At 45.0% G+C, this 71,464-nt stretch overlaps 1 protein-coding gene across 5 annotated transcripts; it reads right to left on the reverse strand.

The window, feature by feature from the left end:
- Window positions 1–10,018: 10,018 nt before the first annotated feature.
- INF2 (inverted formin 2) lies at window positions 10,019–51,212 on the reverse strand. 5 transcript variants are annotated; one of them, XM_033062100.2, is made up of 23 exons: window positions 51,107–51,212; window positions 31,877–32,285; window positions 30,564–30,679; window positions 29,859–30,018; window positions 29,074–29,107; window positions 27,889–28,030; window positions 27,645–27,786; window positions 26,233–27,150; window positions 24,927–25,072; window positions 24,779–24,840; window positions 24,056–24,158; window positions 23,887–23,972; window positions 23,271–23,371; window positions 21,894–21,964; window positions 21,670–21,777; window positions 20,732–20,802; window positions 19,988–20,108; window positions 19,287–19,451; window positions 18,534–18,636; window positions 17,572–17,730; window positions 15,871–16,575; window positions 14,320–14,376; window positions 10,019–11,262 (listed from the first exon to the last, which is right to left on the reverse strand). In XM_033062100.2, exons 2-22 carry the CDS (start codon window positions 32,271–32,273, stop codon window positions 14,321–14,323), a joined length of 3,966 nt encoding a protein of 1,321 aa, XP_032917991.1. In that variant the 5' UTR covers window positions 32,274–32,285; window positions 51,107–51,212; the 3' UTR covers window positions 10,019–11,262; window position 14,320. The 5 variants fall into 5 exon arrangements, with proteins under 5 accessions (XP_032917991.1, XP_032917989.1, XP_032917990.1 ...); XM_033062098.2 differs by having other exon boundaries at window positions 14,320–14,379; XM_033062099.2 differs by having other exon boundaries at window positions 14,320–14,379; window positions 51,120–51,203.
- Window positions 51,213–71,464: the final 20,252 nt, after the last annotated feature.

The raw sequence follows: 71,464 nt of genomic DNA on the forward strand, positions 1-71,464 counted from the left end.
ACTTAATGGGCTCCTCCAAATTGTTTTTGCTATTGCTGACCAAAGCTACACTTTGGAGGATTGTGGTACCAAAATAGAGGATGCTGCATCCAATTAGGTTAACATTTCTTTTTGTAAGAGATAAAGATTCCCAAGCCCAACACTATTGTTAGAATCATCCAAATAACAACAGAACTTCAAAACATGAACTTGAACAGCACGGGAACCTGTAAGACAGGATCTCACCTCCTTTTGCTTTGGCAGAGATTGCAATAGTGACACTGAATGCATTGGGGATGAATCTCAGTTTGTGTCTCTGGCAGTCTGTGGCTCAGTTTTTTTAAAAGTTTATATATTTTATCATAGCAACTAGTTCTTGCCCCTGATGTACCCTTGTCTTGGAGATAGGAAAGAAAGAGCAACTGAGATCTGTGTTATGTGAACTGAATATTAAAACATGCAGCAAAACTGGAGATGTGTTTCCAGCCTCTTTGCTGAAAGTTGAAGAAGGCTTTCAAGCTCCTTTAGTACATGATAACCACAGACTCTTAGGGTTATTCTGTGTGTGTGTGTGTGTGAAACACCACACAAATCACATGCCTGCAGTCAGTGTGAAGTGAAGCTGGGGGCTATCGTGAGAGTATACATCCCCCATACTGACAAGAGTGTTCAGCCTCAGATCTTGGCTGATGCATCTTCTGGCCATGCAAGAACATAAAAAACAAAGCAAAAGCTTCAGCTGAGACTTCACTCACTGGTGATGTGCCAGCAGTTCATTAAGACTCACTGCACATGACCATTCAAAGGATCTTTCCACTCTACACACTCAGAGCATTTTGCAAACCTTGGTAAGTGCAGACTCACAACACCCTTTAACAAGCAACAAATAGAGATTGAGAAGTTAAGAGAAGGTAACTTCAGCAGCCACAGAGCTTCAGCTCAGAGCTACTGTTTCCTCCAGTAATTGGCAGGAGACTGCCTTTCCATATTTATTTGTGATTATGATTGAGAGCAAGCAGTGGGACCACAAGTATGAGCTGACTTATGAGTGAAGGTTTAGTCCCCCAACATCAGTGCTCTCCTTTGGCTGCAAAGTGCACAAACCCATCAACCCAGTGTTACAAACAAGCACGTACGTCTCACCACGTCAGAGGGGAGCTTCTGCCAGTGGAGCACCTTCATCCTCAGCACCGGGGCCTTCTTGGTGTGAGGCTGCTGCCCACAGCCACAGGCAGGATGGCTGCACCCAGGATTGCTGCATGGCTGAGGAGATGGGAGCAATGGGGCATTTATGCCAGGCATGGACACAGAGGGCAGAGGCACCTTGCACCCAGGAGGCAAGGGTGGAGGTGCAGGCAGCTGTGGTAGCAGAGCTGGCATGGCAGGCTGTTCTTGGGAGGAAGAGAAAACATCTCTCTGGGAAGGTGATGTGTTCCCTGGACAATGCTCTGGCTTTTCTGAAAGGCTACTTGTTGGAGAAATGCTCAGGTTTGCACTAGGGTTCTCCTCTTCCAGGTCCATATTAACTTGAATGCATTTGTTCAGCTTTGGAACAGATCTTCTAGACGCTGTTTTGTGGTGATTTGAGCAGTGCATGCTTGATAGCAGACTCTCCATGGCTTGTCCTGGTCCCATTTTCCTGCTCCCCAAGACAACAAGGGGGTGCACAGATTAGCAAAGTTCCTCACAACAGCTCTCTACTCATAATTCCTGCAGAGACACAGAAATAACAGCGACCTTCACATTAAGGTGAGCAACAGGAACATTTCTAACTGCTTTACAAATGACAGCTCATAGCAGTTCCACTCTGGTAAGTCAGGAGCAAGGCAGTCCTGGCCATAAAGGCTCATTTTGACTTCTCTTGAGTTTTCAACATTCTTGTTACAGTACATTAAAAAAAAAAAGACAAGACAAACATTATCAGCATAGTAAATCCCTACCTGGTTGTCTTTTACCCCGTGCTGATCAACCATTCAGTGGGATGAATGAAGGGGTAAAGAGATGTGTGCTACAGAACTTACACAGTTGCTCTAAAGAGGAGACATCTCAAACAGCAAGGACACAGCCACTTAACCCTGAAAAAACACGTTCCCACAATTTACCTTGAGAGCAGAAGAGGGCAGGGGATTTAAAGAGAAACTCTCAAAATAGCCTAATAAAGTAAACCAGCTACAGCTGAGGAGGAGGATTCAGGGTGAGTTGTTTAGGTATTTGTGACTACACATGGAAATGACTGGTAAGCATTTAAATTAATAAGATTATCTTTCCTGTTTTGCCCTGAAACCAAATTTTAATCTAGGGAAAATCTTTATATTTGTCTTGAAACTATACAGTTTCTTTCAGAGCTTCTTGCAAAAGACTGCAGAAATCTCTGTCTTGTATGTATGCCCAGTTTTAAACATGGAGACAGTCCTACCAAAGTTAGTAGAGCATTTGATGGCTCAAGACTTGGCTTTGTCTGCTTGACTGAGCAAACCTTTCTTTTGCAAACAATTGCATTTCTTGTGGATGAGCAGTGTCCTGGGACACTTAATCTCAGCAGCTGGAACTGCTTTATCTCTGCAGCAATGACCATCAAAAATGACAGAAGCAATGTGCTAAAAGGAGCAGTGAGCAAACTATTAATGCTCCAGAAATTACATGGTAGGTGCAGCATTTTTAGGGACTATATGTAGGCAGAAACAAAGCCCCCTGTCATCCCATGCTTGAACAAAACACACATTAATAGCATCAGCAGTTTTAACTAGGTGGGGACTTTCATTTCCAGCGCAATATGAGAGATTTTTTTGGTACATACACCACATTTATGTTCTCATAGACCTAGGTTAATACTTATGAATGACCATTTTCTTCCTGACACAGCAATTTTGGGCAGTTACTAGCACAGAAAAAAACTCATTAAGGGAGCTGCATTAAAACCTGCCATTGAGGCATCTCTAGTCCACAATATACATGTAAATCATCTCTTATAATTTGGAACAGTTTTTCTTTGAAACCTAGAAGTTCATAGTGATGATAGTCTCCAGCTCTTACAGCCTCATTAAAATGGTGAACTAATGCATCTAAGGCGAAAGAAAGCAAAAAAAAAATTTTTTTTTTACTTTAATTTAGTAAGAATGGCTTACATTAAAAACATTAACTGTTAAATCAGCCACTAAATAACATTTGATTTACATACTAAGTAGTACCAGTTAAAATAACTAAGTCAAAGCCTATAGTAGAAAATTAATATTAACCACATTTGCAGTTTACTTGAATTAATTTGTTGGTTTCCTTTTTTATTTTATTTTTTTTTGCACAAATAAGCAGTTTCCCCGAAGGTAAAGCAGGCTTGCATTTAATTTAAGTAAACAACTTAATATATCCCCTTTAGGACTTCACAACCTTTGTGGTAAACTTGTACATATGTCTGTAATTGCCCTAACAGGACAAGTGAAGGATTGAGCCCTATGAAAAAGCCTAATGAGAAATGAGAAAGCCTAATGAGAAATAAGCCACTTTCTGCTAGAAGTATTAGGAGTAAAATGAGCTGATTAAAAAAAAATCTTATTAGAAATGCTGATGTTAAAATTCTGCTGCTTGTTTATTTTAATTAAGCTATAGGGAGAATCAGTAAGACTATTAATTAGGAAGCTCTTTTTCTTTTAATCAGAGTACTCATCTAAATTGCTACAGGGTTTGTGTAAAGAAAACTCTTATTTTTAAAAATCCTACTAACAAGTAGCTCTGTACAAGAAACAGCTAATATGCTTTGAATGATAAATAGGCTTATAATAATGTATCTCCAAAGATTATACTTTAGAGGCTATGTAGAGAAATCCATGCTTTTAAAAAGATTAAAGCTTTGCTATAACTTCAAGGCAGCTGTAACTTACATTGCTGATAATGTTTGAATGAGCTTATGTGTATATTTAAAAAAGAAATCTCTGTGTGAAATTTCTGCTTAGAAAGTGCAGCCTCCTGTCCCTGGTGGATACATGCATAAATATACAAACATCTCAATGCAGCCCGACAAGCACTTGTACTGGCACCACTTAGGCAGGGCAGGGAACAGAGATTGACTCAATATATCAGCCCAATTCTGATAATCTTGTTGAATCAGTTAACTTGCAATTAACTGTGAAGCTGTTCTCAGTGCTCTACTGCTCCAGCTTTTGTTTTATGGGGAAAGCTGATGATGCTTGAGGACCACCACAATGCAGGCTTTCATTTCTACTTTTTTATCTGACTACTGACATGCTGCAAATAGACACACTTCTCATTAGCCTTGAAAGAGAAGGTGCATTTTGATGGCATGGAGTTTAGAGTTTTCAGTCAGATTAAAAAAATTCTTACCTCTGTGATTTGGATCACGTAAACACTCCCAATTTTTCACAGTTTGTGTTGCTAATGGACTGATATGGGGTTATCTTATTTTATAAAACTTGATTTTCTTTGTAATGCGAATTTCATTTATTGGTCACTATTATACTATAAACAGGGATTTCAATGAATGTTTCAGAAGACCTGATATTTCCCCTTGTGGGCTATAAATACCTAAAAGGTTTCTCTTAAGGAGGAAGCTGTTTAAAATCTGTGCCCCACAAACATTCAAGGTAAGCTCCAAAAGTGTAAGCACAGTCAATATCTGCAGTGTAGGATAATTTTGAGGCTATGAAGATGTACTTCTTACCAAATGGCTGGAGTTGAGCAGCAGAATGTATAACCCAACTGGGGAGAGGGTTAGTCACTTGTTTATGCAGACAGCTGCTCCCTAACTAGAACAAAGCTGTTGTTCATTAGCTCCCAATGGGCTCCTCTTGCTTTGCTTCAGATTCAGGCACTGACTAGCATTAAAATGCTCATGGTGTAATACTCCTCACTGTTGACCTTACAACTCATGGAATTTATTCTTGATGATTATGATTCTTACAGGGATAAAAATAAGAAGTAGGGGAAAATAGAAAACTTAATCCTTTCTTCCACAAGCAATCTTCTCACTATAAGATTTACTCTTTTCCTTTCAGATGCATTCCTGAGAGTTTTCAAGGTTGTTCTGCAACCTGGGGTAAGACAAGCCTTTGGGGAAATAGTAATTCATTGCAAGTTCCCCTCTTCCTTTTGTTTTGGTTCTAGTAAAGCTGCAAACAGTAAAGAGAAAAAGAGAAGTTTTTTTTCTTATTGGCAACAATATTTCTGTTGTATTTTTCATCAGTGTTGGTCAAAGTGTTTCAAAGGAAGCCATTACCCCCATTTTAGAGATGGGGAAACTGAGGCATAGGCTCTGTGCTTGCCCACAGCCTCTTAGGAAGCCAGTGGCAGAAAATGAGTAATCTCAGTGGCCCAAGTTGCTGGCATTTCATTTCAGGGCTCTGTCTGTGAAAACCCTCTTTAGTCTCTGCAGTTCCACCTCTCATTAAGATCCAGCTACTGCTGTGCCTCAATTTCCTTGTATCAAAAAGCTGGAAGCTGCTGGAAATCGGAAGCAGCTGGAAAAAGTTGACAACAAAGTGAAAGCACTCACTTTTCACTCTGTGACTGCCCCTGCTGCTGGCAGGAATGTGGCTGTGAAGTGTGTGCTTAATGCCTGTGGACTCTGTCCTAGGGATGGAATTAATGAAAAAGTCCTCCAAGGGAAACTGGCTCCACTTTTTGGCAGCCGGTGGTAAGGCAGGAACCTTGGGATCTGCTGCAGAAGGAGCCTGAGCCAGCAGCAGCAGCTGTTGGTGGCAGATGTTAGGAGGCACTGCTGCTAAGATCACTTTGCTGCTCTCTGTGCCCTCAGCAGAGTGATGAGGCACTTCAAGGAACCATGGAAATATCAATGTAGAGTAATGGGGATGGAATGTGAAAAGCAGGAGGCTGGAAGAAGATGTGTTGTAGGACCAGCAGAGGAATTTGTAGAGAATAGGGATGAACTCTTCAAAATGGAAATAAATGTCAGCAGATGCTTCAATTGGGCCTTGTATAGCTGAAGGGATTAAAGACAGGAGATTAATAGCTTTAATATTTGATATTTGCTAGGTTTGAGATAGGTCATGGTTTAGAGATTGCTGTGCTGGCTCTCATTTGATCTACACACCATTGTGCTGTGTGTCACAGAACATGCCCTGTGGAGATCAGGGTCTCTTCTCTGTCCTCTAGACCTCTAGCAAGGTAGAGCAGTTGAAAATACTCAGAGGAAGAAAACCTCCTTCTTGTGCTGTTCTCCCTGGGATCTCTCCAATTAAGGAGGTATTTTAGAAAAACAAATCATTTGTGAGAGATTCAGGATGGTTTTATAGACTGCTGGTATAGTGAATGCAGTCACTATCCCTAGGGCATACTCTTCTGTGTGTAACACTGGCTCACCAAAGAAGATTAACACACACACACAGCTGAAAGGGTTTCACTCTTATTACTCCTATGTTTTCTACTTCTCTTGTATCTGCTTCTTGCTGAACAGAGAATCATAAAAACATTGGTTGGAAAGGACCCTGGAAATGGTTTTGTCCAAGCTCCCTTTCAGAGAATCACCATCATTACTCTGGTTTTGTCTAATTAAGCTGTGAAAATCAGAACAAATGGAGGTATAAAACATGGCAAAGTGTATAGAAAAACCTGTTGGTCTCAAAGGATGTCCTGAAAACTGTGTGCTACTGAGGGTTTAATTTTGATTACAAATTCAAGTTGTGGGTTTCAGTGGTTTACAGGACCAGATTTCATAGACCTGTTACCCTTTTTGCATGTGCTGCCTCTGCTTCTCCTCTTTCTTCATCTATTCTGATTGATGGATTTGGTGATTAATTGTCACTGATTCATGACTAAACTTATAGCAGATTATGCTGTATGAAGCCATGTAAGTACCAGACAAACACATCAGGTTCTGCATGCCCTGAGCAGGGCAAACCAACCATAACTGTAATAATGTAGGTGTCATCAGCAAAGACTGCTGATCTTAGAAAACTTACTCTGACAGGCTGGGAGTGTATCTAAACTGACTTGATAGGAGCTGACTGCCACGGAGTGATTCTTGTCTTCTGACTTTGAGTAATGCAAACTGAGCCTGCTCAAAATCTCCATTAGGGAAGCACAGGGCTCCTGCTAATTCCTACCGACACCTGGCTCTGTGTGAATTGTCACACACAGCTCTTGCAGGAGTTGTTTATGCTGCAGCAAAGAGAGCATTAGAGAGTTCCTAATGTGAATTAAGTGCTAGCACAGCACGGATGAAGGGGTGAGTTACTTACAGAGATGACTGAATATGCTGATTAACTTGCAGTGATCAAATTCTCCCCTCATATTTAAGGTCTGGTACCTGCTCTGAACTAAGAAATTTGAAACATTTTTCTTTACTGTGGATCTCATTTCCATTGCAAATCCTGCAAATCATGTGGTTATTTTGCAAGATTGATACCATGCAGTAACTACAAACACCTAGAGAGGTGCTGTCACTATCACTGCCCCATTTTTAACTCTCTGTAGTCACACTTCTAGTCATAGGAAAGCTGTTTATCATATCCTGCCCAGTTTTGATTGTGAGGTGACCAAACAAAATGTGGTTTCTGGTAGAGTTGGTTCATTACTCTATTTGCTTTCAGACACCTTATGGGGACATAACCTCATGACTATTATGTTCACCTGTATTTCATGGCCATGACTATTACCAGGCAGACAAAATGAGCCAGGGTTCCTGCAGTGCTGGCGTTTAGCATTGGTAAGTTTGCATGTTGTACTTGGTTGATCACTGTGTACCAGAAATATGAAGCTGTAGACCCAGGCTTTAGGTTTAAACAAATGGAAACTGGTTAATTTTGCTGAAACAGGCTTATGCATTTTTCTTTTATTTAAATTTATCCTGCCTCTTTCTAACTGGAACAGAAGATATTTCTTAGCTCCCTTGGCTTTATGGAATGAGGACCAAATGGCATACTCAGCCCAAAAGATACTGGCATAGCTTTGAGATTTCAGCCGTGCTGTAAGTACAGTGCAAAGCTGTGGTGGTGCTCATGAACTAGATATAGCTCCATTTATAGCTCCCTTTCTTCTCATAGAATCGTTAAAGTTGAAGAAGGACCTCTGAGATCATCAGGTCCAACCTTTGACCAAACACTGCTGTGCCAACTCCACCACAGCACTAAGTGTCACATCAAGTTGTTTCTTGAACATTTATAGGGATGGTGATATGTCACGTAGAGAGAAAATTAGGAAGGCAAAAGTTCAGCTAGAACTCAATCCTGGCCACTGCTGTGAAAGATGATAAAAAGTGTTTTTATAAATACACCACCAACCAAAGAGGGACAAGGAAAATCTCCATACTTTATGGGATTTGAAGGGGAACATTATCACCACAGATGAGGAGAAGGCTGCCTTCTTTGCCTCAGACTTTAACAGTAACACTGGTTATCCTCAGGGCAACCAGCTCCCTGAGCTGGCAGACAGGGACAGAGCAGAACAGGTCCCCCACAATCCAGGAGGAAATGGTCACTGACCTGTGCCCCTTAGGCACTCACAAATCCATGGAGCTGGATGGGATCCACCCCAGAGCACTGAGGGAGCTGGCAGAAGAGCAAAACAATTGGTCATTATTACTAAGCATATATGACAATTACATGCTTAGGTTTTCTATTTCCTATGTGGAAAATACAGGACTTTGATGGACGAATTCTCGTGAATCATAGGTCTTCCCTATCCCCACCAGAGAAAGGAAACTCACCAAGTGTTGATTTTATTCTGAACGTGGAAATATTTTCAGTATTGAAATAAAAAAATCCCAACCAAAACTCTCCAAAAACTAACCCTGAAAATCCATCTCACTAATCATAGCTGATTTTCAATGGGAAATATTTGGAAAAGGCTTCTGCTGATTTCTCCCGTATTTCCATTTTATCATATAGCCAATACTTACAGAATATGCATTTATTTGGCAACAAGAAGCTTGTGGTGGTCCCAGCCTGGTTTACATACCAGACTCCATGTGCAGTTACTGTCACACCACAAGAATTCTATTTTGAGGTCTGTGCTCATGGTTGACTTAAATGCCCACAGCTCTGTTGAATTGGCCATTATATCCTTTTTACCAACAATTAATTTAGTCTTTCAACCACCGAAAAATCCTCAGGATCATGAGCTTTATTTCAAGCTCATAAATGGAACAAAACTGCACATCCCAGTTGAATATCAGTCTTTGACCTGCTCTTACTCTTTTCTTCTGCTCTTCTTAAGTAATCACTGTAATGGAAGCAAAGCTGCTCTGCAGCAATAAATTATAAATGTTGTGCTCGAGTCTGCTGATTGGGATGTGATTGAATAGATAATTTACAGATGACTACTGAACAAAGAGCCTCTGGTGGCTGAAAATAACCCATTTCTTAGTAAACTCTTGAAAGCAGGGGAAAAATAATGCAAAAAAACCTTCTCTTTAAAGGCCAAGGTAAGCACACAGAGTAATAAAAACTCTGGCTGTGGAAATGAGCTGCTCTCTGGGTGGAAATGAGGGAAGCTGAAAGACCCAGATGGAGAAGTGGACACATGCTGTAGCATCTGAAATGAGCAGACAGGGGCATCAGCAGGAAAGGTTCCCTGGGTAACACCCAGAAAACTTGTTTGTTCCCCAGTCCTGCATCTCCAAATGATGTTGTTGCTATTGATCAAACAGTGTGGTGGTGAGGAGGAGGCTGGCTGTGCCCTGCTAGCCTGGGCTGCAGGCTCTTCTGGAAACATGGAGCAGGGAGAATATGTTTTATACTCAAGTTTTTGCGGATTGGAGTCTAATCTGAGAGCAGCAGATGGAAGAGCAAAAGGATGGTGCTTGGTGATGAGCTCTGAGACTGGAAAAGAGGGGAAAAAAGGGGAAATCTGTAGATGTGATAGAGACAGTCCTGCAAATCAAATCCAGGTGACATGGTTCTACAGGGAATGCTGAGGGTCTCCCTGCTTCTGCCAGCAACGATGAGTTTTCTGTTGCAACAGGGCTGTGCTACTTTGCAGCGTCTCCTGCATTGAACCTTTCCCCCATCTGCTCTCAACTCATCTCTGCTTCTGCTGACCAGTTCTCAATATGCTCATAGTGATGCCTTGGTTAAAACAAACCAGTGATTTAATTCTTGGTTTCACTTCTAAGTTTTCAGTCTTACAAGGACATTACAAGTCCTATTAAGCAAAGCAAAATAAGCTTTAGCCTGCACATTAGTTTAGCCACAGTGAGTCACCATATAAATGAACAGTTCTGAAATGTACCCAGCTCTTCCACTGGATTTATGTTTCAGCACATATCATACCACAGAGTCAACAAACACAGATCATTTTAAATGGACAGCTATGTACAAAATTATTATACAGTGTTATTACAAAACTTGAGAAATAAAGCTCTGAATTTTGAAAACACAGTACTGCACAGTCCCAGTTTTAAAGCCAAAGTAACATGATTCCACACGTTCTGCAGCTTGGACATAGACTCTTGAGTACAAGCAGCTGACAATGGAAGTCAAGCCCAGAGATTTACTACAGGATAAGCTGAAAATGTGTCCAATTGAGCACTCTGGAAAACCTCTTCCTTTTGCTTTAGTAAGAGAAACCAGGGCCCTGGTTCTCCAGAAGCTGATGGATGCATCAGTGTCTGTGACAAGACTACTTAAGATTACTGATGCTCTTCAACTTAATTGCACATAAGCATCATGTAGGAACCAGACACTGTTTATAGGCCATATGCTTACTAAAATGTATACTTTTACTTTTTTCCCCCCATGTAACCAGTTTCCCTTGCTTTAAGTGATTGAGTGTAAAAATACATTTGTCTAATCTGGGTCTTGGACCTGGTCCAATAGAAGCTGTCAGTGGGCAATGAGAAGAGGAACTTAACACACCTCCACCCATGATGGTACAGCCACTGCTTAATTTACACCCTTAATTTAGTTGAGGCACTGCTGTTTTTAACACTTTTTTGAGGGCTGAACACTGCAGTCTGTTCTTGGGCCACACTCAGCTGTCATTTCAAGAGGAGTTTGGCCTAAGAGCAGGTTGAAAGAATTGGCTTCCAGACGGTGGATGACAGGTCTGACCCTTTCACTGCCACTATGCACAGAACTGTCCCCTGCCCTCACAGGTGCCCAGTGCAAGGCACAGGCTGAGGGGTCCAGAGTCTCTGGGGAGGCTCTTTAGGTCCTGGGGAGGGGAGTGAAAGGCTGCATGAGGAGAGGCTGAGAGTCTTCATGGGGCAGAAGTTGTCCATGTGGCATTTCATTGATGCAGATGGAGTTTCAGAAGCTGGCAGCACTCAAGGGACACGTGAGAGGTTCTCTCATACCTTCTGCCTTGCTGTGACACCTGCAGGAAGCGCGAGAAATGCAAATTATTTGCAACTATGAACACAAGTGGTGTGTTTTTGCATGCATGTGTATCTAATGGTTGAGGTGTTACTGAGGAAATCAGTTTAATCTGTTCCTCAGATAACCTAAAAAGAGGTAGTTTGATGTACTTAATAAAACCCTCATGTTTCCAGAACCAATCCTGATGTTCCAGAGTTTGGGCAGCTTTGCTTTGAAGTTTAGTCCAATAACATATATCCTTCTAGGTATTAAACTGCTGAACTAACTAAATCTAGGGGATTTAGCAGGACTGTCAGAAGGATGGGGCAGCACACTGTAGCCTGTCTCACTCCATAACTGAATTAAATTCCTTTTCTAAAGGCAGACATGAAGACAAAGACCTAGCAGGAGGATGAGCATTAGATTGATGATATTCTCACAGTCCATTTAAAAACTGCCCACAGACAATACTGAGTCTGCAGAAGGGGAGGTGAAGCATCTGTCCTTCAAGAACTAAAGGAAAACCTGGGCTCTCAATCCCTTCTGTGTCTTTGCAGGGGAAGGTTGATGTGCCACTGTGCCATGTGCATGTCATAGCTGCCCTTCTGCCCCTTCCCTCCCTCCACACCAGGCTGGTCTGTATTCCCATTTTGGTTTTTCTTTTATTTACTAAGGAATATATCAATTAGATTTGTGAGCAGGGAAATTGCTAAAGCCTAATTATTTATGGACTTATGGAGGAAAAGAGGAGCTTTCAGACATGAACAAACAGACATGAACATTTGTCTGTAGGAATTCTCTAGGGTCTAAGGCAAACTCAAAGAGCAGCTCTCTTGAGTTCAGGTGCTTGTACAGTAGTCTATCTTTTACTGTCACCTTTATAAAATGATCCTTCATGCTCTTTCTGGACTTGGTTGGAATTGAGTTGTTATCAGAGTGCACACAGTGTGACCACCAGCGCCTTGATTCCAGAGGAAAAACAGCAAAACCATTTCTTTCAGGAACATAAAGACAATGTGGGACACCACTCTTTAGGAGTAAAAGCTGACATTTAAAGACATTATTATAGAAAATGCTGCATGACAAGATGTGGTCAAGGTGAGGCAAAAACTCAGTAGCTGATTACAGTCTTTTACTGCTCTGAAATGTTATCACAGAGTCACAGGCTGTTCCTGCCCTCTGCTGCTGTTAGGGAAGCTCTAAAAACTTGTAAGGGGTTTGAGTCTTGATCCCTGCAGCTTGTTCTGCACAAAAAGGAAGAAGATTCCTGTGGCTTCACTTAGATGCATTAACTTCCACATCAGGAAACCCACCAGAGAAAGAAATATCCTGTGCCAAAAGAGAACTAGCAGGGACCTGAACAGACCATGTATGCTTGGGACAAAACATAAAATTAAAAAAAAAAAATCAGGTGCAAGATGCTAGGAAAAAATATTGATTGGTAACGCTTTAGGACACTCTAGGCTTGCTGAATCTGTCCTGTCAAGAAGTTCTGTCTTATCTGTCTCACCAAGAGCTGCATTTGGGAGAGGAAGCTCTCTGGCAGGACACTAAGACAAGCAAATGAGTTTTTGCTTCTGCTGCCCTTGCTGTGTGACATATGGAAGAAAAGGAAAAAGAGAAGTGCAGGTTTCAAGGTGCAGCTCATCTCTGCCCCCCTGGCATCAAAGCCCAGGTAGGCTCTGCTGGTGCAACACCAGGCACTGCAAGCCAAGGATGCAGTGAAACTCCTGCCTGACTTGGTCATGTCACAAAGGTACTGTATGCCTGTACATTCCTCTTTGTTGCATTTCTGTGTCTTCTTTGGACAAAGTGAAACTGTGTTTTGTATATTTTTTTCCAAATATGACTTCTTTCAGACCTGTATGCTTAAAAAAAAAAAAAAGTTTGAGTTAAGTTTAACTCATGGTTCCAGCTGCCCTTCAAATGCAGCGTGTCCACTGGTCCTGGCATACTTCTCACCTATGCTTCATTGCCTCTATTTTCTGTTCCTGCAGGAAGTCTTCCTTAGGATTCTTAAACCAACAGAGCTACTGTCACTTCATGTAATCCTATGGTATTGCAAGAAAAGGGCCAAAAGGAGGGCAGTAGTCAGGACTGTAACTACCCAACGTATATCCCATTTTCTCTGGCTAGCAGTCATGCTCCAGGTGCAGGAACAAAAGCAGTCCTGAGGGGAAATCCTACACAGATTCCTCCTGTCTGTGCAGGAGCAGGGCTCCCAGCAGGCCTCCCAGCCCCAGGGAACTGGGGATGCTGGAGAATAAATACATTCCTTTCAGGAAACAAGACAAAGAATGATTTGATAATATTGATTTAGTTCATAAGAGATGCTCATCAGCATGGAAAGGACAATGCGTAACTATGCAATTTCAGTACAGTGGGTGTTTCAGTTGTTGATTTTTCTTGCATTTCTTTCCACTTGCTGTAAAAACAGAGGAAGTTTTGCAAATGAAAGTCTCATCCTGGAACTCTTTTTGAGGACAACCACATGTTGCCAGTACCAGTGAAGGATGCAGGGAACTTGTGTGCAGCTCTGAAGCTGAATTTAGCTTTGAGTGAGAGCTGATATCTCATCCTAAATAGTATTTGTCCCTGGGTCCAGTGTTTTATTCACTTTTCCAGATACCCATATTTAAACAGTGCTATAGAAAGTGGTTACCCACAAACAAACCAAATGTTCTTTGCTGGAGGTAGGTACTGAAATTGCATTTTTACACATTTTGAGAAAATAATGTGATCAAAGCAAGGACTTTGTTCATCACATGGAGTTTGATTGTTTGGTTAGAATAATGGCTCTTAATTATCTGCAGGGAGAAGCAGTTTGGCTGCTGCTGACACAGAGGACAACATGTGGGCTGTGACCCTGTGTCGAATAGAGCTCAGCACTGACTCCACTCAACGCAAGATCAACACCCTGGAGAGTGAAAAATCAGAGTAACAAATTTATTTCACATGTGTTTGTGATTAGGCACAAAGACAAAAAGCTTAGGTGATATGTTGAATACTGATTAGGTCTGTGAAGTCCCAGTGCTGTGGTTAGTTCACAAAACAACACTTTTGTGAGTTTACATACCTCATTGTGCCACACAATCTTTTTTTGCTTTATTATCTCCAGTATCAGTCTCAACCTCTGCTTTTGAACAAAAGAGAGACACTAAATATATCTGATCATGGCAAGGCCAAGGTAACAAAAGGGAACTTTTAAAGAAGAAAATAACTGTCTACTAGCAGAGAGGTTCCTAAGAACACAGGAAGGGTTGGGAGGGACCTTAAAGTCCATCATCCACTTCCAACCCCCTGGATGCCATCCCTGGATGCACAGGGAACCCTGTGGCTTTTGCAGGCTGGGGTCAGTTCTTAAGCAAGAAGCCCTAATTTCAAGTGTCAGGAAAGCATTGCCAGGGCTGGGAGCATGGGATGCTCCCGTTGCTGCAGCTTCTGCTCCTCCAAAGAATCAAGTTTGGGAGCCACTGTTCCAGGAAATCACTTTTGTTTTGTGGCTTGTTTTTAACTAGAGGATAGTGCCATGTTTAGAAATGTAAATAACTACAACCCTGGGGCATGCTGCATTAAAAGGGTACCTCTCTCTGTGGCAGCTGCTCAACCTACATTGTTTTTCTCAGCAATGGGTATTCAAACCCTCCTTTTCTTTCTCCTCCACCCTCCTTGACAGGAAAAACATAAAGCATTGGTAAAAAGAGATTTTCCCATTTGCCTGCCCATTTGACCTGAGGATCTTGAAAGGAAACAGGCTTTGGAAAGTGTATTTTAAGTTCTAAAGGCTGGCAGACCCATCTGTCTTCCCCATGAGGCATCTCCAGTTTGGGATTAAGGGACCCAGCCAAGGGTGGTAGGATGTAAAGGACCTGGACAGTCTTCCCAGGTTTGGGACTGGCTGAGCACTTTTGGTATGAAGAGGGGGCCTGTGTGGCTCCAGCAGCTGAGCTCCCTCCCAGCCCCAGCAGGGCAGCCCAGCTGCAGGATTGATCCTTGGTGGAAGCATCAGCAAGATGTTCTTTTTCAGGGACTGACCTTTCCCCCTCCCTCTGCAGGGATGGTTTGAGGGGCCTAATGTTTAGAAGCCACCTAAAATACCCCTGGGGCAGGTTGTCAGCAAAGTGCTGTTGCAATGAGGGGAAAAGCCAAAAAACCCCAAGGCAGCATTGATGTTGCTGCTTTTATGTGTTTATAAGTAGTTCAGAGGGGGTGATTGCTGATTAAGTACCCAGTATTAAATGCTCTTAATCACTGCTCTGGAGCCTAATGGAGCTCTTGTTTGCACAAAACTGTGCCTTGTAGCTGTCTTTAGCACACTTGACAGATGTGCTTATTGCCATCTTCACTGAGTGTGTGTAATGGGCTTTTTAATTATTGATTCATCATTACTTCTTCATAAACTACTTATACATGGCACCAGAATGAACTATGCTTGTGTTTTTCTTTTTAAAGCTCTTTCAGGTTAAAAAAATGTAATAGCTGCATGACACAGTGTGACTCTAGGGGCAGGGGGCATCAGGCCTTGAATTGGAAAGAAACAGGCGTAAACAAATGTATCAGGAAGGTTTCCACGTTTAAGTCACCCCCTGAGGGCTATTTATAAAAAGCTATTTATAAAATAGGCTACCTGAGTAGCTTTTGCTGTGCCTCTTCTTCTTCTTCCGTTTCCCTGACGGCCTCTGCTTTTCCCTGTCAGAGTGAGTTTGCTCTGGGGGAAGTGTTGCTGAGCAAGAGGAGTCGGTGGCTGGCTCCTCTGAGAAGGACTTGTCTTGAGAGGTGTCCAACAGTGAGTCTGTACCAGGGTCTTCATTCTCCTTCGTCATTTCTTTTGTGTCTGCCTGCTGAGCCTCACTGCAGGGAGCAGGCTGAGCACCCTCTGAGCCCTCAGCTGGGCATTCCTTGTCCTGGCCTCCCGACATGGACCCGTTAGTCCAGCTCAGTTGGTCTCCAAGAGCAGAGGCTGGACTGCTGCTCACAAAGCTTATCCTTGTGCTTATGTCAGCCACAGAGAAGGCAAGGGAGCCGCTCTTGGTGCTGGGCTGGAGGCTCTCCACGTTGTTTGCCTGCTCAATCCCGGGGCCCAGCATGGTCTGACTGGCTCCTTCATCTTCCACCATGCTCACTGAGGGGCTTTTGGTCTGGGACTCCAGTGGCAAACTTCCTCCAGCACCGTTTTTAGGTAATACCTGGTCTGAAGCTGAACCATTTGTAACACCTCCACCTGTCTCCATGGGGGCAGTGCTTGAAGGAGGAGTGCTTTCTGAGGGATGATCATCCTTGTTTTGCTTGGTCTTGTCATCAATCTGCTTCCCTGCTGCTTGTGGATCCTTTCCTTTAAACAGAAAACACACAATCAGCCACTGCTGTAGTTTCACCAGGAATCAGGCAGGATGTACCTACCCAGCAGAGGTTACAGGTTAGCACTACCTGTGGAGGGAGCACTGACCCTAAAGCAGCTGTGAAGAGGCAGCACCAGTTTATCCTCCCTGTACCTCCCCTCTTTATACCCATGTGGTCACCTCAGCTGGACTCCCAGGCTCCAGCTCAACCAAGCCTCTGATTTGTTTTCAGCAGGTGTTAATGTGTCTTTGCTGAAGAATGGCTGATTTCCATGGAAGCTCTGGGACCTGTAAGGAAGCCTGAAAGTCTATGAAGACAGAAGAACCTGCCTGTGAGGTCCTGGACCAGGCTGGACTGCTGGCTTGGCTGTGTGAGGACTTCAAGGCTGCCCATTAGACTCAACCTGCCCTCACAGAGCAGGCCTAGAAGAGCCATGGTTAGACCAATGTCCTTGGACTTACCTAACTGCACTGACACTGAGGTCAAGCGACCAAAAAAAAGCTAAACCCATGGGTTGTCTCCTCACAAGCACCTAAAGCACTTAGGTACTTCTGCAAATAGGGTTTATCTTTGTTTAAAGGGCTTCTTCAGTCTCCCAAGTGTAGACTAAGGTGGGATACAGCAGTCTCCAAGGCAGGAATACACTGTGCCACTGAGACTTGAGAGTGTGGAGGGGACTTGTGTGGAGATGGCAGCAGTGCTCCATCAGCACGGTACCGTGGCTGACACATGGGTCAAGCATCTCAGAGGGTTTATCAACACACATGCAGGGCCATGCTGCTCCAAATTCCTGCTAATTTTGTGACAGGCTTGGCTAGCAACAGCTCAAGTGTCTCTGCTGCTCTGCTCCTTGGCACTGGTTGCAAAGTCTTCTTAAATTAAATGCCCCAAATGCATACACAAAGGCTTCTTGCTGGTGCATGCTTGGCTCAGGCTCAGAGGCAGATGGGAATGAACAGCTCAGGTACAGTCAGGTCCGTGTCCTTACCACACTGGCTTTCCTCTGGGCTCTCTGCAGACAAGGGTTTAGGAACTGCATCTGACTCGTGTCTGTTCTTTGTCTTTCTCAGCGTGAACCCTTTCCTTATGTCGGCGAGCAGGGCGTCGATGACACACACCTCCTCCTGCTTCATCAGCCCCTTCTTGACTGGGGGGAGAGAGACACGGCTGTTAAACCTGCCCAGGAGACAGGGCAGGAGAAGACTGCACTGATGCCACTGCTGAGGTGGCTACTGCTGTCCCAGCACAAGCAACCACTGGGCAGGAGCAAGGCACCTACACCAGACCTGGGATCAGCCTGTGCTCTGTGATCCCACAGCAGCTCATCCTGGCTAGAGACAAAGGATTTGCTCCCAAGTCTTGGTGCTACAGCCTGGCACCAGTGGCACCAGTTCTGCTTGGACATGTCCCTGGTATTATGACCTTGAAATATTCCCTGTTTGTTATCGACGTTGGTGGGAACCCTTTTTTGGAGGAAAAATAATTTTAATTTTTCTTTCCTCTCAGCTTCTTCCAATTACATTTTCCAGTCTTCCATTTTTATCCAGAAGAAGGCATATTTAGGTAACATGAGAGATTTTTGGGACAACTGTGGTAAGGACAGACTATTCAAGTGTATACAGGGACCTCAGATGGCGGATAAGTCAAATGTTTCTTTTTAGATCTGAGATTCAAAAGTTATGTTTAGAAACTGAAAAAGTTAACTGAAATATTTAATTTGTGGTGGTTTTCTTTATTCTTTGCTGTTCAGTCAGCAAACCTAAAATTAACTTCTCTGCCCAGCTGCAACTGTGGAAAGTCAATTCTTAGCTATGTCTGTAAGACTACTAAAAGCCTTTAGTCACCTGGAAACCTACAAAATAAATCACCACTACTGGTCCATTAAGGCAAGACCAGCAAAGAGCTCCTATGGCTCCATCTCTATTTTTTGAAGCCATTTCAGATACTCACTGACTTTTCCATTTTCCCCCTTCTGTCTCTTCCCCTCTTCCTCTTCTAGCTGTTTTTTCCTCTTCTCTGCTTTGGCAGCTTGCTCCTTTCTGTCCTTGTTTTCCTGCAGTGAGGTAAAAGGGGTATGAGAAGGTTGGGTAAATGTCTGATAGACAAGCTGATGAAGAGAAAGATCTATAGAGGAAGGAAGATTAATTTTGGCCTCATGTTGTGTAATAAATGAAATGGGCATTGGGAATAAGAGCTGTCTGACCAAAATGGTGAGAGGGGACTGCTGACTTGGCCAGGACTCTGCCATGTCCCAGTCAGAGGTGGCAGAGGTGATATGCTTCACTCAGCTGTCTTGCCTGACCTCTAGCTGAGGTGAAAGTGGGAGACACTGAAGCCACAGTTTTTTCCAAAAAGGTGGCTTTTTTACTACATATCCCCCTTCTGAGCCTGTTTGCTCAGGTTGAAGTAAAGGGTTAAGTTTTGTAAGCCCTTTCTCTAAAACTTGCACACTTGGGCCCAACAGCATCTTTGTGACTCTGCAGCTAAAGTTGCACCAAAATCACAAATTCCTGGTGTTTGGGCCAGGCCCAGCAGCACCACAACTGCACGAGGATGCAGAGAAGGAGGGATCAGACACCACTTCACTCGGGGACCTCATGCCAAGTGCCAAAAGCAGGAGGCTGTAACCAGGCTCCCCCCCAGATTTGGGTGGAGGCAGCCACCAGCACTAGGGATGCTCAGCATCCTGTGTGCAGATCCAACCTTCAGGGCTCGGATGAAGAGATCTCTGAAGGTCTTCATGATGCTAAATATGTCCTCTAAGGACAATTTGCTTGGGTCTTCACAGAGATAATTGGCAAGTTCTTCTCTCTTCTTTTCAATGGTTTCAAATTCTTCTTCCAGCTTTCTGGAGGCATCAATGCTGTCCTGAAACACATTAAATGCACACAGTGAAACACCATCCAGAGGACAACGAGTGAAGTGCACTCACAGAGAAAGGATTAGAGCTTAGAGCAGGACTCTGAGTCCTGGCTTTTAACTGCAGCAGAGCTTTTGGGAAGCAGGTGGGAAGAAATTAAGATTTGCAGATGACCTTTACTCTTGGCAACTGTCCTGTGCCAGTTTACAAGGCAGGACATGGAAAGCTCCAGGCAAAGCTTAATCCCAAGCAAAGGGCTTCACTCTGCTGATCCACACAGAAGGTGACCATCTTCTCTTAAAGTGAGGAGTCACACAAAAGCATGGACAGAGTAGTTGGAGCACACATCCTAAGAAATGGCCTCACCAAAGGTATCCAGGTTTGGGGTGCAGCTGGCAAATAAACATTTGGCTTGTGTGGCATTGCAGCCTATTTCCAAATCTGAGAGCGTGTCTGTGGCAATATTTTCTCCTCAGCTGCAGAGGTACCACACACCATTTCTCTGTTTGTAATGGGGGAGATCTAAGACAGCTCCATTACTGACCTGGATGGGTTTCTCATACTGCTGTTTCACATCCTCATTTGATGATAGGACTTTACGCTGAAGCTCCAGCAACTTCTTCAAATTGGTACCAGACTCCGTGCGTATAATATCAATATTAATTCTGAAATCACACAGAACCCTGCCATTAGTTGGCACTCCAGCATCTTGAGCTGACCAAGGGGTGGACAAGTCTGAACTGGTGGTTTGGTCACCCCTCTGCTTCCTAACACTTCACTGAACTGAACCCTGTCCTCTGAATTCTCTATAGAGTCCAAGCTCATGGAAAACAGCTTCCCTCCACAGTACTTATGGAAAGGCTGCCAGCCTGCCTACAATTTTGTGTATTGGGTAGGTGAATGCCAAAAAAAGTCCACCCATTCAAAAGCTGTTCTCCACCTGCCATGCTCAGCATTAGCTCACTTTCCCTGCCTGGAGGTACTTCAGAAATGGGTAGCTGGTCTTTACCAGCTCCTGCCACCACAAGGGCAGTACACGTTTCAGAAGGGTCTGGGAGGCATTTTTAACTGACTGCTCTGCAAATTTCAGTCCTAAGTGTTGCCAGCTGTAGTAGAATTATTATATATTAAAGGGCTTTCAACATTCATCAACCAAATCTTTCAAGATGCAAGATGCCATCTTGTTAATCTCTATACCAGCTGTGTGTGTCCTAATTTCTGGTACATTGTTGATGTGCATGGGATTTATTTTTGTTTTTAATTCAAAGGAAGTGACACACAATTTTACCCTGCTGCTTTTGAAACATATTCAAGATCCTTTGGCAGCTCCAGTAGGTCCTTGTGGCTGTTTTCTACTTCCTGAAGAGGAAGAGAGAAAGAAGTGTTATTTGGTGTGTGGCAGGAGCTGAGAGGAAGCTGGACAGAAGTGCTCAGGAAGGGTGACTGTTCTGTGTTCTGCCCCCCTGTCTGTAGTTTGCACATTCAGAGAGGAAAGGCATTTCCCCTGGCTATAAAAACACAGAAGAGTGCTGAACCCTGAGAAATACTCATAGTTCAAAGCAAAGCAGAGCTCTTCTTGAGCATGGAGGGAGGCAGGACTGTGGTTTGATGCAATCTGACACTTCCTACATTCCCAGAAGGCTATTAAAAAGCCTTGAATATTGCATTCTTTACTTTCACAGCTGTCCTTGCTGCAGCTATTGCCAGCTAAAGCACAGCTTGAACATGAGTAACTGAAACCGAGGGACATTGATGAATGAAGGTGGCAGAGAGAGCAAGGAGAAAAAAAGAAAAAAAACAGCATTGCAGGGAAGAGGAAAGCCATGGGGGCTTGGAGACAAGCATGAAAAGCCTGAGCACAGTTTGAAGGAAAAGGGAAAGTCCATTGGAAACGCAGAAAGGCTGAATGGGTACAGATGAGCCAGGACAGCTTTGTGCTCTGTGGTTTGCAGCTGCTGATGTGCAGATTGCACAAATATGAAAGGAAGTTGCAGACACTGTAGGAAAAGATGTTGAAGGGAAGCAGAGAGAGTCTTAAAATAAGGAGTAGTGACCACAAGCAGCCTCCACCAGAGTCATCAGTGATTCAAATGCTCCTGACTTGTGACACTCTGGGGCTTGCCAGGGAGGATATGACTATGAGCATGTGGCATTAGTTAACAGTAGAGTAGGAAAAATGTTTCATCTGTGGTAAAACCCTCCCTCTTCCCTACTGTGCAGTGGTACCTCTAGAATGTGGTGGAGCAGTGTAATGCGGGTTTGGTTTGCTTTGGTTTCTGTTAGTTTCAGTAAAGTGCTGATTTTAAACCCATCGGCATCGCCTGTGTGACTTCCCTACAAAAGAGAAAAAAAGCAAATGTAACTCCTGTATCCATCACCATCCAAATTACAACCCTAAAGGAGATCATTCACATGTAATGAGGGGAGGAGAAGACAAAAACAATCCTTACATAGTTCAGGAAGTTTCCAACTTTGAGAATCAGTTGACAAAAGACTGGCAGGCGATGACTGGTCAAAAGATCTGAAAAACAAAAGGGACTTTTAAGCAAAAGCCTTTGTTTCATCAGAACATTTCCTAAACTGCATTGAAATTGGAATTCTGAATTCCACTAAATCAAATTTGGTTTTTTGGCTTTGCAGCCCAATGCCCAACTGGCAGAGAAACTGATTCTAAATAGATTCAGTTCCATGGGTAGTAAAAGTCTTTGTTGACTTATGTTTCTTATTTACATCTGGTGTCTCATTTCCTAATGGCAATGACCTGGAGCTGGACCCTCCTCACTTACAGCAATCAAGGTCTTACATTCTTTTCAAGTTTCCCAGTGTGGGCAAGGGTAACTGGGCTGCAAATGTAATCTTGCCACCTTCCTATAGCTGTGCTGTGAAGCCAGTTCTGACTGCCCTAGGATCACCTGCCAGCTGCTAAAACCAGACACACTCACCCTGTTCCAGGTCTCTCATGGTAGAGGTGATTATCCACCAGGCATGAAGAGGACAGTCCCTGTCCTTGCTCTTACAACAGGGTGCTGCAGTGCTGTGCTTTTGAAGCACTCAGCTTTGTTACAGGAACAGCTCCAAAAGAACAATGGGGCTGCTGGGAAGTCACTCTGGGGGAAATATCAATTTATCCAGCAGACAGCTGTAATGCCAGCTGGAGAAACCCCCAGCAGGAGTTGGGGGAGCTGGCTCTGTAGGGCAGGTGACACTTGGCAGTGCCAAGAAGAGCATACTGCTCTCAGGGGAGTGGCACCAAAGGTTTCTGCCACAGGAAGCCAAAATTTATTCCATAAACTTTCTGTGTATTCACCATGGTGGAGGATCAGCAATTTATAACCCAAAATAACAACCTTTTTATTCTGGTTCCATTTCTAGGCAGAGAAATACTAAAGCATCACTACTTTTGGGGGAAGTTTGGGGTAGGTTTTTCTGGCAGCAGAGAAAATTGCTGTATGAAGCTCTTAATTTGGGAAATAATGCTGGATGGATGAATTAGCTGCACTGGGGCCAGCTCTGCTGTCTAAATTCAGCTCTTTGAAAGGGCTGATGGTCTGCCAGCACTTCACCATTCAAAGTGTTTCAGAGGAACACATCTGCTGCAGAAAAAAAGGGATGAGGGTGAGAGAAAATGATCTTTGGTCCTGTTAAGGGGTTTGGCCAACAGTGGAGATATCTAAAGTTGCATCCCATTTGCAGCAAACCAGTGAATGGACCACACAGGAATTCTTTGGGGTTTGGGTAGTAACATTGCAGAGCTCCAGGGGAGTTTTGGGGGGGTTAAAATTTCCTGTCTTATATCAGATCCAGAAATAAGCTCAGGTCATCTCTACCTTCACAGGCTCTCCGGATGGCCTCAGCTTTGGGCTGAATCATGTCGAGCACGACGGTGGTCTCCTCACAGATCAGCATGCACTCGATGCGCAGCTGGTAGCTAAGGGGGGAGAGGGATTCACAGCATAAAGGATCTCACTGGGATCTCAGCCAGCACAGCTGCCCCCTTCCCACATCACCAGCAAGCCCATGCCACCCCACAACACTGCTGTCCACCATATCCACACCAAACCACAGATGTGGAGGGAGGCGAGGGGCTGCTGCTTGCCCTGAGGGCCAGCAGGGATGTAGGTTCTGCTGATGCATTGTGATCAGCAAAGAGAAGGTTTTCCCCTTCTTGGCACTGCATTTGGCACTGCCTTTCACTGAGTTATGGAGCCTCCTTGGGCAGAGCTGACCCTGAGCCTGGGCCAGCTTCTCCTGCATCAGAGGGAGAGGAGGTGCTGGATCTGGAAGGGACTTTCTAAGGGTAACAGGGAAAGGGATGGCTCCAAGGTGGAAAGGGGACTCCACCAGTTACATCCATCAGTGTTGGTCTGTAAGGTTCCTATAAAGAAACTTAAACTTCCCAGAGGTAAATAAAGAAACAGATTGGGCCATGACCAACAACCTTACCTGGGAATCTGAAGGAGGAGAAGATAGAACTGATCTGCATTTGCTAGCTTTGATTTCTCTTCTTTGAAGGCCTTCAGGTTTTCTATCTAATGAGAAATAAAGAATCAAGACTGCAGGGCTGCACTATGTGTTCAGCTCTCTGAACCAAGGATACTGTTTTCCTCCTGACCTCATGCTTTTCAGGCAGCAGCTTCAGCAACTGCTTCAGAACCTCAACGTCAAACTTGGTCCGGTCCCCATTCTGGATCATGGCAGTCACCTCTTCATTGGAGCTGCAGGGAGGAGGAGCAGAGCCAGCCATCAACCAAAGACCACTTTTCAACTATCACACACTACCAAGAGATTTATCTGTGCAAGCACTTTGTGCTTTCCCCAGTAAAGAGTCACAATAATCCAAAAGGAATGGTATCTCCCCACAATTAACTCAGAATGATGATCTGGATCCCTGCTGTGACCCAAATCTTATTTCTGGCCCTGATCAAATGACTAAAGCCAAAGATGAATCCTGCAACTGAGATTCTGTCTCTGAGTATTTTTTTACCTTAAAAGAAAATTGAACTCTTCATTTTTCCATTGGCTCTGATTTGAGGAGGGATTTGACCTCCAGGTGTATCTCACAGTCTAGGTCACCCTAAGAGTCTGTGCCACAACTTTATCTGTAAAATGGAGATGCAACTCCTTTGCCAACATATGGGGAAGTTGTATGTAAAAACATAATTAAACCCCTAAACTCAGTATTTTAAAGACAGTGTAGGACAAAATGGGGAATGTTCAGATGAATTAGTAGCATGGACAAGCACATTGGCTAAAAAAGATTTTGTGAGGACCTTCCAAATATTGCAAAACCTGCTCAAAGTTTTGTCAACTGTCAGGAAAACTGGCCATATCTTACCATTTAAATTGCTTCAAAAATATGTTCAAATTGAGACTTTTCTTGGAGTCCAAAAATGTGATCTTCATTAAAGAAAAAGAAGATATCTCATATTAGATGAGCTGTCTGCAGGGATCTTTACTTGAACAAACATGAGGGGCCTCCTCACCTCCTTCGGCTCTGCCTTCACTGGTGCTGCTGTCTTCTCCTTGGGGGTTGGCTGTGGGAAGCAGAACAGCTGCTCAATGCTGCTGTAGTTGGGCTCTATGGTTTCCTCACTGCTGCTGCTCACAGAAGCCCACATTGAGTGGCTCTCTGAAAGAAATGCAAAGTGCTCAGACTGGCTGCAGGGACAGCTGAAAGCTCCTGATGCCCGAGGCAAGGTCAGCTGCTAGCAGGGACACTCTTCAGAACTTGAATGAAATAAGAGATGTATTAGTCCTGGATAAATGGTCATTTATTGAGGAGGGACAAGTGCCACAGGTGGGATCCAAAGGCCCTGAAGGGCAATTAAACCTGTTCGGGGGAGGCAGCACTGGGCACACAGAGGCTGTACAGCCCCATCCCTCCCTGTAAAACTGCATTTTCCTCCATGGTGGGCAAAATGGATCAGCATGACATGGACCTCAGACATTTTGTTTCTAGTCCCCTGATCAATATTATTTTTGCTTCCTTGCATCCTAACGGAGGGACTAGGCACAGCTTGGACATTTTCTGACTGTGTCCTCCATTTTTCATTTTATACTCAAGTCTCCTTGTATAATGCTGGCTACACGACTGCTTGAATTAATTTCTACTGCAATTTCTTACATCTTAAAATAAAATCATCACCCTAAAATGCCTGCAGAAGCCTCTACTGAAATACTCCCAACATTTTACTGCTCTTGTGATTGAAGACATGCCTTATTTAGATTTCACCTCTGCCTACTTTCATGCACTGGATGCCTTACTTGTCTAGGACAAAGCTGACACAGCTTGTCCCAGCTTCTTCTCACATTTCATGCTCCACTTTGAATCCACTAGAAGAGGGAAATGCAACCCAAAAATCAAGAGATATGTGAAGTGATCCTCCCATGCACTCTTACTCATGACTTTAATATACCCAGATACAAACACAGATGAGCTGGGTAATAAAAGCTTGGGGAACTCTGATCAGAGCCTGATCTAAGGCACATCATAGTGAATTAGGAAAATATTCCCATCCCTTTCTCTTCTTCTAAGTTCAAAGTTTTTATTTATGAACAAGCTATTCCATAGTACTAATTCAGTTAGAACAGTTACTATTACATTAGCAGTTTCATGTTACTTTTACACCAGTTCTGTAGGTCAAAAGTAAAGGAAATCAGGGAAGTTCTGTATCTAAAGAGTCAATCACATCTGAAAAACTTTAGGATAGTATTTCATCCCCTAGGAAGCAAAAGCAGCAATGTAAATCACCCCTAAAGCAGCAGTTACTTTATTCCAGAAGCACCCACCTCTCACCACATTGGAGGGCAGCTTCTGCCAGTTCAGTTTCTTCATTCTCAGCGTTGGTGTCTTCACTGTCTTGTGGGGAGGCCTGCCCAAGCCAAGGGGGCAGCTGTACTGGGAGGCCACCACAGCTTCTATGTGATCTCCTGTCATGCCAGGAAGGAGGGGTGGAGGGGGAGGGATGCCACCCATGCCAGGCAGTGGGGGTGGAGGGGGAGGGATGCCACCCATGCCAGGCAGTGGGGGTGGAGGGGGTGGGATACCACTCATGCCAGGCAGTGGGGGTGGAGGGGGAGGGATACCACCCATGCCAGGTAGTGGTGGTGGGGGAGGAATGCCCACCATGCCAGGCAGTGGAGGTGGTGGGGGTGGGATACCACCCATGCCAGGCAGTGGAGGTGGTGGGGGAGGAATACCAACCATGCCAGGCAATGGAGGTGGTGGGGGAGGAATGCCCACCGTGCCAGGCAGTGGTGGAGGAGGAGGAGGAACGCCCCCCGTGCCAGGCAGCTGGGGTGGAGGTGGAGGGATGCCAGGGAGTGGAGGGGCTGGAGGTGTATTTGTCATGGGGGATGTGGGGTTCATGGCTGCTGTGCCAGAGGGTAGAGGTGGTGGGGCTGGAGGTGCTGGGTTGGCAGCAGTGTTGGAGGGAGGGTTAGATTTCTCTGGCAGAGCACAGCAAACTGCGAACTGGCAGGATGAGATCTTTTCGTTGGTCAGTGGCCCTGAGGATGTTGCTGGTGCCCTGGTGGGGTTTGATGATCCCACTGGACACCGAGTTGCACGTGCACATGGCTCTGGTTCCCCCTGGACACCTCCAGCTGCACTCCCAGACAGGCGGTTTTCAGCTCGCTTTTGCTTGTTTGGATGTTTTTTGATGGACAGCAGCCTCTCAATGACTTCTTCAACTGTGTTCCCTTGGACTAGAGAAACGAGTCAGGGTCAGGAAAGGGAATGAGGCCCTCAGGCTGGTTCATGCTATTCAACCAAGCAGCAAATCTGGAGCCATGGAGAGCCCATTTCCTGGTGTCACTTTACACAGCTACACTTTTGGCTTCCAGGCAATTTCCTTGCCATGTGCCCAGCCCACAAACACTTCTGAGCATGCCTGCCAGCAAGACAGGCCAGCACCAGTGGCAGGACACCAGTGAGCACAGATTCCCACTGACTCCCACAAGCCAAAGCTCAGGAATTAACCATTTAAACAACACTGGGAATCCCAAGCCCACTGCTAAATGTGGCCACCCACATGGATGGAGCTTCACTTGACCTTATACAGAAGGTGTAGCTTTGTCCCAGCTTCTGTTCAGCTCTTACCAAGTCCCACAGATTATTTCCTGCTCATTGGGGAAAGACTTTTATGGGACAAGGGAAAACAAGAGGAGTGTGCAAGGCTGGATGGATTTGCCATTCTTACTGTCATTGGCGAGCAAAAGGGCTCTGTTCACTACGGCATCCAAGGACTCCCACAGCAGGAGGCTGGAGTGGTGAGATGGTTCCAAGTGCAGCAGGCTCTGGAGGATGGACAGCAGCTGCACAGAGACTGGAGAGCGGCTCACCTGGAAGACAGAGCAGTTTCCCTCACAGCAAGGCTGGTTCTGAGCAGAGTGGATCCACTTTGCCATTGTGTGATATCACACCCCATGTGACAGGCAACTTACTTTATTGAAGAGAGATGAAAAGACCTCATGATGATCATTCATGTTTATCCCATCACATATCCTTAGTAATTCCTCGTCATCCTCAATCTTGAACTCCTCAAATGTGTCACACTGGATGAGCAGATCCTCTTCCTCGATGTCTCTGCAATATCACAGCATTCCTTTTCACTGGAGAGCCCTTCACTAATTTTCACATGATTGTTTTATTAAATGGCTTTTGTCTCTTTGCCTCTCAGGCTCAGCCAGTTGGTATAGAAAGTACCCAACTTTGCCTTATTTATAAAGGATGAAATGCCATCAGTGCATCCTTTCTTGAATTGAATTTACCTCTTCCTATAATCAACACATACAAAGGAATGGGACTTCTCATGGCATAACCTGGCCCAGTATAGGCTTGCTATGGAATTCTCCTTGGAGCTGTAGCAACAGAATGGCATTCTGACCTTTTCGAAATCAGGCTGCCACTTTTATTTTCTAAAAGTCAAGACTAATTGAAAATATTCCAGTGATGTTTCTATTTGAAAAACCTCCTTCTCTGTTACTCAAAACTGGATTTAAAAAAAACACAGACACTCTAAAGCTGACCTTTTTCAGCACTCTCAAGACCACTCAGTGTTACAATTTTACAGTTGTTGTTCTATTAAAAGATCCAAAGATCCTCTCTTCCCTAATTTTTATGGTGCTGGATGGAGCAATTCCAGTTACATGGATAACTGCAACTCACATAAACAGCATTCTAGAATTTATCACAGATGTTTCTAATAGAACATAATTTTAAAATTACATTCAGATATGCAATAATAAATTGTTTTAGCTGGATACTTCTGGGACCAACAGCAGCAGTGAAGAGGTTTTGAACACAGTGAGCTGCTCAGTCATCCCACAGCATTGCTTCAGATTCTGTCTGAAACAGCTCAGTGAGGACATTGCTACTCCATCTGTGCCCAGAGCCTCTGTGCATGCCATCTGTGCCAACAGCTGTCCCTGTGACACTGTTGCTGGCAGGAGCATCTTAACACTGGCCAAATGCCTCTAGCTCCCATGGAATGGGTGCATACAAGCATGGTCCACTCCACCCAGGCACACTGCACTTCACACAACAGAAGGTTGGGTAAGTATTAAGTTTCCACAGCTACTTCACTGTGAATCTCATTAAAAAAAAAAAAAAAAAGTAGAGATCCTTACCTTAGCTTGTCTAAAACATCCAACAGCTGAAGCCCTGGCAGGTGAAAAAATAGATATAGTTGAATTATGACCCACTTGATACTTATTTATTATGATCTTTATGTATGTTATGCTTATAACCTCTTTTTGCAGAGAGAAAAAGTGAAAATATCTTCAGATGGATCTATCAGAGTGGGTAGAGTCATCTGGTAAATGATGAGACACCACAGCACACATCTGCAGCACCAGTGTGAACCACTGGGGTTACAGAGGGACACAGGCATGTTTGGGGCATGAGTAACCTCAGTCACTTATCACTTGGATATCTAAAATCACTCTGATATGCTGAAATGTTCCCTGATCTCCATGGAAAGAAATGGCTCACCAACTCAGATGCACCCAGTGTGTGAGTGAATCCCAACAATGGTACCTAGAACCCTGGGATTCTGGCAGCTGGAAAGAACTTCTGAACCATGGGACTGCCTCTGTGGCTCGACTGAGTAGACACAGAGTGAAGAAACTTTATCAACTCTTACGAGTAGTTGCAATATATGGAAATGTGGCCATGTAAGATGGCTGGTTATAGAAATGTTCTGAAGAAGTTCAGGTGCTGCTGGGGTTCCAGAAAAGATCAAAGCTATGGGAAAGCAGCAAAGTTTACAAAAAAATCTGTTGACAGAAGGGCTGTTGAGATTAAAGGTGAAAAGAAAGAAGAAAATGAATATTTGCAGTTTTGCTCCTCAGCCTCTTCAGGCACCTTATGGTAACTGATTTTCTCCAGGTCAAGGTGTAACAAACATCCTCACCTATGAACTCATTTCTGATTTGTGTCCTTGTTCTCAGCTCTTCTTTCCCCAGGATGATGGCATTGATAGCACTCAGCAGTGTCACCATGTACGGCACGTTGTCTGTGTTGGAGAGCTCGTTCATGATGATGCTGAATCGATACTGCTGGTTCTTCACACTCTGTTGGTAACACAACTGATATCATGACAAGAATGGTCTATGCAGACATAAATGCTCATGACTGTGGTGCAGGCTCTCAGATGGAATTAGCATCTGAAATCCTCAGTTTATCCCACTGTGCACAGGACAGGAAGACACAGGTAAAAGCAGAACTCCTCCATTATGGAGCAGGGGCTGGTTAGCAGAGAAAGTCATTGAAAACACCTCTTGGATCCCTTTGTGCTTTCTGGTAACTGATGCATGTACCTGAGCTCGTGGGCACTGAAACCTGTGGCTGTGGCACCATTTATTCTGCTGATCTGATGGTGCTTTTGCTGCCAGAAAGCACCTTGTGGTTGGCAGTAATTTCTCCACACAAGTCACAGAACAGCACCATAGACCTACACTGACCACAAAAAACTTCATACAGCTTTCACTTTATAAACCCCTACTTCTCTTACCAAAATAATGCAAAATAAACTTTATTCCCACCCTTTTCTGTGGTACACGGATCTGTCTGCAGAGATCCAAGCTGAGCCTTCCTCCTGCCCCAACCGAACACTTGCCTTGTAATGGTCCAAGGCATCCAGAGCCAAAGAATGGCCATCTGATGAGTAAATGCACAGTGCAGCCAGGAGCTCAAATATTTGCTTTTTGACCATGACATTAGTTGTGTCAAGTGCTGTAGGAAAAACAGAACAAAACAAAGCAGAATTTATAATGACATTAGTGTTCTGAATCTCAGTGTCTTCTGCTACATGGATCATGAGCAGTAGTAGAGAAGAGACTGAAGGAGGATGGGAAATTCCTTAACGTACAGATATCCCACCCCAATAGCATTATGTGATGGTAACTTCTAGTGGGAACAGTAAATGCTACAGGTATCCCATTGGCATTTTGGTGCAGCTTGTAGTTATTAATCTTTTCCATGTCCTAGTGACATGCTGCAACAGCAGCCAAGATTTTTCAGCACTAACAAAATTCATTTCCCATTTTCACATATGGGTATTTTCTAGAGCAGCAGATGAACAATTTTCTTTGATTAATGGCTCTTATTTTTAGTGCAGAAATACTCAATATGCATATGAGTTAGAGAAATTGTTCCAGTGGATCCCTATGTATTTCCTTTTTGCACTACCCTTTGTCTGTGAGCCCTGGGAGCTGGGAGGAGTGCATTAGGCTGTCTTATTTTTCCTATATTAAAGCACAAAGAAGCTACAACACTGAAAAATCCAGGATACCCCTGTTTTCACAGTACAAAAATGCCAGGTCCATATTTTATATAGGCTTAGAAAACTCAGGTGAAGAGGAAGGAAGGAGACTTCAAAACTGAGGAGGGAAGCAAGTCAGCTATCAGACTAAATGCATTTTAAAAACCTATTAATAAGGGTTTCTGGGTACAGCTGAGATCTCTGTGAAGCACCACAGAAGTTATCCTTCCAGCACCAGCATCATTAAGTGCTGTACAATAAGTTCTGTGAGATCAATTTCAAAGCTAACAACGAGCCAAGTGAATGGCAGCAGAATGTAAGTGGTGTTACCCACCATCTTCCAGAAGGAGCAGAGTGAGCAGCACAGAGAGCAAGCTCTTGTGAGTCCAAACATGCCACTTTCCCTCCTCTTTTCAGGCTACAAGACTCCAAGCCCTTTCAGCTCCTCTGCTGTGCCTTTGGGGCTCTCAAAGACTGAATAGCAAATCCCTGCTGACAACCAAGGGTGCTGAAGATTTTTCATGCCTGTATACAGCTGGGTTTATCCCCAGCTTCTCAGTGAACTATGACAATATTTGTGTGGAAATTGCACTGGGTGGCAAAGGCAATGTAAGCAACAGGAAAGTGCCCCTGGGTGTCCCATGTGATGGATGAAGATGTCTCCTCACCTTGGAAGAGTTTTCTGACGTAGCCCTCGTTGCTCACAATGTATTCTATGCCTTTGTGGGAGTTCATGACCGCTCGCACACAGCTGATGCAGGTGAGCTGAAGCAAGGCATCGGATATCCTGGCCACTCCTCGCCCAGACAGCCTGTCCAGGGCCTCCAGGAGCAGGTCCAGCCCAGACAGCTCCAGGAACTGAACCATCCAGGCATCGTCACTGTTCTCCAGCCTTTTCTTCAGCCCGGAGTAGTTCACCACCGAGGGCATCTGCAGGAGACGGATGCACAGCTCTGGCTCTGCATTTTCCAGGTTGGCCTCTGACTGGTCAGTCTCCTGGGGTCCGAGTTTCTCCTTCAGGGCAGCCCACTTCTTGTGGGCACCTTCCTTTTTGATTGACATCATGAAGGCTTTGTTCTGAAAGAAAAAGAAAAGACAAAGTGAGAAGTTTGTCTGGACTGACCAAAAAACAATCCAGCAGCTCTGCTTTTTCTCCAGTAATTGGGATGTAAAGCCCAACTACAGCAGGTGGTCCCAGCTCTCCAGCATGTAGGGCACACACTGCAACCAGTCCTCTGTTGAAGAAACTCAATATATCCCCACCTGAACCACATTGAAGACTCTGTGGAGAGACTTTTAGCACATCCAAGCCAGCAAGCACAGCTTTAAAAGTAGCCAATTTACACCAGTCAATTGCCACTACCTATTTCCATGCAGTGAAAGGATAAGGTTGGAAGCATCATTACCAGCTCTGAACTCCTAATGCCCATTAAACAACTTCAAAATCTCATTGTGCTGGAGAGGCTGTGCAGTTTCTAAGCATTTGTAATGGGATGGAGAAATCATTTTGAACATATCCTGTTCATAAGAGCATCTGATTACTCTGTTCCTTTTTCACTTTTGTTTCTTTTGACTGAAGTTGAGGTTCATTTTATAGCACCCACTTAATCCTTTCCTGTCTGCTGTAATAGCAAATATGTTTGTACACATGGTATTTGTGCCTGATAATGTGAGAGCCTGACAGGCTGTGAGTGCAGGTACAGCAGCAGGAGGCTGGCTATGAAAACAGCAGAGCACCTTTTTGGGGATGGGGAGCAATGCCCCCTCTCCCTGCAGGACATGGCCTGTCCAGCCAGCCATCAGCAGCAAGGAAGGACAGGAACTGATTCATCACAGAGAAAGTGCAAAGCCAAGTGTAACTCTTGGTGCCAGATTTTATGGTTTTAGGCAGGATTATTATTTCTCAGACTCACAGGGATCAAGTCATACAATGCAGGTCCTTTTCAAAGCTGCATGCAATCGTTTTGGCCACTGAGATTAGCTCAGTTGGTCAGAGCATAGTGCTAATAATGCCAGGGTTGTGGATTTGATCCACATGGACTGTTCACTTAAGAGTTGGATTTGATGATCCTTGTGGCCGTCTTCCAACTCAGAACATTCTGTGAATCTGATTCTGTTTTAAAGCTGAATTGCTTCCATAGATGACAGCTTGCCCCACAAAAATTGATGTTATCTCCTCATCCTGTTACACCACCAGTACCTCTGTTCCCCTGTTGCTGAGCCTGCAAAGAGCTCAAAATAACCTGGGGCCAGTTGGCCCCAAAACTCAGCAATTAGGGGGCTGAAGGGATTAGGGGAGACTCCTATATTCCCTTCCCAGTTCAAGCACAAGGCTTTCTAGCCCAGCAGTGACTAGAGAAAATGCTTGAAAATTCTAAACTAAGTAATCTCTGGAAGGTTTTCTTTTCCAGAAAGCCAAGATAAAGGATGGACCCTTTACAGTAGTTGGAAAAAAATTAATTTCAAAGCCTTCCTTGTGATTTTTCCTGGGGACTGAGCCATTGAGAAAGGTCCTGGCTCCTTCCCTGCAGCAGAGCTGCACAGCTTCTGTTTTACCCAGAGTCATTTTGGCAACCTCCCCTTGGCAAATATACAAACAAAAGACTTGCTTGCTGATTACTGATAGGCATGATATTATAGGCCTAAATATGCCTCTTGGAAAGATGCAAAGTGTGATGGGGTAGGACACTTGAAAAGTTTCCCTAAGAAAATGTGATGGTGGGACTTTCTGGCAGCTCACAACATCAAAGTCTGCATTGAGAGGTCAGAGGGGTGGAAGAATTAGCAGGATATGGTGAAAGAAAATCCATTTAGAGAGCTCTGGAAAAATCCTCTTGCAGAGTTTTCTTTTGCTTCAGTGGGAAAGAAGCTGGCCAAGCACCCAGTTGCTCCCTGTTCTGTTAGCAGAAAAATGATGATCACGATCCAAAAACATGAAGTGGCAAATATACCATCTGAGAACACACTGTACAGCTGAAAAGTGATAAAAAGGACCATAAAAAAACCAACCCAACCAATCCCCAAACAAACCTCCCTGACAAAGTACAGGCTTGAGTTTCCAAGATTTGTCATCACTCCCTGCAGCCCAGAGCCCTTACTCACTCTTGGTAAAATACTTGTTGGGATTAGTCAACCCCAGTCCCTCCCCTCTATTCAAGCTCAGGAATTTGGGTTAGGCTTGATGCATAGAAAAAGAGAAATCCTTCTTCACTGGAGGGAGAGAAGCAGAAGTTTCCTGCCCCAGGTTCACAGCCCTGGGGATGGGGCAGCATCCTACAACTCTCACCAGTCATGGTGACTGCAAATCTACAGGCATGGGATTTCCACCTGCAGTCAGATTCTCCTCCACGCTGTGCATGCCATCCCTTTCCAGTGCTGGGGTCAAGCTGAGCCTTCAGGGCAGGGCAGTACTGAGGACCATCTAACCTGGGTGCTGGCCAGCCTGTGGGGCTGCAGAAGTGGCTGCACTTCTCTTGTGTGACTTCTTTTTATACTCAGCGAATCACTTTTTTCATTTGAACATGACTAAACATTTCTTATCCAGCCAGATAACAAAGCAGGTTGACTTTTTGCTCCCAGATGTACGAATGCCTCATTATATTGTATTTGTATTATATCAGCTACAGCAAGTCAGAGAAATCACAACAGCATTAATGACCTCAGGCTTAGCTGATTCCTGAAAATTAAGCTCCACCAGTGCAACAGGAGACAGGAAATACTGAGAGCATCCTGTTTACCAGCAGATTTGTTGTGAATTATCCTTCCCTCCCACCTGCTCTGCACAGATGTGAAGAGATGAGAAACAGAACCGGGCAGCACCTCTCCAAACAGTCCTGGCTTGCGTTTTTATGCAATAAAATGAACAAACTGGATTGATTAAATATTCCCCACAGAGAGCGAACTATTTTTGTAGGAAAGGATAAAGGTAACTAACGTATCTAATTGTAAAAAGGGAATAAAATAAACAGGAGCTGTACTATATAAACGGAAAGGAAATGAATATGGAGGAGATGGCAATACGACTCTGCAGATGGTGTGATAAATCTGTTTACAAACACAGATATGAGTGATATATCGTGAATGCAACATCTTCCCATATTTTCCATGAAGCAAAGTGTTGCAAAGATGTTTGGTTGTGCCTTTTATCTCTGACCACAGGAGCTTGTTAGCAGGTAAATGATCTCAGCAGAGTGAGACAGACAAGGACTGCAATGGAACACATCTATGGGCTGGCTCACAGAGGCTATTGTTGGCTGAAGAAAGGAAAGTGCCCTGACAAAACCAGACAGGACTGCTGAATACACCTCACCTCTTGCCAGCAGAAGGCCATGGGGAGCTTTGCTTTTTGTTTCCCAGGGCAGAGAGGGGGGCTGTGATGGTGGCAGTAGCGTCCCCAGCCCCTGTGTCTGACCATGCCTGCAGCACCCACGCTCTGCCTCCTCAGCTGCCTGCTCAGCCCTGGGGCTGAGTGCTGCTCCCTTGGGCACAACCTGACAGTGTGTCTTGCTTGCTGCTGTGGGGACACTCACAGCCACAACACGAATCACAGAGTACTTTAGGTTAGATTAAAAACCTCCAAGATCATCGAGTCCAATCATTAACCCAGCACTGCCAAGCTCACCATTAAACCACGTCCCCAAGTACCACATCTACATGTCTGAAATGCAATCCTGTCCTCATATTCTCCCCTCAGAGGCTGGTTAGTCATGATGGGGAATCACAGAATATTAAGGGGTTAGAGTGGACCCTAAAGATCTTCTAGTCCCCTTACCATAGGCAGGGACATCTCCCACCAGACCAGGTTGCTCAAAGCCCCATCCAGCCTGGCCTGGATGCCAGGGCTGTAGCATCCACAACCTCTCTGGGCAACCTGTGACAGTGTCTAGTTACCCTCACAGCAAAATATTTCCCCCTTTTTCAGTACCCATTACTCCTTGCCCTATCTCTATAGCTGCTGATGGAGAATCTCTCTCTCCCTTCCCTGTAGACCCCCTTCAGATACTGGAAGGTTGCTATAAGGTCTAAAGCAGCATCAATGTAAAAGTACTCTTAATTTTAGGAGATTCCTTTGAGAAACATAAAGGTATCCTGAGGGCTTGTGTTCTTGCACGTGGCAACCAACATCACAATTCATGGTGCCAACTCTTTGGATCACTGGGTTTGCAAAGTTATAATGTTCCCTGCATCCATCCAACCTGGTCTGTAAAATTTCCTCCCCCTTTCTTTCTACATCAGGTGCTTCCCAGATTCAGTTTTCTGTGCCTCTCTGTCCTTCAAGTCCACTCCTAGGGAGATGACATCTGTGGGAGATAAATCAGGGCACATCAATACTTCCTCCATCCTGTGAAGCTGTGGAGAACAGAGCTGCACAGCTTTCAGTCTAAATTATTGCATGCCTCCAGGATGACACGGATCACAGCAAGGACTGGGGAGGACATGTAAAAAGAGATTTCTCAGGGCAGCTAAGTGTAATTGAGTGAAAACGAAAGGGAGAAAAACTGCAGGTCAAAACTATTCTGATTTTTTGGGGAGCAGACCCACTGCCTATGCAGAAGAACAGGACTTTATGGCTGGTGTGTGTGAGGGGGAACAGCAGCTCCTTGCCACCCTTTGAAGAATTCTGGGAGCATCCCAATCCCACATGCTGCCCTCACAGCCCTCTGCTCCCCTCCACAAGGCTGCCAGGGTGAGAAAAGCTCCTTTATGCTGCTCTGTCCCCCTCCCCTCCATGCTGTTCCTGGCACTCAGGAGCTGTTCTGCCTGGCTGGCTGCTAATGACAGGTTTTGCTTCTGGGTAGTTCCAGTCTTCCCTCTGCTGCTGGGAATACGCCAAGCCTTTGTATTTTGCAACATGTCAGACTACTCAGTCCCTAAAAAGAAACAACATCCTGGCTTTGTGCTTTCCAAAATCCCTTCTGGAAGTGTGATGTGTTTCCTTCCCCTCTCCTTTTGCTTTCATTTGTGCTGTTGTTTCCCTATGCAGTGTCAGAAGAGCTCACCAATATAAAGGCCAGCAAACCATCCTCCCATGCACCAAGACAAACTGGGGGAAACCACAGATCTCTATTTTAGACAGCAACCTGACCCCTTGGTGTGGGCCCATCAGTGTCTGCAGGAATCAGCAGCATTCTCAGTCTCCCAGGGCAGCTGAGGATAAGGACATGGTGGGAAATTCAGGCAAGCAAACCAAAGGCATGGCTTGCACAACAGACCTTGCCCCAGCATGCAAACCAAGTGCTGCTCCATCCTTCTGCTGCCATGGCCACTAGCCTCAGCAGTCTTTAGATCTACATATTCTACAGATCACCTGTATCAGAGGCCAGAATGTGTGATTTACGATCAAAAAATGAAAAGGTTTTGGAATGAGTGCCCACTCTTGTTCTTCAGTACTGAAGAAGTTCTTGAGGTCTCTGGCACACTGTGCTTTGCTTTGGCACAGCCCACAGGAGCTCTCATAACACAGCCCAGGTCAGCTGTGGCCTCAGCAGTGCTGCAAACCATTATGGGGAATATTTTGTCTTTAGGAAATGAAGGGAGCATGGACACACACCCTGCTGCAGCTGCTGGGCAGGAACTGTGCCACCCCCCCATTACTGGGCCTGGCACAGGGCTGGCACTGGCTTCTGCTGGGAGCAAATTCCCAGAAAAGAACTTCAGTGCATACATAAAGAACGGCCATATTGGTATAAATTTGTATGTATTTTGGCAGTATAGCTTATTCTTTCACAAGTAAAGGAAAAACATATTGTTCTGATTCAGTCCCATTCACCACTACCAGGATGCTGTGTGCCAGCACAGCTTTTGTCTCCTGGACAAATACAAGCTGCAGTATTGTGTGATGTCTCACAGAATGGGTAAATGTGTCCATTCAATATGTATTGGTAGCAGTGGAGCTATCCCAGGTTTAATCCCACCAGTAACAAAAAAAAAACTAAAAAAAAAATTACTGGGGCCTTCTTCCTCAGCAAATAAATTTCTCATTGGACTGCTAAAGGACCATAAACAAATCAAGCTCAAGTGAGATGCTCAAGGATGTTTGTGTCAAGATCTTCAGTGTCCTCTAAACCCTTATTTATATGAGAGGTTCCATGAATTTAGCTTCAAATGGGTTTGAAACCACTCTTTGTTACTGTAAGTGTGAAGACTCTGAATAATGACTTCCCTTAACATGGTGAGCCAGGTTTAAACCAGACTGGGGCAGCTGTCAGATTTTGTTTCTGTAATGGCCACTGCCACTGGGGGGATACTGGCTTATCTGTGTGAGTGCCAAGTCAGACAAACCAGACAGAAGCTTTCCATGGTGGGTATGAACCCTGGGCACCCCCACACGCTACCACAGACCCTGGCAGGCACAGCAGATTCCATGCTGGAGGGATGGGAGGTGGTGGCCAGCACTGGCCCCATGCAGAGGGTGCCAGCCCCCAGCTGTGTTGCCCCAAATGGGGCCACCAGTGCTGCACCCTGGTCCTTCCCCACTGCTGCTGTCAGCAGCCCATGGGAGCCACAGGAGCATCCTGACTCCAGCCAGAAAGGAATGGCACTCAGGTCCAGACCCCATGAAAACTCTGACTGGGAGTAATGTGGGTCTGGAGACTCCCCTGCTCCAGTGCCCACACACTCAGGCAGAGGCAGCAGCTCCCTCTGCCAGCAATTCCAGCACCATTCAGCATTTTGGGATGCAATTTATTATTATCATTTGGGGTCATGTGAGGAGCAGAAGTTGTTACCCAGCAACGTGGACAGTGCAGTGACAACTTTCTAAGACTCCTGGCTTCTGCTCTGTGGGAAGCTGTCACACAAGCAGATATGAGAGCCAAAACCATTTTATTGCCTTTTTTTGTTGTTGTTGTTGATGTTTTTGAAAACCTCCACAGGATGCCAAGAGGACAGAGAAAACTGTCAGAGGGAAGAATTCCTACCTCAGAGCTGAAGCCAAATTATTCCCTTGTCTCTCCCACATGGAAGGATACTTCTCAACCACTTGTGTGAGCCTTCCCTCCTCAGCCAGTTCATTTTCACCTCTCTCACCTCACTCAAGCAATCTTCAGTCAACACAGTGTAAATCCCCAAACGAGTGTCTCTATAATTTGCACAGGTCTGAGAAAGTTCAACAGGATGTCATTGTCTGATAGCATGCAAATACCACTCTTTGGAAAGGTGCAAGGAAGTGACTTTTCTGTAGCCTCCAGGGAAGGCATTTGCATGTCATTTGTCATCCTTTTCATTCACCCTGTGCTGGTGGCTGGGAGGGTGTCACTTCCCCGTGGGCTGGGAAAGTGGGAGCCTTGCCCCCACTCCATGTCTGTGCCAATATGAAAAAGCACTCCTGGCATGGGGTGACTCAAAACAGGGAAATGACCAAAGCAGGGCAATGATCTGGCAAAGGAAAGGAAGAACAATGAGAAGGAAAAAAGAGGGTGCAGGGTGGTCAGGGTGGTGGGATGGACAGTGTGGGTGGGGACAGCCCCTTGCATCTTGTACAAGCTGCTCTGGGTTTTCCAGTTTTGTGGCACCAGAGCTTTAAACAGTGAAGACCTCAGGAGTCTTTGCAATGATGGAGGAACCAGGACAGCTTAAATACTGACGATGTCTGACCCAAGGTTGCCCACCCTGGGAGAGGGGCCACATAGCAAAGGCTGGGAGCTCAGGCAGTGTCCTCTGAGCAGGGGCTTGATAACAAGAATTCTGCTCTCATGGGGCACCACTAAGGTCCTGCTGAGCTTCAGTCCAGCCCAGCTTTTATGGGCTGAGCAGCCTCTGAAGACATTAAAAGCTCTTTTTTACAGAAAACATCTTAGTCCCTTTCTGGTTGATATTTCATGTGAAACCTAGTTTGTGAGCCACAGCTGCAAAATGCATCCACTCGGCCTCTCGGGAGGTGTTTACTGAAACCCAGTCATTATTAAATTGTGAATATTTCAACATGGCCCTTTTCAGCACAGACCTCCTGCCTCGCTCAGGGGTAGCAGTTGGGCTTCAAATGTTTATTTCTTACTCTCTGAGGTTCTACCCTGAACTGAACCTCCCAGATCAAAAGCTGGAACCCACATCAAGAGTCTTCCTGCCTTAGGTGGGAAACTCAACCCTTGTGCACATGAGCACAACTCCACCACTATTAGAAATACACTGATCTGTCTGCCCTTTGGTCCAAATTCACTTGGCCTTTAAGAGACCAAATTGCCCCTGTGCTTTCTAATTAAAACAGCTTCACCATAACAATGCAATGTCCTGGGAAATGACTCTGCATAATTCCCCATCCTGCAGAGGAAACACTCTGGGGGTGTGTCCACACAGTCCAAGACTATTGTTAATTCAGGATGGGTTTTACAGCAGCAAATGAATGTCCCTTTACATTTCATGCACTCCTGAAGTGTAATCCCCAAGTCCTCAAAAGATTAGTTGCTAATCTGGTTCTTGGGAGCAGGACCAGGCTCACAGCAGGTTTTAGCGGAAAAAATAAAATTTAAGAAAAAAAAAAATTCCTGCAAGGAAAGGAATGTGATGGTGCAAATTCCTGTCCTTGAAAACCATAGAAGCAACATAAAAGGTTATCAACCAGGTTCCATCAGGTTTCATCTGAAGCCTGGATCTGAGAAATTCCAGAAATGTTTCTCCTTCTAAAAAGGTTCCATCATTTCCAAATGAAGAAAAAACCTCACCCAACAAAACCCCACAAAAAGTCCCCAAAAAAACCTCAAAAAAGCAGAAGTGGAGAAATTGGGCTGAAAAGCAGGAAAACCAGCTCTCAGGGTGTACTGTTCCTCTGCAGGCCACACGGACATGAACTTTCAAGTTGCTCAGAGAGAGGGCTAAATGGTTTTCCCCCAGGAAATCAGCCCAATTTTTCCCAAATTTCCCAGCAGATGATTTGGTGGACTCCTGAGTAGGAACTATACCAAAATCAAATAGATTACATCAAGAACTAAGAGTTTAATTCCATGTTTGGTAAAGTATAGCTGAGACCCTCTACTTTCTGAGTATCACTCTGCTGCCTCTGAACCACAGTGCAATGGCTTCACTGCCCACACAGCCACTCCACAAAATTCAGGAATCCAATTAAACAGACACAAATATAACCCATTTGCCTTTAGGAATTAGATTATTTCTAATTACAGTAATCAGTGTCTTCTCGCTGCTCTATGTTTCTTTGACAAATTTATTCCCATGCCAGTGTCTTTTCATGGAAGTCATGTCAAGGGTTTTGGAAAGGGGACACCCCGCTCATTTTGGGCTGGCAGGGGGACCTGTGCCAGCCAGAAGTCTGCTGCAATGGCTCTTTCTATGTGATCCTGCCTAAAATGCCTCCTATCAACTCCCTTCTAAATCACTAAACATCAGCACAGACAGAATCCAAGAATCCAAGGTGCAATATTCCCCTCTGCATCTCTGAGATGGGTTTTGTTGGGTACTCTGGCACCTGTGGGGCCAGTGACAACATCTACAGTAATTTCATGATTATAAGCCGCACCATTTTGACTAAAATTTTGGTCCGAACCCAAAGTGTAGCTTATAATCAGGTGCGGCTTATATATGGACAAAGAACGAAAAGTTGCTGTTTTAGTTTGGAGGACAGGTGTCTGCTGAGAAAGGCAGGAGCTTCTCTTTGAAATGGAGAATGTAAACCCCCTCCCTCCAAATTATTATAATTTTGAAATCAAGGGGCTTTCAGGCAAAAATATGAGAATTAGGAATAACAGTTCTTTACTAGGGAAATTAAAATAGAAATACAGTACTACAAAGAAACAAACCCCAAACCCTGACACAGTCAGAGTACAACCTGACACCCCCTCAGGTAGGGTGTTGGCAGCAGTCCCATCCCATGGTGGCTGCATCCTCCTGCAGTGACAGATGTGGCTCAGTTGGAGCAGTGCTCCTGTACAAGGTGCAGTTTCCCTCTGGAGGTCCAGTGGGGATGTGGAGAAATCCGGTTTTCCTCTGTAGTCCAGTGGAGAAAGGGGCTCCCTTAGTGTCCCAAAACTTCTGTTTTATTTTGGTAAGAAACGCTGGACTCTTCCCCCTGGCTGGAGCAACTCCCAATGGGATGCAGTAATTTTATCAGTCCCACAGTGGGACTCAATGGCCATGAGCAGAAAATGACTGGCTGGGGGAAGGATGGGTTGTGAAAAGATAAAGAACAATGCCCTGCCTGGTTTCAATGGATGGCCCATTAGCAGAATATCTCCCACGGAGATAAGGATCACTGCCCCCACCCTCAAGAGATGGTGATAGAACAGATACCTTTTATCACACTCTGTATTGTAACATGCGGCTTATAATCAGGTGCACCTTATAATCATGAAATTACTGTACATGTCTACAGGGGAAAAATTAGGGAAATAAACTTGGATGATTCAATTTCTCTGTTCATGTGAGAACAGAACTCTGAGTTAAGTAAGCAGAAGGACCAGTGTCAAAGTGCTGAAACTGCACTGAAGGGGAATTAGGCATGGGTAAAGACATACAAATTTAGGGGGAAAGCAAAGTAAAATTTAGGGGCAGAGTCAAATCCTCCTCCTGCCCACAAGGCATCTGGCCTTTGCAACACAACCTTATGCACTGAAGGCAGCAGGAGATGCCAGAAGAGCTACTGGGATGTAAATGGGGTGAACTAATGATGACCTTCCACAGTGACAGCACCAGTTTGCTCCCTCGTGGGGAGCAGAGACATCTGGGCATCCTCAGGAAACCATAGGAGCAAGACAGGAACTGCAGAGCTGACTGCTGCTGGCTCTTACTGAATTTCTCTCCTCTCCTTGAAGACATCCCTCCAGCTCTCTTGTCACAGACCAGCTCTCTGATTGCTTTGCAGCTGAATTGTATTCACTTTAGAGGATGTTAAAAGGAGAAAAAAAAAAAGCCTTCTGAAGTAGTCTTTATCTGATGAATACTTCAGATAACAAAAATAAAGGACTCTGCTACTGCCAATAGCATATTTCTGAGAACTCTGTGTCTAATGGGGTTGATCTGCTTAAAACATCCATAATATTTGCTCTGCAGTTGTTTTGGTAGGAAGTTTCTGCAAAAAAGAAACACCCTGTTTTGGGGAGGGTGCTTCCACCTGAGGAGATTAAACCACGAACTGTAAGGAACTTGGAGCTTAATTTGGAAAGGTGTTGACAAAAATTTCTGCCAAAACCCCAAAGTGCACCAGCAGTTCTGCCCAGAGCACAGACCCACGTGCAGGTTTCTAAATGTGCTCCCAAGCCTAGGTAAGAAGCCTAACATTTATTGTTTCTTTATCCTGCATACATAGATTGCACCTGTGCTAAGGCTGCAGGAGAACTGCTCAGGCATTGCCAGGGTGAAGGGTGCCAGGCAGCTGAACTCTGCTCCCTGGTGCACGTGCTGGTGCTGCAGCAGCAAGAAGATGTAATTACAGAAAAAAGACCTTCTGAGCCCTGCCTCAGAGGGAGAGAGGCAGGCAGGTCCTGTGCAGGGTTTAGCTGTTTCCTTCCAGCACAGCACAAACCCTCCTCACCTGCACAAGGGTGAAGAGCTTGAGGCAGGCAGTAGCTTTTCCCTAGAAACAAGTTTGATGCTGGAGGTCCCCAGGGGAAAAGGTTGAGGGCATCACTAAGCCAAAGAGCTCCCCAGACCCATATTTACAACCCTTCTGAACAAAGCTACCAAGACACCACTATGGTACAGAAGGGGGAAGTGTTTTCCCAGCTGTTCTCCAAACAGGTTGCAAATGTGGTTTCAGATCAGCTTTTCCATTCAGCTGCTGCTGAATCACAGGGGCTGGTATCTCATGTGGTGAACAGCCCAAATGCAAACATCCTGAGTGTTTTTGTTCAGATAAGGCACACCATAGCCAGGATTCCTAATGGCTTGGGCAAAGCACTATTGCACACATTAAGGAGAACAGCCCCAGATACTGCCAGGTACTTTGCTGTGCTTGTGTGAATGTGAACATTACCAAGGGTAATCAGAGAACCTGCTCAGCTGCTAATTCAAGAAATTAAGCATTTGAGCTGTTTAAAATAAATGCTTGAAGAAGGCTGGCTTAGCATGATTTCAACATTAATCCACTCCAAAGATGTCTTCAGAGTATTTTCTCTACTGCTGGGTAAAAAAGTTTGAAGAGCCTATTTTATAATGCATTAATCCTAAAACATTAAGGGGCTTAACCTTTCATTTTGCTACAGTTTTGAGAGGACCTGAAATCATCCTCCTACGTACTAACTTTCCAGTTCCAGCTCAGTCTTCCTATTAACGTGAAGAGATTTTGCCATGTCCCAACCAACTGGGGATCATGGGAAAGGTCTCATGCTTGGTCACAATGACCTTACTATTATGATTATCATTTTGATCTTCTTTAGTTTTTCTTTATCACTTTAGATACTATTTTGCTCTTTGCAGAGAAATCAGTTGTTCAATCATATCCTCAGGTTTGCACAGTCCAAAGAGTTGCAGTGCTTTATGCCAGCTGAACATGTGGCTGTCATTAATCTTCAAGAAGAAAATCACTATATTTGTCTGATAAGTGAATATACAATGAATATTAGGATATAATTCTATAAGTGATTCATCTCTACGCATATGGCTTGCTTTCTTATAAGTGTTATCAGAACAGGGGTTTGGGAATTACAGGCTTGTAAATCAATTTAGCTTTGTGTTAGTCCTTTCCCTTCCCTTCTGGATAAATAGAGGCCTTATTTAAGGCTTGGTAATGTTTGTGGAGGTTCCGTCCATTTCCAGTAATGGAAACAACAAAACTCAGAATTTATCCCCAGGCTTACAAACGAAGCCTCAGGACTGGGTAAATATAAAATAACTCATGACTATTGGACAGCTTGTTCTGAAATGGGGAACTACAGCCCATCAGTGCATAAACAGTGAGCACAGCCAGGCAGGATGGAAAGCAGCCTTCCAAGGGAGAAAGGAGCAGCTCAGCCAGGTTTCAGATGAGAGCTGCTCAGGGAGCCGGCTGCCACATTGGCATGACACAAACCAGAAAGGAAACAAGTTATAAAATGTATCAGGGAATAAAAACATTTGTTCCCCAGTTCACCTTCACGGCAGGCTCACATTTGCACCATTTGTCATATAAGTCAAGAAGACACATTCACAAATTCTTTGTAAATCACAGACCCCACTGCTGACAGGGCAGGTAAATATTGTAACCCCAGTTTCTTACTCCGTGTGAACTTTTTTGCTGTGGCTCAGAGCAGATTTGCTTCACTGCATCGTGCACGCAGTTGAAAGTTAAGCCGACCAATTCTAAAGGATTTATCTCTTTCTTTTTTTTTTTTTCTTTTCTAAATAGCAGAAGTAATTAATCTGCTTCAGAGAATGAATCAGCCTTTTCTGAGCTAGAAACACACAGAGGAGATTGTGGCTGTTTCTGGGGCAGGAGGGAGGCTTACTCACCCAGCTGATGCAGCAGAGGCAGCCCAGGGGGCACAGCTGGGGGCTGCGAGGGGGCAAAACCCCAGAGCTGCACCCTAGGACCAACCTGAGCCCCCACAGGACCTGCTGGGACAGAGGGAATGGGCTCAGCACTGCGGTGCTGATGGAGGGGATGAGCACAAGGAATGGTCCATGGAGGGTTCTGTGGCTTTGCATCTCCTCCTGCAGCCCCTGGGTGGCTGCACCCACCCCTGGGAGAAAATCCTTTGGCAGCAGGGGTCATCCTTTTATTTAGATGAAGAACCTTGATCTGGGCCAGACAGTGGGATGAACTGATTTGCCACAGTTTGACTTCTCGGTAGGCTGTGGGAAGAAAAGCACTGCTCACAAAAAGCTGCTGCTGTGTACTATGGGAACTTCTGTCTCCAACTGGGGCCTCTGTCAGAAAATAAAGCTAATGCTTAGCTCACTGCTCCCAGCCAATGCTCAGCAATGGTTTAAGAGAAAAGCAGGACAGGAAGAGCAGACAGCTCCCAGAAAGGGGAAACCAGCAGAACAGAGGCAGTGTGGAGATAGCTGCCTCATTAAAAATAATGCAATTTAACCCACAGAGCAGAGCGTAACACAGCTATGCCTCAGCTGCATTGAGAAAAGCAGAGCTGCTCACCCAAATTACAAATAAATACATAAATAAATACATAAATAAATAAATAAAGATGATGCCAACCTCATTCATTGATCTGGAGAGAGGAGAGGGCCTCTGCTGCTGCTGCCCTGGAGGCTGCTGCTGCTTCTCTCCCTTCATCCCCTCTGCTGGCCAGGGTTTGCTGGGGAGAGAGAGGCTGAGCCTGGCAGCAAAGGGCTGGCCTTGCAGTCCCTGGGACAGGAGTGGGGCTGGGACGTCCCTCCCTCTGGGGAACACAGGGAAGGGGTGGGATAGGTGGCCACAGCTCCCTGTGCAGAGCAATCTGACCTCTGCAACAGCAAAATCACCAACATTTTCCATTTTAATGTACAACTAAATATAGATGTTTTATGGTATGCCTCCTTTCCCACACTTTCCTGGAGTGAACTACAAATTCCTCTGATGTCCTTGCTTGTTAAAATGTGACTCAGCTTTCCCATCTGCAAAACTGGAGACCTACATAGTTCCAAGGTGGCCAGCTGCCACTACTGTGCTATGTTAGCATTAGCCATCAGCTTGGGAGCAGCAAAGGCAACAGAAGACTGCAAGTTGGGTTTGGGGTGAAAACAGAGTCAAGAGAGCCTCTAGGTACTCTGTGAGCAGCAAGGCAAACCATCAGCTGAAACTTCCCTTGTGTACCTTGTGGGGAAGTCCTCTCAACACCAAGGAGTGACAGAGGACACCTACCTGCTCACAGACTCTAACGGAGCAGCAATGCAAAGAGCAAATTCCTCCTCTGCCCTCAAACATTCCACAAAAAATTAATACATACCCCAGCTGAATAATAGCCCTGGTAAAAATACAAGTGGGAAGTCAATGCCAAGAAGCACCATCTGGTGATAATTACTACAGCCATGCCAAGTTCAACATCAGGCCTTACCAACTACAGCATTTGGCAGCTCCTCATTTGTCTGTACTTGTGACACTGGATGCAGTGCTGGAGCAATGTTTCTTCTGAAGTGAGCCATTTTTTCTGGGGTCCTCAAACATTTTGGAATCAGCTGAGTGACTCCAATGATGGAATGAAGACTTAATCCATTGTCTCTCAGTCCTTTCTGGCTTTTTCTGATATCCTTTATCAGCTCAGCCAGTTTATCAGAGACCTTGAAATACACCATCAAGAGCTACAGAGCATTTTGCAAACACTATTGCTTGCTTAAGATTTTCATTGATCTGTGGCTCCAGCATTCCCAGCACTTTGAAATGTCAGCTCAGGTATTAAAATAGTAGAAACAGCTGAATCCTTGAACAATACGTGTTCATTACATCTAACAGAAAACCCACCATGCTGCTGGATGCTCTCCTAATGCTTTCTGCAGATGTGAAAGGCTGGCTGACAAAGCAGCAACAAATGTTCATCTGTCTGCCACATCACACAATCACTTACTTTTAATTTCAGGCACTCCTATAGATGCCAGGCTATGACTCAGGGGCTCATGCTTGAACCCCACACCCTATTTTCTTCCATATTCAGTTTCATAAAATCAGCTCATCTACCACTGACATTACCTGGTAGCAATCATAAAGCTTGGCTGTTGCTCATTACGTATTTTTTTCCTGAGAAAAACGAGCCAGAGGATACTTGTCCTTGACAAGGAATCCAAGAAGCACTGAAAAGTCACCCAAATGTTTTTTTTACGCGTTCCCCATTTGTGCTTCCTTCCAGTCCTTAGAGCATGCCTGCTGAACTGGAACCACTGGAATGGTGTGACAGCCCCACACCAGACCTGTGAGCATGAAGTTGCCCCTCGTTAGAAGGAGACAATCAAGGCTCAAAATTTGATGTGACTTTTTTCCTTCCCTGAATTTATTCTTAGCATTTTGGTTGACAGCACAGGATTGGAGAAATCTCAGAGAAATTAAAATACAGATCGTTTGCCCGCTCTGTTGCAGCACTTGGTGCTCAGTGCTTTTTCTGGCCATCAGGAGATGAAGGCAGCCTCTGCAAGACCAAGCTCATGAACACTGAATGATAAACTGCTGCACAGGCTACGCTGAGAAACACTGGAATAAACTTGAGCTTGGTGGATAATGCCAAAGGGATTATAATTTATTAGGTCAGAACCAGGTAGTCATGCACTGAACACGAGGGGTATCATGCTGCAGGGCTGTGTTTACCTTCTGCAAAATATTTAGGTATTTTTCACCTAGCTATATAAAAAGCAATGTACAATGTTAATGAGTGGTGCAGGGATAATGCCTTATGTTTATCTGCACCTACCAACTGCAGCATTTTGGACTGAGCAGAGCTGGATTTGTTCAGTGTCACTGTGTGACCCCGTGACCTGACTTTGTTGGTTCAGTGATATTTTCTCTGAATCATTATTGATAGACCTTACCTCAAATATTAAGAGCAAGGATATTCAAGTGGGAGCTTAACCTGAGCTCAGATTTGAGCACTGAGTTTGTCTGAAGTGCCTTCAGCTGTTTCAGCTCGATGAATGTTGTTCACTGCCCAGTCTGCAGCATTGTGTTGCTACCCACTGCTGGATTACACCCATCTTCTACTCACGGCTGGTTACAGGACAATGGTGGGATTAAAATCCCTCATCAACAGAACAACCATTGCAGAAAAATCCCACATCTCATAATTGATGCCATGCAAGTAAATTAGGTGGAAAGAAGGACAAAATGCAACTTAGCTTGCTTTGGTAAGAAAAATTTTCTGCTCAGCTATTCTGCGAAAACCTGGCACACAAGACAGGGATAAAGTTCAGCTTACAACACATTTGAAGCCACTCACTATGCAGTCCAGTGAAATCAGAAGTTTGCAAACAAAAGATAAAAATTTGTAACAAATAGGGTACAGACCATGGATCGGAAGGGGTCAGTCTGAGTCTAGCAGGGTCATTACTGCAAGTGAGGGAGGTTCTTGCTACTTAACTTCTCCCTTCATGATAGAGCAAGTGGGAGAAAGCCGAAGGAATAGTGAACCAGCACAGAACATGGGGATATGCAATAAAAATGGGATTAATACAATGACTAAAATACGATGGGAGCTAACAGCAGAAAACAAAAGTCAGATGGGCACCTGGAGAGGAAAATCCCAGCTTCCCACCCCCATCACAGGACAGGAGGAACCTGAGGAAGAGGTTAATTGCAGCACCTACCTGGTGAGGGATTTATCTCTAGGTGAGATGTCAAAGCATGAGAGCACAGGACAGACCTCTGAGCCTTGCAGCTCTGCTCATCCACAGGGAAGTCGGAGATTAAGAAGCCCAGCTCACAACTGCCAGGGATCAGCAGAAGCTGGAGCCTGCTTCATGGAAGCAGACAGCAAGTTGTAGCTTGTTTGGCATTGCACAGTAAAGAGAAAAGCATGCAACTCCTATTTCTATACTGATAACAGAAAAGCACCAAATGGTGAGAACCAAGCAGTCAGAGTGCAAATACAAAATAAGAGAAAGCCATACACTGGAGAAAGGACTATAATACCACTTCAATAAAGCTGTGAAGTTTCCCCTTCCCAGAAGGCTGGCAACAAATGAATTACAGTCGTGTGCAATAAGGCATAATATCATTCTGTGTTTAGATTTGCTGACCTGCCAGGTCTCTTCCTGTCCTACATTTAGATTATCTTTTATACAATGGGTCTTGCACACTGCTTGCATTTTTTCAGCAATATTTTTGGATGACAGCCTAGAATAGGATTATTAACTTATAACAGGACAAAAAAAAAATCTCATATCCTCACAGATTCCTGTGATCCCCTCCCCCCGCCCTGTAGTTTTGGCAGCCTCTGTTTAGTGGAAAAATAAGCTTAAGTTGATGGAAGAGAAATTAGATTAGTGGCCAGACAGCCCAAATTCTGAGCAAGTTCAGTAGGACGATGGCAACCTTGCTGTAACTCTGCTGACTCCAACTTTCCTTCTCAACAAAGTTAAGCCAGAAGTTTCCTTGCAGTCTACCAGTGAACCTGAGGTGTTTTGTACTGTGTTTACCTGGAGAAACCCTTCAGTCTTAAGAATCCAAAAAAAGAACATACAATTTGCAGTGTTGATCTAGTACAGAGAGGGATGACCAGGAGCACCGTTTTGGGGTTTTTCTTCTAAAATCAGTGTGTCTGAGCACTCCTTCCCCGCCCACGAGCTCTGGAATTCAGCTCTGTATACTGATGTTGCAAGAAGCCATTGAATCACTGCAGAGTTATTGAGCAAAAGGGAGGATGAGGCTGGAGAGAACTATGTGGGAAAACTGGGCAGGACTTGGGAGACCTTGCCTGAAAACCACTGGATAACAGAATCTGTCAAAATAAAAGCCTGAAAGTGGCCCAGCCCAGACGCAGGCACACCATCCATCCGCTCCATGCCGGGAGATGCTCTGCCAGCACCAGGCACAGCAGGACCACATCCCGCCTGCACATCCCACCTGCAACCTGCACCACGTTGCACCCACACGTGCAGTCGGGACCACGTCACACCTAAACACCGTCTGCCATCCCAACTACACCCAGCACCGCCAACCAAACACCCGCAGCCCTTACACGGTGTGTTTGCGGCTGCAGCCCGGACCAGCTCCCACCTGTGCGCTCCACCTGCAATCCCGACTCCATCCCACCCACACCGCGCTGCTGCATCTGCATCCCGGACCGGCTCCCATCTCTGCCGTGTAAGCGGCAGCGGGGCGGCGATGCCGGGACACCTGCAGCCCAGCCCGGCTCCCAGCTACACCATCCCCTGCGCTCAGCCATCCCTCCCGCAGCTCCGAGCCGCGGGCAGCTCCCTCCTCCGCAGACACCGCTCCGCCTGAGCGCCCGGAGCGGGGCACGGCCGCGGGGATGCCCAGCCGGGCTGCAGCGTTTAACCCAACTTCTCCCGACCGAGAACACCCCGCTCCCACCCCCGGCGGAGCTCGGCCTTACCGCGGCGGCTTTCCTGCGGCGGGGACAGCAGCGACCCTCGCTGCAGGGACCCTCCGAGCCGGGCACCCTCCGAGCCGGGCACCCTCCGCGGCCCCGCAGCCGCCGGGCTCTGCCCGCCCGCGGGAGCCGCGCCCGGTTCCGGGGCGGTGCCGGGGCGGGGCGGGGGGTCCGGACCGGCCCCGCCGGGGAAGTTTGTCCGCTCCCGGGGCTCCGCTGCACCGCCCCGAGCCCGCCTTCTGCCGGCTGTATGCGCCTGCATGGCAGCCCCGCTGCCGTGTCCGGGCGGATCATCCCGGGGTGTCCCTTCCTGCGGGGTCCCGTGGGCATCCTGGAGCGAGCGCTGCCGCCGGACAGCCCGAGCTGCCCGGTGTGAGCGGGTGGAGTCCCTGCCTGCTGGGGACCCTCCGGGGCTGAGAGGGGAGTCACGAAACCTGGGGACCCAAGGGACCCAAGGGATCCTGCACCCTCCTCTAGGGACCCGCCGCCCTGGTCTCTGTAATATAGTGCTTCACTTTTAACATAGAATCATGGCATCGGTCAGGTTGGAAAATACCTTTAAGATCATCGAATCCAAACGTTAACCCATCATTACCAAGCCCACCACTAAACTGCATCTCCAAGTGCCACATGGACACGTCTTTTAAACCTCCAGGGATGGTGACCCGGGCGCTTCCCGGGGTTGCCTGTTCTAGTGCTTGAATCCTGTACTTTGCACTGGGCTAGTAAAGCTAATATTTGAGCATTTTGCACAGATTTTTGGGTATCTCACCATGTAAACATCTAGTCAGATAAAGCCTAAAACGAAAGTCAGTACAAGTTCAGCATCTCTTGGTACTTCAGACCGGTGGGCACAGTGGGCCCCCCAACCCAGCAGACGGGCAGGATGCCTTTTCCATTAGTAAAACATATCAGCTCTAGAGATGAGCCACAAAACAGTGGAGTTAAGCTAAATATTGACAGCCAAGGGGAGAGAATTTAGTGTTTCCCTTCGTGGGTCAGAAGTGCTGTCTCCTAATGTAAGAGGCATTAGGGGCATGAGTCAGTTTTGATTTCAGGCAGAGCCACTCCGCTTTGCCTGGCAGGGAAAATCATGGAGGAGGGAGAAAACGGATAAAGCGTTTTGCAAAGGGCTGCTGCAAGCCACTGAGAGCTGAGCTGAGACCACTGAGTGTGATTACAGGTGACTGGAGGATAGTTACAGGGTAAGAACTCAGTGCTGAGTACTTCTGAGACTTCAAATTGGAAAATGAGACCTGAGCTTTCACTGCTTGCTCGTAAAACACTCCTCTGTTTTTAGTGGAAGGGAAGACAAATGGAAAAAGACTGCCTCTCTCAGACACAGCAGTTAACCAGAGTGGCTCATAGTTTCTTCTTTTGTCCAAAACAAATGCTTCTAATTGGTATCTTATGCAATACTCAGGTATACTTAGCTTTACAAATCTACACAGTGGGAAAAATGGATGTGTCCCCTGCAATCTTTCTCTGAAGGGTATAAAACTGTTTTTCAAAGAACTATTTGTTTTTTAGGAAATAATAATTGTCTTTGGCTGCTGCTGCTGTTCTTGCTTTAGCCTTTTTTCCATTCTCTGCAAGTTTTTGCTGCTTTGGTGTATGAAGAAGAACAGGGAACCCAAATCTTTCCTGCTTGAGAGCATTTTTCTTCTTTGTCTTTGCTGCCTTTGTATTCTGGAGCAGCCGTGCCAGGGTTTGCCATATGGAAGTCAGACAGGTAGGACACCTTGATGTGGCCCATGGGGCCTCCCCTCCTGCTGCCTCATTTCAGGCATTTTCAGCATCAGGTTTGTGGCCTCTGTCCCACATGGTGACTGTGAGTGCTGGGGCAGTTGGGGAGCAGATCCCTTAATCCACGTATCAGCTCTGTCCACAGGAGAGTGGGGAGCGGGGAGTGTGACCATGGGGGAGCTGGGTGACACACAGGAGACCTGCAGCTCACAGTGACCTTGGTTTTTGGGGCAGATCAGAGACAGCTCTTCTTCCTCTGTGCTTCACTGCTTCATTCATTCTCACTCTAATGCTCGATACTTGTCAGTCCTGCTTGGACGTAGAAGGACAGTACACACGGCTGTAAAAATTGCTTATGGAAGACAAATTATAACTGCTGGGCCATAAGGGCTCTCATCATCATCAGGAATGAGGGGCAAAGCTCAGAAAAGACAAGGCAAAGAGAAAAAATGAAACACTGTGTAAATGCCCTTCATTTCACCAAAATCCCTTTTGACCGAGGCAGATATGACTGCGGGGGTGAGCAGTGAACACACAAGTGCTCTTTGTTGGGATAAACCATTCTGTCCATGTGTGTCCAGAGCTGGGTGCACACGTGGTGTGGCCAAGGGGGTGCAGTAGCTGGTTTGCTTCCCCAAAAGCATATCTGCAGTGTGCTTTGCACTTTGGAACCTTGCACCCACAAAAATCAGGCTGAACTGTCCCTGGGCTCTCAATCTGCCTGCCTGGAGGGGCTGTGGTCACCGAATTTGTTGTTGGATGGTCTGAATTGCCATTTCTATTTGGTGTAATCACTACCAATTATGTCAGAAATGTGTAAATAGAACTCCACCACATAGACCAAATTCTTCTTTGGTTACACCACGAACCACTATTTGCTCTTCTAACCTCCAGCTGGCCATTTTTTTCCTTTGGTTTGGGCAAAAGAGCTAGTAGCAAATTCATTTTTATTCAACAGCATCCCCATGCGTGGCTGCTCAGTCCCACAGTGAAAGGGCTGAAAAGAAATACCACAGCAGCTGGAAAATGGGGCTTTGAAGCTCAGGGGAATTGTTGCCCTGACTGGATTGAGGTCCTAAAAAGCAACTTTTTCAGAGGAGCAAGCTCCTTCCAAATCCTTCTTAGCTTGTATTGCTTTGTGTTCTCACTACTTACACTAACATTAAATAGAATAGGATAGAAGAAAATATAAATATTTCGTTTGGAAGGGACCTACAATGACCATCTAGTCTAAATGCCAAGTATATGAATCAAAGTTTTTTTTCTTCTGATCTCTTTTTTCCTTGCTGTCCACACACATATGTCAGGTTCCTGATATTTTAACTGCAGTTGTGCCCTGCCCTTCAGGAGGGCTGAAACATTTATTTGGTACCTCTGACATGAAGGCAGGGCTGCAGCAGAGCTCAGGAATGTAGAGACCTGAGTGTTTGTGCAGACATTCCTTTTCCTTCTAAGCAGCAGAGTTTTAGACAGAGATCTGCCATGCTGAGAATGTCATTTCTGCACAGCTGCAGGAATTGTTGTCCCAAGGTCTGATGACGAGAGTTGGTTTTGTGTTTGTCCCTGTTCAGATTAAAGCAGGACTCGTTTCCAGCAGTGGTGAAGGTTAAGAGCATGTACTGCACAGAAGGATTCCTGATCTTTTGTTTCTTCACTTAAGCCCTTTGCAATGTTTACAGCAAAGGTCAGAGCACAGAAGAAAAGTGCTTTTTGGTTTTGAGTCGCAAAGCAGTTGTCAAAGAGCTGAATTTTCCTGAGGGAGAGGCCCCAAGAGAGTTGAGAACCTTAAAGAAAAAGATAATATCCGTATTATCAAGCGCAAAATAATCTTCGTGCTTTAGTGTTCCCTGAGCCACAGGAGATTGAGTAAGAGCACTGAGAAGCAATGTAGTACTTGTAAGTCAATAATGGTGCATGCATACACAAGGATTTAGACACACATTTGCAGTTGTAATGGGAGGAAGATAAACCTCCCCTCTCATATAAGAAGCCTAGAGACACTGGATGGGTGAAATGCCTCAGATTGTGTAATTTAGATAAAGACTCACAGATGTCCTACTATATAGCGCAGATAAGCACAGTCAATTTTTCTAAGATGTTTTCAGTCACTGCCTCATGTTTTGTTTTGTTAGAGGCTACACTTGGAGAACGGGAGTCCTTTGTTTCACCAGGGCTCATCTGCTTCTCTTGCCTCCTCCCCACTTGACAGTGTTTTTTCTTCGTGTGCCATCATGTTTATTTCCCCAGCAACAGCAACTGCATCTCAAACTTCACAGAGATTAAGGGCTTTCAGAATGAGTGTCCACAGCAGAGACTGAAGTCTTCTTCCCTTCATTGCAATTTAGGATTAATGGCTGTATTTCCCATGTAATGGATTTTTAAAGCACTCTGGTTTTGGCACTGATTATTCAGGCACACTCAAAGCACAGACTAATGGGATGTAATTTTGTACTGATTCAGTGCTCTGGTTTTCTTATAAATCTCTTCCTTCTTATTCTTCCTGGTATTATTCCAGGTACACAGCAAAGCCACACTTGCTGTCACTTGCTGGGGATGATGGAACTGGTTACAAACTCAGGAGACAGTATTTATCCAGGTATCTCATTCTCATATCTCACTGGTGGGATACACTTCTGTCAGCCAGACTGGGCAGACAGGAGATGTGTGGCTCCCTGCTCCTATCTCTTATCCAGGTGATGTGAAGATTTCTAAGTCTTCCAGAGCCTGGAAATGTTTCCAGTTCTGTCAGGAAAACCTTCTGCTTTTATGCCCAAGTTCCCATTGCTAATAATTCACCTAGGAGCATTCTTTGGAATCCTGTGTGTAATTCTCAATAATTCCCAGAATGGTCAATTTAAAGTGGGACAGATACTGAAAAGGAGGATGCTAGTGGGGTTTTACAGCATGAGATTAAAAGACTTTTGATAAAGCCTAACAAAATGAGGGCTGAGAGGGCATATGATCATCTCTGAATATCTCAGGAAAGGTGTCAGTGCCACACAGGAGCCAAATTCCCCCTGGCTGTTCAAGTGTGTGAACCGTGCTGGCACAAGAACAAATGGATATTAATGAGAAATAAACCCATTTACACTTGGGAAGAAAAAGAGGGTTTTAATGGTCAGAAAAGTGTTATCTCTGTCAGGAGATGAAAGGCCAAAATTCTAGGCTGACTTAAAAGGGAGCTTCATTTCTTTATGAAAAGTGATTGAAGAGAGATTTGTCTGCAATAGCAGATGCCAATTTCAGGTGACCACAAAGGGGTTTGATCCTAATTCTCCGTTCCTTTTACTTAAACATCTGTTTATAGCTTGAAGGAAAGGCTGTGATATATAGTTTGCCCTCCCATTTTGGGTAGTCACCAAGGAGAGCTGCTCTCACAACGTGGGGGTGCTTTCAGAGAGGTCACCCCTCCTTTGGCTCCCTCCTTGTTCCTCAAATGCTCACGTCAGGCTCAGCCTACATCTCTTGCCTTGGCTATGGCTCACTGCTGGCTTTCCTTCTCCTTTTGCATCCTGAATGCCTGGAATGTTTTATACACTTTGAGGCAGGAGTTTCTCCATAGGTTTGCCTGTCTCTTGTAATGGAAACTCCCTCTATCAGCTTTTTGATTCCCAATCCGCTGCCACAGAAAGAAGGACCAACCAGCTTAAGATGCGTGTGACTGCATTAAATTACTTCAAAATTTAACTGAATTAACTTAAAATGTAACTGAATTAAAATTACTTCATTAATGACACAACTCCTACCTCTTTACCCTTCCCAGAATATTGGATGTGCAGATATGCCAAAAATAATGTTACATTTCTGGGAAAGGATTTTTGCAAGCACTTTGATTTGATCCAGCAGAACAGAATACAGGTATTTTGTGCCTTGTCCAGTAAAGATTCAGAACTTCAGAAAAAAAAAAACAAAGCAAATGAGCAGAACACAAGTTCAAGGCAAATAACAAGAGATGATTCCTCACACTAGGTGACATAAGTTGTTAAACTCCCTGCTGCAGGATGTTATGAACGGTAAAAGTCAGTGGAGACCAATTCCTGGAAGAAAAATAGACTGAGGGATATGGAGATAATGTTTTTGGCTCTGGAAGTTCCTAAGGTGCAAAATGTTGGAGATGGAGGAGGTGTTATGGGTGGATATGACTATATGCTATAATTAAATATAGCATAATTATTTATTATTAGCTTGGTATTATTAATTGTTAGACAGGACTAGCAACTAAGAAGCATCTGGTTTGGCCACTTAGAGAGAATAAATGTGGGTCTAGTTGGATGGAAGCTTTGGTGTGGCCCAGTACAGCTTGTCTTACGTTTTGGGCTTTCTTCCAGCCTGCTCCTCATAGGTGGAGGTAGCCCTGCACCACCTGCAGAGCCTGGTTCATTGCCCACTCTTTGGATCAGTGCCTGTGAAAGTTTTAGCTAAGTGACTTAGAAATAAACTGATTAAACAATATGATGGCTGCAAAAAACTCTCATCTCTTCCCCAGAAGGTCTTTGTTCTGGTTTTGTTTCCAGAAACAGGTTGGTGCTAAGCTAGCAGTGACTCAGCCTGAGATGGTGGATGGATGGAATTACCATGGCAGGACAAGGCATGGTTCCTACTCCTCTAAGATCACTATTTTCACTGCCCTTGCTTCCAGAGAAGCAGCATGTTCTGCATGTTAAGTATCAACATGGCACCAAGTTTCATGCGCAGTTTTGATAAATAAAATCTGTGTTCTAAGCAAGGCACCCAGACAAAGCCCCTTTGTTAGAGCAAGACTTAGGCCTAGTGTATGTCTTTGGGAGAAATGCAGAATTCATTTTGGGGAGGGAAACTGATATGAACAGCAGGCCATTTTCCTCCACAAAGGCTGTCTTTCAAGGCTGGTGCATGCAGCAGAACAAAGGCTGACCCCATAATCTCTACTCAACAATAGCTTGGGATATTTGATTGGATTGTACATGCATACATCATGCCTGGCTGTAAATAAATAGGGCCATGGTTTGATCCACTGCGAGGATAAAGTCAGCCTGTTCCCCTTGCCACTCTGGATTCAAGGAAATGCTTATTTTGTATCTCTGCCTGCTCTTGGCTGAGGGCTGTCCATCTTGCCACCAGGGCCAAAGGGTCTCACTTTAAAGCCCAGTAACAAAGAACAGAAGGTTTTGTACCATTTCATTGGTGCCAAACTTGTTCATCACTTCTTTCTGTAATCCCTGTAACTTCTGGGTTTTTAAAGGACCTTTTCTTGGCTGAATTCATGACCAGCAAACGAGTAGGCCAAGAAAAACTTGGATCTTACACATAACTTTGATCTTACAGGCAACTTGAGGCTCATGCTATGGTAAATTATATTATGTTTTGACTAACTCTTTACTTCTGTTTCTCATATGGAAGAAGGTGGAAGACACAACTTCCAAAACCTATCCTTGGATGCCTGAGGTACTCCTACAAAAGAAGAATGTCTCCTGTTCAAGCACATAAAGCAGTGGTATGCAGATTAGTGATAGTTTTTATAAATTGTCCACAAAGTTTTGTGGGAATTAAACATAATTGCTCAGCACATTTTGTGGTTGTACTCATAATGCAAGGAAAATTTGGGCTGTTGCTCTGGAAACATAGGAAACCACTGGCCTAAGACACAGTGTGTTTGCAATGTAAACATTTGGGCCCTTGTTTATATAATTGTCTGTAACTGGAAAACAAAGCAACCATAGTGAGAGTCTAGCCTAATTGTCAGTTGTTTTACTAGATGAAACAAATTTTACTTGGACTTTTTTATCCCCTTCAGTCCATTGATTAGCATTAGGCAAAAGTTTGTGCAGTAAAAGTTGTCAGAGCCCGGCATGAAAGGTCTCCTATGGCATAACATCACGTGGCATAACAACACACAAACATTTTCTAATAACGTCAAAGTCTTTGCTTATGTTTCAATATGTGGGGCAGGAACACAGAGATCTGTTTCAGCAGAAGAGCTGATGAAATGTGTGACTCAGTGTGACATGGAATTGCCTCTAAATACAAAAGCACTTGATTATCATCCGCAATTACCCTGACAATTTGTGACATTCCTATAAATGGACTTTTTTTAGCATTTATTATTTGCATTTCTCAAGTATTTTAAGACACAGAGTGATGAAAGGGCAGATTTTTTTGAGATCTTAACGTCAGAGAAGTACAGGAGAACTATATGAGGAAACTTCAGATTGTCCTTGGAAAATTGGTAGAAAAGAAAAACAGAGGATTAAACTAATAGTCAAAGGGGTAAATATGAAGCCATTTCCATGGATTAATGACTGGTTAAGGCATATGTAGCAAAAAAAAAAAAAAAATCACAGATGAGAAGGAATAGATTTACAGCTGGTTCAGCCTGGAGAACAGGAGACTGAGGGGACACTTCAAGAAGAATTTGGACAATTCTCTCAGACATGTGGTGTGATTTTTGGGGTGTCTGTGCAGGGCCAGGAGTTGGCTCGATGATCCTTATGGGTCCCTTCCAGCTCAGGATATTCTAGGCTTCTAGCAGACTTTTATAGAGATTTATCTTGAGTTGTTTTTCTTACATATTCATAAGTGATCTACAATAGGAGTGAATAAAGAAGTGACAGCAGTTCCGGATGATACAGAATTGACTGAGAATAATAAAAATTAAAACTGACAGTAAAGATTAACGGAAGGATCTCACAAAGGTTATTGGATGAATGGGAGAAGAGCAGATGCAATTGATTTACTTAAGGAAAACAAAACAATCCTAACCAGGCACAGTGGTAAGGTTCTAAAATTAGCTATTGCCACTCAGGAAGAAGAACTTCAGCTCATCATGTATAACCCCATGAAAATGTCAGTTCAATGCTCGGCAATTAGAAAATGGCAAACCAGATGTTAGGTATTGTTCAAACAGGAAAAGTGCACAAAAAAAGAGAAACATAACAAGCTACTCTAGAAACGTTTTGCACTCACAGCTGGGAGGCTGCACACCCAGAGCAGTTCCTAACTCCTTTGTTGAAAGAAAAAACTCAAAATAAAGTAGAAAACTGTGGAGAAAGCTACAGGAATAGTAATAGGAACAGGACCTCTTCTCATGAGAAGACTTTTCACTGAGTAGGAAGAGGGGTGATTGAAAGGGTCTGTGGTTGAAATTGCAATGTCGTAAGTGCAATAGAGAAGGTGCAATAGTGAACAAAATTATCCACCTTTTTTCCTTGTCAAATGAGAGCTCGGGGTTCTAAGATTAACTCTGTTTTCTTCAGTAGCAGTTTTTAAACAAAAACCCTGTTCTTTACACAGTCAGGCTTTAAACTATAGAGTTCACTGCACAGCTCAAGAATAAAGTTCTTCAAAAAGTGGTTAGAGAAATTCAAGGGAGAAAAGTCCATTGAGGCTATTAATCACAAATGTGGATCAGCAAATCCAAAAGATGCACATGGATTAGAAAAGTATTTGGATTAAATGCCATGTCCTTGTTGCCCAGGTGTTCACTGCTACAAAGACAGCCTATGGTCCCATCCATGGGACATGAGTGTGTGTGGTACCACAGCAAGAGTTTTTGTCTTCTCCCCCTGAGCTGAAAAGAGCTCAGAATATTTGGTGCCAAACTTCTCTTAAAAACTGACCTTCAGATTGGTGCTAGACTTTGAAACTCCAATTTTTCCAAGGTTACAGAGGAAGATGGCAACAGAGTCTGCAAGAGCACTCAAATCTCCTGTGTTCCCATGGGATCATGCACCGTGGGACAAGGCAGCCTGCCTAGGAGTGTGCAGTTCTGCTTCTGTTCTTTGCAATTAAGGCACCATTTCATCATTTGCTAACATTTTCAAAACATTTATCCCCTGCCACTGACAGGTTTTGAGCTAACTGTGGTACAGAGGAGCTGCTTTTTTGGAAATATCTGAAGGCAGTCACAAAGCTGATGTGACAGAGTTTCCATAGCTTGCTCTTGCAGCACAAAGGTTTGCTTCCTTATGACTCAGCCTTGGTTACTCATCAGAAAACTGCTTGAAGAAGAGACTAATTGTGAGCTGAGTTTGGTAAATATCTGAACAGTGAAGCTGGGGCAGAAACTCTGAGCTGAGGTTACCAATAGCATGCGATAAGGAGGACTTCCACACTTCACCGGTGGAAGCTTCTGCTTTCATCATAAACCCCTTCCTCCTTCCAGTCACACAAGAGCTGCACTGAGCCCAGGGGTTTAGGTTAACCTCAGGAAGAAGTGTATTTAGCCTGATCAAGGGACCTGCCTGCTTTTGTTCTTGGATGCATGTGGGCTGATGTGACCTCTCCTGCAGCAGGTGAGCTGTGTGGGGAATACACCACATCTCCACCCTGTGCCTCTGGGCCAGGCAGCTGAGCCAGCATGAGAAAGGCTCTTATTTGACATTGTCATGGGCCAGCAGAAAATGCTTCTTTCAGTTACAGGACGAAAACAAAAAGGAAGTGATGATTCTTGGTGAATCTGAGTCATAAGATTTGAGAGGGTTATATTAGGGTAGGGCAGGATATACCCCTTACTTGATGCAGCCCTTCAAATCACTGCCTGGTTTTTGTTTCCCTGCTATTACCAGCCTGTGCTGCCTCGTGCTTGTTTCATTTGCGCGATATTGCCTTGCTCTTGGTCTGACTGTTTTGACAGAGTGAAAATCATGTTCCTGCCCTTGGTATTGCGCAGTGAATTTATTCAGGCTGGACAAATCTGTTCTCTCCCCCAAGGCCAGGCTCAGAATGAAGGATGGGTCATTGCAGGGGGCTTTTGTCAGCAGCTGCAAAGCCAAAGCAGTGTGGGCACTTGTGTGCACTGAGAAATTCATCTGTGCCTGGTCCTCTCTACCTCTTCTTTGTAAAATTTTAACTGCTCCCTGTCCCCTACATGTCTGGCAGAGGGGAGCTGAAGCTGGTAAACACAGGAGAGAGAAGTTTGGCTGCAGAGGGTGGTCCTTGCCTCACAGGCAGCAGAAGCTGGCATGAGAGGGAAAGCTGGAAGGGCATTACCAGCGTCGTCTTTCTACACTTGGGTCTCACACAGGTTTCAGAGGAACCACTGAGGGACTGCAGGTGGCTTCACAGCACTGGATCTGCTTTCCCCAGCAGGGCTTCGTGTGGCTGAAGCAAGCAAGCAAGCAAAGATGGCTCATTTCAGGCTGCCAGAGCTGGAGGATGAGTAGTCCACGTTGTGTCTCCCAGTTGCACAGCATGGATCCTGCAAAGCACAGCACTGCTGGCTGTACTTGGCTGTAGATCCTTAACTCTCTTCCAGAGCAAAGAAAGACCTGAATTCCAAAGGCCATCCTGTAGGAAGTCAGACCAAAATCTGTAGGTGCTGCTGAAAGTTGTTGAGAACCCTTCAATATTCATGTAGCCAAGAATTGCCTGTTGCTGTGGTGCTCTGAGGATGTAATTCATATGAGACATGCAGGGAGAGAGATCTTTTGTTAAACTGACTTCAGTTTTCTTTTATTTATTAAGAAATCTGTGCAGGCTTAGGAAAACTGGTCTTTAAAGCTGTCATCAGCTTTTAAAAGACAAACACAAAAGCTTCAGCTTACCATTATCTGATGAACTTGTAAAATAAAAGCTGTGGAGGTGTGTGGGTGCTGAGCTCTGTTTTCCAACTCCATGAATGAAGCTGTAAATGAATGGGGAATGGATAGCTCATGTCTCATACCTGCATCACCCCCTCTGCCAGGAAGGAGCCTGTTTCTCCACTGAGCTCACCTTACTAGAGGTAATTAAGCTGGCGCAGGACAATGCCAAGTCAGAACAGCAGATTTGTTCCATCTCGCACACCGGGCATGGGATTTACTAACTTGGCTTGATGTTTCCATTCCCTCTCTGTGGAGGCAGTGTGTTCTTGGGCACAGCTGTAGTGTGGTAGTTTCTCTGCCTTGGGCTCCCATGTGTCTGTTGCAGCTGCTTTGCTTGGTCTGTGAATTCCTCATCGAACACGTAGAGGAGATCCCAGATGGGAGCATGGAGGCAGGGTCCCTACAAGCACCTTGCACTCATTTTCCCTTCAGAAACTCCAGATGAGTTAACATTAGCCATGACGTGGTCTCTTATAAAAAGAGCATGTGGTCTGCCCTGAAAATGAAGAACCTTTTCTCATTTACAGAAGCAGCATGATAAATATTTTGATTTCAGTATATTTTTTGTTGGGAATCATTTCCATTTAGTTTCTTACCACAGTGACTTGAGGGCTAAGAATAACTAGAGTCTAGCACTTCTAGCTGGTGAGACATGTATTTTGAGAACTAGGTTCAAACTTGCATTACTCATAAGATGTAGAACCTGCTGCTGCACTGTGCTCAGCCTCATGCAACTACTCCAGTCTCTGCACTGAAGGAGCTTGATAGCAAGCAGGACAGTGATAGCTGCCTCCAGCCCTCTGGCTGGGAATAGCTGATATTTCCCAGGACATACCCACCCAGAGCTCATTAGTGCAGCACTTGTGCTCTGAAGGGTTGTGAGGATGCTCTGCACACACAGCTCTGTGCAGCTCGGGGCCAGCAGGTTTGCAGTTCACTGGGGACACAGCCTGATCCCCTGCTCAGTGAGGGAGCTGCAGCCTTCCCCCAGCCAAGGGCTGCCTTGGATGCAGGGAGAGCTGCCCTGGGTGCAGCACTGTGCAAATATGCCTGTCTGCACACCCAGCACTGTGATAAGGTCTAATGAGTGGTGCAGACACAGTGGGCTGCTCTCCACAGAGCACAAGCCAGATGAAAGGTGTGGTTGGGTGGGTGGGCTGCTCCCTCAAACAGCTGGACTAAAGCTGTCACAGGTCTCTGGACTGTGTCACCTCTGTTTTACAAGGATGATCTCCAGTTAGGCACCCTTGGTTGTTCTTGGAGGGTTTTTTTTGTTTGTTTGTTTGTTTTTTAATCTTCTGATGGTCAGAGGAGGGAGAAGGGAGATAATGCAAATGCTTCTCAATTAGAGATGTTCTAATCTCTAGATTAGCAGGGCTGTGTGCTCTGGATGCTCTGAGTGCCCAGCACCAGCTTTCAACCAGGCAGTGTTATGTGTGCCCTGGAGCTCCACAGCTTGGGCATTTGCAGTCCCTTGGGACTGAAGGGAGCAACTGAGGACAGCATGGAAAGGTCTGGGTCGTCTGTAATGTGGGAGGTGAGCAGAAATGCCAGAGGAGTCAGGCACTTGGAATGGGAGGGGGCAGATAAAGCCTGGAAGGGGCAGGAGGGAGTGTAGGAGGCTTCACTGCCATGTCAGGGACAGGGAAACTGTAGAGTGTTCCAATTTTCATCTTGGAGGTGGGACTGAGAACCTCAATCATTCTTGCCTTCTTCAGGCTTAAAAAAAAAAAAAGTTTCTTTTAATATTTTTTTCCTTTTTTTTTGTTGAAATGCAGGTTTTATGTGAACAGGAAATAGAAAGGAGAAGTAATTTGGGTCAAATGAGAAAAGGAAGCAGAAGCAAAGATGTGTGCTGAAATATCTGAAATGGGGTGTGAGATGAGTGGCCAGTTGTGGAGTTACAGCTGGCTGAAGGCAATGTCATTGCACTGAGGTGAATGAAGTTTATTGGATTTCTCTGCTGTGGATGAGATTATACCCCCAAGAAGTCAAAGAAGAAGTTGTGAACCTTGGCCACTTTTAGAATCACAAATCAGTATAGCAGAGAGGAAATTTGGGATCTGATTGAAAATAGAGGGTCACAGAGTCTCTGTGAGCAAGGACTCATGCAAGGGAAGGTTCAGCTGTACAATGCAGCTGTCCCACTGCCAGGCAGCTGTGGTGCTTTCCAAGAGGGTGCAGGAGGATGCTGATACTGATAAAAAGCAGAGAAGTTGTCAAGGTTTTCAGCTTGCTGTCACACTCCCTTGCTGAAGTATTGGTGTGGTGCAGCCACTGGGGAAATGATGGGGGCAACCAGGAGGGCAACACCTGGCCATACTTCTGGAGATTGCTGTGACTCCATTTTCAGAACCCATCAAGTGTCCAAAGACCTTTGGAGATGTTAATCTTTGTCCTTCTGTCCTTCCATTGAACAGATACATCTGATTTGCCGGTGTTAAGTGCTTTGAAATCTGCTGAGCTGATAAGTTTAGGGTTATGATCCTTGCCAGGTCTCTGTGCCTGCTCACACACTCTGCTCCAGCCACTTGCCCTGAGAGGATCTGGACATCCATACCTGCCAAGCCAGGCACTGAAGTAAAGACCAGAGGGGGTGATGAACTTTGTTGTTTGAAGGAAGACATAAAAAGGCTGCTGGCAGCTACAAAATGAACAGCTATGAACTGTGGTATCAGGGAGCATGAGAGGATGCCTGCACAAGTTATTTACCTTTTTTTGGGGTTGCTCACATTTAATAAATACTAGATGGGGAGAACTTAAGCAATGCTTTCGGCTTCTGCTCTGTGCAGGTCAGATATGGAGTTGGTGGAATCAGCAGAGATTCCACTAAATCCTTCTCTGAGGATCAACCTAAAAGTGGCAGTAACTCCAGCCATGCTGCCACAGGCCAGGTAGGAGTTTTGTGCCACAAATGGAAAAGTGAGGTTGGAAAGACCTGCCATGGTTTGTAGCCAAGACTCAAGCACATGTGCTACTGTGCCTGTAACTGGATGTGAACTACCTTTTTGAATTTGTGGTGATTTAGAGGAAAAAAGCCCCATTTCTAGCTGTCCTTGATGAACACAATAAAAGCCCTGCTTTAGTTCTTTCATGGTACATTCACATGTCTCTTTTGGGGGCTGGATCCAAATGGGGCTGAGCTGCAGGTAATGTCCCTACTTGTGTAGGCTGGCATAGCACACTCAGAGCTCTTGTTCACCACAGTAAACCTGGTTCCAGGTTCAGAAACCTCCAGGCAGAGATGTGCAGGTGCTCATTCCCCACTCTCATCCCCATCTGTTCTGCAGTGACCACAGACTGAGTGCTTTCTTTCTACTTCCCATTTTTGCAGCTCTGGTTTGATTTCTCAGCAGGGCTGACCTTGCTGGGGGCTGTGGCTGCTCTAACAGCCCCAGCTGCTGTTTAGGAAGAGCACCTGGAGCCAGAGCTGCAGAAGGAGCAGTTGTTGAGAAGGGATTTGAGCTCTGACTCTCATTTTTGGGTGAAAGCTCTTCCTCCTGGATGAAGGACAGGGTATCTTAGGTCTGAACAGGAATGTCTGAGCACCTGCCTGTGATGCTGGCAGCAGGACAGCCCCTTCTGTGTGGCCTGGGTAGAAATGTGTATTGGTTTTCTCATTAAAATGATGTCACAGGGGGTAACATAAGCACAGAGGAGGTCCATTAAAATTATCAGAGGGGCTGGAGCACCTCTCCTAAGAAGATAAGCCGAGAGAGTTGGGGATGTTCAGCCTGGAGAGGAAAAGGTTCTGGGGAGAGCTCATAGCACACTCCATTATACAAGGGAGCTACAAGAGAGCTGGAGAGGGACTTTTTATGAGGGCATAGAGTGATGGAACAAGGCTTAATAGCTTTAAATTGAAAGAGGATAGATTTAAATTAGATATTAAGAAGAAATTATTGATTGTGAGAGTAGTGAGACACTGGAACACACTGCCCAGGGAACTTGTAGATGCCCTATTCCTGGAAATGTTCAAGGCCAGGCAAGATGCAGCTTTGAGCAGCCTGGTCTAGTGGAAGGTATCCCTGTCCATAGCAGGGAGATTGGAATGAAAGGAACTTTAAGGTCTCTTCCAACCAAACCAATCTGTGATTCTATTAAACTGTTCTTAGCAGCAGGAAAACAATTGTCAAATTTTTGAGTGCCAAATTTCAGTCTATATGAAGAGGGAGATGCTCAGACATTCAGCTAGGTAAGAAGAAAACCTGGGCCTTTGGGGTCTTCATTTCTCTTCTGTGCTCTGAGTCATCACTGTCACCCTGGGGCAAAACATGACAAATACTGAAAACAGCCCTATTTAATTTCTCAATTTTCTGAGAACAGACCAAATGAGGTCTCTGACCCTAGAGCAACAGCTGAAAATACCCCTTTTTTTTTTTTTTTTTTTTTTTTTTTTCTCTGCTTCTGCCTTGCTGGGAAAGCTCTCTGCAGGCCAGGCTGGGTTTTGGTTTGGATTTCTTCCCTAATACCTGTAATGTTGTGGCTGCACAGGAGTGGGGAGTACCCAGAGGGAGCAGAGCCCCAGCCCCACTCACCACTGAGCTGCCTGCACCAAAGAAAAGAAGGATGACCCATGCAGTGGTGAGCACTGGAGAGGTCATGAAATCACTGTCTATATCCCCCCACTTGCTATTTGAGCACTTGGAAGCCCTTTGAGGAACCTGGGTACAAATTGTGACCTCCAATAAATGTCCCTTCTGGGGACTTTCCTAGGTAAAGCTGTCAAAAGAGGATATGCCCAAACGAAGCATGCCTCAACTTGTCCATCCTTTCTTGGGGTCAACAAGTGAGTGCCTACATCACTTTACACACTGCCTTTGTCCCTGCTGATGCAGTGCAGCTCTGGGGCTCACACTGGAGTACATCTCTCTCTCTCTCATTTGCAAGGAGTTATTTATTGCCAGAGTCTGCAGGATGGTGAAGTGGCTCGTGGCAGCCATGTAAAATGCCTTAACAGCTCATTGATTGCCACAGATGAGAAGACAGCAATTACACTATTTACACCACAGTTGTTTTGTTTTACAGCCTAATTCACATCCATTCCCGGTAACAAACTCTGAAGAAAAAGCAGCCGTTCATTGGTGTTACTCATCTGTGTAATTAAGCAGTAAGAGCCTGATCTGTCAGACAGATAGAGGCTCATTCAGGTTCTGTTTGAAACCTGTTTGCTCAGCGGAAGGGTGGAGTTCCTCAGCACTGGCACAGCCCCGTTAAAAACAGCTCCTTTAGAGACGTGAATGGAGGTCTGGGTGGTTACCCAGGCTGCTCTTACCATGGCATAGTGCTCATTTCCGACCACAGGCACTTGCTTAGGTTTTGGGGCTGTATTAGCATCCCAAACTTCCCAGCTTTAGTGGGCTGAGCATTCAAACTGCTTCAGATAAAACCAGAACCAAGTATGCCCCCAATCTCCAAGCCCTTTCAGGATGCTGGAGAGGATGTGAGGATGACCTCTTCCCATCTGAAAATCTGAACATGACAGTTTCCAAATGGGATTGTCTTTTAACAGCTCTTTGCCGTCCCTGTCTTTGCACGGGGATTGCAAATGGGAAGTGATTGACACTGATCACACCAGATGGCACTGCTATTTGATTTTCTGCTTTATAATTGGCTCGCATTTCCTAGTTGCCATGTGCTCTTTGCGTTTGACAGGGAAATGAGGCAGTGGAGCTGTGTGGGCACAGCTCTGTCCCAGACCACCCTGTCTGTGAAACAACCCTGTGGGGACCTGCATCATCCTGCTCTGGCCATTCTTTTTGGCTTTGTTTGAATTTCTAGGAGGTGCAGTTATGAGGTTCTAACCATTGCTAGCCTGGCTTGCAGGATTCATTTATTGGTGTTGGACAATCTTTACCTGCCTGTGTTGCTTTCCTTTACATGGTCTGCATCCCTAGCTGAGAGTGAAAGTTGTTTTGAGCAAGGCTTGGAACACTAATTCTGCTGCTTCTCAGATAGTTTGGTTGCCAGTGAATTCACCACAATCATGAAACACCTTCTAAACTCCTCCTAATGACCAGAGTTCCATCACACTGTTTTTTCTGACCATTGATCTCTGTGTCCTTCTTTTCTTGCACTTCATCCTGTTGCTGGATTTCACCAGACCAAGGTCCCTGAAGGGATACAAAAAAGGGTGAAGAATGTTTGCACTGGCATAAGACCAAGCTTTCAGGGGAGGCTGTAAGAGAAAGGTTTATCAGATGCAAAGGATGGGCTTTTTTGTGGACAACCAGAGCAGGATCTGTGAGTACAGTGTTTGAAATTTTACATTTATGCAGAAATGCTAAATGAATAAACACTGAACATGTGGGCCTTTGGAAAATAATGTTTCCCTCCCAGAATACGAGGACAGGCATATTAGGTTTTTCCAAAGAGTCCTCACTTCTTGTGGCTCAAGCTTCAGACTGTTTTATGATTAGGCATTGACAATCCTTGACACAGGAGGAGATGTGTTGGGTTCTGCTCTGGGACTTTTGTGAGTGAATCTAGTGACCACCCTTGCTGCAGGTCAGCCTGGTGACGAGGTGACACTTTCATATTGCATAATTCTGGTTTCATGGGTTGGGGTTTTTGAGGGTTTTTGTTGTTGTTGTTTTGTTTTTTGTTTTTCTTGAGAATAGTGCATCTAGTTCAATGGCCTTTTATGAGACACAGGATTTCAGAGAAGTGAAACCTGCAGACAACACTGGGAGCGATGGGTAGTGACTCAAAATGGATAAGAATATTAGAATCAGATTGCTCTGCAGTGCTGTGAACTGAGAAAGAGGAAGTAAAACCATTGGAGGTGGATCAGACCTCCCAATGTTACCCACACACATCCTCCAAACTTCTGGCACCTTGGCACGGGCTGCTTGCCTTGGGTGTTGCTGGTGAGTCAGGCAGACAAATGCAGTGCTCTCCCCCATTTAGTGCCTGTCCCTCAGAGCTGCAAGTATTTGTACTTCAGGATTTTACATGTGTAGATATCTTTGCATTTCTAACCTTTCTACCTGGGCTTGACAGCAATGAGGCTTTTAGTGTTCAGCTTTGAGTTTAGATTCCTAATGAAACATTGTCTTAGGTGCCCAGCTTGGGAAAACTAAGCTTTGAGTTACTTGGGGAGTTACTTTTTATTCAGAAATGTGGATTATTTGGGCAAATAAACTGAAGGGAGACAAGAAAAATTCTGGTCACTCTGTTGTGGCTAATCACCCCCACTTCACAGACTTCCCTTCTCTTTGCTTCTTGGGCACCCCAAGCCTCCCAGAGCTGCTTTAGGTGAGGGTAGCAGCTCACCAGGAGTGCTTGAGTCATTAATCCTGATTCTCCTCTCTGCCCACAGTAATAACATTTCCCCATCTCTCTCCCATGTCTCATCTTTGAACAGAAATTGCTCCTAAATATATTGATATCACAGAAGTTTCAGGTCTTTATTATATTTATTTTTTTTTTTCTTTCCAAAAGCTTCAGTTAGAGTTTAGGAAGCTCTCAGGGTAAGAAAAAAGCAGTGCTGGGAAAAGGCCAGTGATCCTGACTTTTTTCCCAGGGAAGGAAGAATCCCACTGATAGGCAGGACAAGACATCACAGGCATTACACTACAGTGTCAGCCTAGGATCCTGTTCTTGCTGATTTTCCCTTCATAATCCAGGCCACTCCATGATCAGCTTGTGAATCTGAGAGCTTAATTTAGGCTGGAATTCTCTCTTGCCCTGCAGTCTGTAAGCCCCTCTCCAAGCAGCAGCAAAGTCAGGAGGTAATTTGTGAATTTACTTCACTGCTTGGTTCCATGTTTTTTCCCTTGACACAAGAAAGGAAAATTTGGGTTTTCCATGGTGTCCTCCCCCTTAGCCCTGTTGGTGGAAAGAGATGAATTTCTGCCAGGTTTCTGAAATCCTGACCAACTTCCCCAATATTCAGCCTAAACTGGATAAAACTTCAGCCAAAACAACAGATATTTGAAAAGATGTAGGGTAGAAAACCAAGGTAAACCAACCCTGTACTACCAAACTGATCATTCCATAGCAAAGTGTTGCCTGCTGTTCTCTCTGGCGTTCCTGTGGGTAGCCAGCACTCCATTTATGTGATTAGATAGTCTATATCTGCAAATCCTGCTAAGCACACAGTGAACCAGAGGAGGAGATTTATCTCAGTTCTCAGGCAATCTTGTTCTTTGTGTTCTTATCCCTTATGATTTAAGACATGACAACAGGAAAATAAGCCACTGGAGTTGTGAAATTCAATGTATTATTACTCTGCTGCGATTCTTGAATAGAGGAAACATGAAAAGATGTGCATGTTCCTCAGAAAACACCTCCTCAAAAACTAAAACTAAGGAAGTAGAAATTAAAATCTCCTAAAATACATCATCTCTCTGTTAGTCTCTGTATGTCTGTTGTTAACAAAGTTTTTTGAAGTTGACTCAGCCTCCTACTGAAATCTCCAAAAATATTTATGTTCCTCTGAGAGGTATTTGATCCAGGCCCCACACAGAAAATCAAGAAATATTGTCCAAGAGTCAGTGTACACCCACAGTGTTTTGTGTGTCCCACTCTCTGAGGGGTATCTGAGTCTGCACACACTCTGTTCCATTGCTTCAGGGTCTTGTGCCACTTGTCCACACTTGCCCCCTCCTTTGCAGATTTTGTCTTACACACTGGAATATTTTCTGTGGGAGCAGAGTGTGTTGGCAGAGGGAGGGAAGGGCTGGCACATGCCCACATCCAGCTCTGATAGCAAACTGGGAAGTGTGTGCCATCTGGGAGCTCCCAGATAACTCACACTGGGTTTATCACAAAAGTACATATGCAAGCCCATTTACTGCTTCTGCCCTGGGATTAAACCAACACTCATGTTAAGTCATATTTACTGTACACCTTACAAACACAACCAGGAAGAAAACACTTTTGCAGCTCAGACAGCAGTTACAAATATTTCAGGGCAATATTTCCTGTAACTTTCCAGGAGTTTGTAAAAATAACTAAGCCACTCTTCTGGAGGAACTTAAGGCAGGAGTGATTTTGCTCAGACTATTCTCAAAGTGCATTTTGGAGGCACACCTGAGCAAAAGGGCTTTTT

The sequence above is a fragment of the Catharus ustulatus genome, chromosome 6, assembly GCF_009819885.2.
Source record: "Catharus ustulatus isolate bCatUst1 chromosome 6, bCatUst1.pri.v2, whole genome shotgun sequence".
NCBI lineage: Eukaryota > Metazoa > Chordata > Aves > Passeriformes > Turdidae > Catharus > Catharus ustulatus.

Bases quoted from the DNA above. Each gene is read 5' to 3' on its own strand.
- INF2 (XM_033062098.2), bottom strand. From the start codon at position 32,273: ATGATGTCAATCAAAAAGGAAGGTGCCCACAAGAAGTGGGCTGCCCTG. The intron at 23,973-24,055 runs GTCAGGAGGAAA...ATTTCTCATTAG, and splicing joins TGCTGCCTGAAAAGCATGAG to ATAGAAAACCTGAAGGCCTT. The intron at 23,372-23,886 runs GTAAGGTTGTTG...CTCCCCCCTTAG, and splicing joins CTCCTCCTTCAGATTCCCAG to CTACCAGCTGCGCATCGAGT.